Raw genomic sequence first — 72,089 nt, 5'->3', positions numbered from 1 at the left:
CAATAGCATTAGAAAATCACAAAAAACAAAAAAACATTCTTGATAATATTTTAAAATTTATAAAAATTCATGAATGTTCTATGTAATGTCCTATTCATGATAAGTTTAATTTACTAAGCCGATCCATATTATTTCCACGCTGAGTCTCCCTAAGATGGTTATGAGGAAGTTTAATGGCATATGTTCTGATTTTTATGGGGACAATCTGAAGGGAGCAAGCGTCACCATTGGGTGTAGTGGAAAAAGATTGTGTTGCCTATTAGTCTATTACTGAAGGGGGGTTGGGTGTTCACCCGTTGGAGGATTTCAGCAAGACGTTAAGGCTCAAGGTACATGAGAAAAATTGCTGCTATGCTAGTGCCTCCCTCTTGTAGAATTACATATTTGCCCCCTATTATGGGAGGAGAAAGAGATACATGGAGGCACTAACGTATGTTATATAGCTAATCCCTATAAAGAATTAGGGCAGGGGATCGTCACCAAGTCACATGGTCCCTATACACCCAAACATAAAGAGGGTGAAATGACCATCCTACCCCATGAGTGATTGTAGTAGTCCAATATTATCTCCTCTGCTTTTGAAAAGGGAACTGGGAGAATTTGATGATACAAGTCACTCACTCCCATGACTTCCCAGGACAGCATATTGTTTGAAACCCACCATTAGTTTTTCTCTTTCACCTTCTACCAAAAAATAAAAAAGTTTTTCTCTTTCACCAACTCCTCCAGAAGACGATTCTAATCCAGAGAATATAGGCCCACCAAAGGGCCTCCACTTCGGGCCAGGCTCAAATAAAAAACCGGCCCATCTCAGTTGGTTTATGGTTGAGTCTGGCCCAGACCTATTTTTAATTTCAACAATCTTCCAATGTGATAAACAGCACCTAAAGGTATAATCAAATCATTATGGAAAATGTCTCTTTAGCAACAATGGGGCTAGGAATTGAACAGCACTGATCAACCCAAGTGCTGGGCCACAGGTATTTGGTCCATCCAAATCAGAATAGATGATGACCAACTCTGACCTCCCTCAATTATGATACCATTGGTTATATAAATATAGAAAGGAAAATATTAATCATAAAGATAATGTTGATTATTGAGATATGAAATGGGTTAACAATGTGGTCAAGTGTATAGCGCACTTGGTAGCTAGTGGTGTGTAAAGGTCCCTTGCTATCAGGACGATTTTCGGTGTCTGGCCCGTTGAGCCCAAACCCAACCGGCCAGGTTGTTTTCGAACCACTGATGAGAGCAGAATTATTTTGATGGCAACCATCTAACAGGCAATCAATTCTAATTTTAGAAGAAATGATGATCCATGTGACTCACGTTAAAAGGAGTTAGAGTGAAGTTGATTCTATCTTTGGCTGCTAAGTGTTAATCAGTCAAATGGGTATCACCTATCTTTAGATTTCTAGCTGAGTGTATTGGATAGTTTATATATTACTTAAGGTGTTTTGGATAAATTATAGAATATAGACTACTTCATCAAGTGGGTAGAAGGTCAATCATATGCCAAGTTGACATCAGCGAAGGTGGCTAAATTTATAAATGAGAAAATTATTTGCCAACCACAATAATTGAAATCAAATTAAGGGCACTTCAAAAAAGAAGTGAAGAGATTGTGTGACCAGTTGAATATCTAAAGACGTAACTCTTCACCATACAAATCACAAACCAATGGCACAGTGGTAGCGGCTAATAGAATGTGAAACTAATATTACACCAATTGGTAGAGAGAAATAATGATTGGGTAGATAAATTACCTTATGCCTTATGGGCCTACAAAGCATCGATTCGCATCTCAACTGAGATTACACCATGCTCTTTCGTATATGGAATGAAGGTCGTGCTTCTAGTGGAACTGGAAATTTCCTCTATGAGAGTACTGATGGATAACTAACTCCCAGAAGCCAAATGGATGAGGTCAAGATATGAGGAGTTAAACTTCATTGGTAAAAAAACAAGAATGTGTGTCATAGATAACATGAAAAACTACCAATAAAGAATGATCCGAGAACAAGAAACTCCTATCGTGCCGACTAAAGGTTGGTGCTCAAAGAATAAAGAGTGCCCATACATGATTCACGAGGAAACTTTAGGTCCAACTAGAATGCACCACTCATTGTAAAAGAAAAAACACAACTTTCATGCAAAAAAAAAAAAAAAAAAAAAAAATATTTTCTTATATGCCACATAGGTAGATGAGCAAGGGTTCAAATTTTAGTAATAAATAGAGGCTAAAGTGTCGCGGTGCGTGCGTAAGAAAAGCATTGCAGGACGTTGTTTGATTTTAACCATCCATTTAAGCAATTAAAATCTCAACCGTTGGACTTTCTTATCTCAATTAACCGGGACTTCTTGTTACCCGTATGCCTTCTTGCCCGCTAACCTCTACAAAACCCTGTGACAATCTCTGCAAACCCTTGAAACCACAAAATCAAACCGAATTTGTAACTTCATGTACTCGTAAGAAACCATTGAGCAACTGTTGAGATGGCCAAGAAGATCATAGTTTCATTTCTGGAAGCCGCAGCTACAGGAGATTAAGATATGATCTCGCAAGTCTTCTTCAATAATTTATTTGGTTAGATACAAAGACCCAAGCTTTGAGAATAAAATGCATCTCAAGTCTCTCATTGTTAAGGAACAAAATGGATATTACTCAAAGGCTAAAGCTTCAGAATAGACTTGGAAATTGGAACGTCCCAATCCTTGCTATGATCATGATTAGAAACACACACCCATCATAAATAGACATGGGACCCATCGTCTTCTTCTTTGTGCTTTGGCTTACCGTTTCCATTCTTGTTAGTTCAGTCATCACCACAGATGGCCGAAGATACAGTGGGCAGCTTGCAACCTATTCCAATGCCGTCGGACGGAGTTCGGTACATGCTATTGATTTTTCAGAAAGGGGACTCTCACCCGCTGTCTCCAAGGATTTTGACCTTTACAAGCATATGCCTTCCACCACATGCGTTGCCTCCTTCGACGATAGCAACATCGTTTTCAATCCCTCACTCCATCCCCTCTCTCGACAGCAAAAACTTCAGAGCATTTCTGGAACCTCTTACAATTCCACCCATAACTCCAATCTGGGCAGGGAAGCATTGTTGATGGGTGGTTTACATACAGTAAAACAAAAACTAAACCCGTATCATCGTAATAACAAGTAACCATTGATTTCTATTCATATTCATTGGATGGTCGAGATTAATCTTATTCTAGATGTACGGTTATTATTAAAATGACGTGAAAATAACTTCGCAGAACTCATGTTCTGCTACCACTCACCCATAAATAGGTGGGAAAAAGATCTATGTCCAGGAGTGTGGCCTACGTTAGTACTTCCATGAGTCTATCTCTCTCCTTTCCATGTAAAAGGACACCTCTACCCCCTTGTTTTAAGAAAGAGAGAGATAGACACATGGGAGTGTGGCCGTACAGAAAACTACTTCCCTAGATAGATATGGAGTCCGTTTGATAATCTTCCTAAAAACTGTTTTAGGTGTTTTTTTGTTCTGAAAAATGGAGAAACACCATAAAAACTGTTTGATAAATCTGTTTCATTTTTAGATTTTGTAGAATACGTTTCTTAGCACAAGTTGGACAAAACTGTGTCCGATACTTTTTGGTGAAAAAAGCGAGAGATCCTTCATTTGACCATTGTCTACTCTCTCTCGCCGTCACTTGCCTGAGTGAAAAACCAGCAAGCTCTCAAGAGCAAAATCATCGTCTTCTACAGGAAAAGAGTGAAGAGCCAAGAACCATCGGCTACCGCCTGCGTCTTCTACAGGCTGCGTCGCCTACAGCCTGCAACTCTCCATCACCTAGTAGAAGAGTGTCTCTCTTCAGCGTCTCCTACCCCTGCGTCTACCTCACCTGCAAATCACCATCAGGTAATGTCCTAATTCTTTTTCTATTGAGATTGTCTACCTGAACAGTGGAACAAACCCTTTTTTTTCCCCCAAGTTTTAAAACCTAATGGCATAAAAAACGTCATACCCATGGCATTTGATCAAAAGTGATGAACAAACCCTTTTTTCCCCCAAATTTTATAACCTAATTCCATAAAAAAAACTTCATACACATGGCATTTGATCAAAAGCAATGAAAGAACCCTTTTTTCCCCAAATTTTATAACCTAAATCAAACCTAGGGTTTAGTTTAAAATTTGGGGAGACCAAAACAGAATGCCATGGGTATGAGTTTCCTGTTTTCTTCCCTTGGTCTGCCATGGGTATGAGGTTCTTGTTTCGTGCTCTGTTTAGATTCATGCAATTCGAATAGATATTACTGGCTTTCTTTCTTCTTCCTGTTTCGTGCTCTGTTTAGATTCATGCAATTCGTATCGTTTTCTATGTGACTTGTGACCAATGGTTTACCTTCTTCCTCCCTTAAATTTTTTTTGTGTGTGTGTGTGTGTGTTGGGGGGGTGGGAGTTCCCCCTCTTGCACATTATATTGAATGAAAGATGATTTTATTGCTATGTTGTGATTGGATTGTCTCTGAATAATTTTTAGAGATGACAAGAAATGACTACTTGTTGGGAGGATGTTTGGCCTATGATTAGGCAAACTGGTGAAGGGCTTTTGGTTTTATCCTTTAGGTGCCAATCTGACCAGGGAACAACTTAAGGCTATAAAGAATGTCATTTGAACAGCCTTACTTGCCGAGAGGCTGTAGGCAGAAAATCTGAACTTCAAAACTGAGAAATAAACGGCATGCAAAATGATGGTTTTTAAAGAAGGGGGGGGGGGGGACTTTCTATAATTCACGGTAATTAGCTTTGTGTTTTTTATGTAGCATTTTTCTCTTGAATACAAAAGCCTATGTAGATGGCATAAGTGCACTTGTCTTCTCTTTGGGGCTCTGTTTTTAATTAATAACAACCTTAACTTATTCAAATTGGCAACTTGTTATGCTTGAGTGGCTGATTGCTACAAAATTTAATGACAAACTGTGGAGAACTCCGATTTCTAGCTCACCTATTGTGTTATACAAAGCACAATTTTTATCTATGGATTTTGATTTAGGAAAGTAGTAGGACAGTTATTGGTAACAATATAAGAACATGTTTCCGGAAACTGATTTTATCAAACACCATTACTGTTCCAATTGTGTTCTGGAAACGTTTCCAGAACAAGTTTACCAAATGCTACAAAAGCTGTTTCTCAGCACAGAAACGAAAAAAGCTGTTTCTGCTGTTTCTCAGCACATAAACAGCGGAAAGGTTATCAAGCGGGCCCCTACACTCCCTTAATTCTGTGGCAAGTTTGAGTTTAATCTAAGGAACTGTTTGATAACGTAACGTTTCTGGTGTTTTTGTTCTATTTGTGTTCCCAGCACACAAAAACACTCAAAAAACCGTTTGATAAACCTGTTTTGTATCATGTGTTTTTGGTACCATAAATCAAATTATGATCATTTATGCTAACAGAAACAGATTTGTAGAACTAATAAACCATTATTTGTACCAATTGCATAAAAGTGTTGTCCGATAAAACACCCATCTCTCAACCTTTCTCTGATGATGCCCTTCTCTATCACGCCCTTCTTTCCATCTCTTCTTTGAAGAAACGGTTCTTGCAAGAGTTGGCTCTCTGGACCCTCCTCTGTCACGCCCTTCTCTCCATCTCCTTCTTGGAAGATCTGAACAGCCCTTCTCTCAACCTATTGCTTGAAGAAATCCTGAGGAGAAACGAATCACGGAGTTGAGAGATCGTGGAAAAGAAAGGAGGAGGATCTGGGTAGCAACACCTGATTCAAGTTGGTGAACAAAAGGAAAGGATGGGATTGGGTTGAGATTAGAAGAAAAATCGAACCAAATAGGGTTGTCATTCTTCAAGAGGTATTGTTCTTTTTCTCAAATGACGTTTGGATCATGTATTCTCTGTTTTAGCTTTATTTTGGAGTTCATTTGAGATAGAAAGCACCAAGATGAAGGAGTTTTAATTTATGGATTTGTATCTATTTAGGTTTGAGTTTGGATCATGTATTCTCTCTCGGTCTCTCCCTCTCTGTCTCTCTCTGCGCGTGTATGGTCTCGATTGTGAGTGGGTCGCCGGAAGTGAAGAACACACATACAAAAACAAAGTCGCCGGAGGACTGGGAGGAGAATAAGAAGAAGAACCAAATAAAAAACAAAAAACACTTTACTTACCTGCTTGAGTAGTCCGTCGGAGCCAAGGAAGGAGGGGTTTGAACTTCGAAGAAGTGAAGAACTTCAACTGCGTTGTTGTTGAAGTGTCGAGCACTCGAGTCTAAGAAGTATGGTTCGATTGTTCGAAGAAGTCTGTATTCTGTAACTTTCGGTTTCTAATTTTTGAGTTAGGGTATAGTTGTTTAATGTTTTTCAATTTTTTTATGTTAATGTGTTTTGCAGGTTTCAAGTTACACCTCCAATACACATTAAGGAAAAAGCATTTAAGCTCTTAAATGGTTTTTAAAAAATAAAATTTTAAAAACCTAAGTTTATACACTGAAACACAAATATTGACCAATATGGCCATATATCGTGGTATGGTGTCAATGCGACGCCATGGAGCCCATATCAGTCAATATTTGTGCCTTAACCATATCGGTGGTCGATATGCACACTTCTCTAGCGCCATAGGGTCCCTAACTTGCTGGTTATTCAAGTTTACATACTTCCCTCTTTCAAAACATCTTAACCTTCACTAATAAACTGTGAATCCCAGGTGCTACTGAGAGGGGGGTGAATCAGTGGATCTCAATAATTTTTCTTCTAATCTCAAGCAAACAACTTACTGGTGACACTTCACCTATTGCAATTCAAGATTGGCCGGGGCAGTCCCTTAATTACCAATCACACACAGACACGTCTACCACACACCACAATGTGGTTGGGTCTACCAGACAGTGTCCCACCACTCTGCACAACAATCACTTCAAGTATATGTTGAAAATAAAAGTAATGCAATAACACCAGATATACGTGGTTCGGCCAAAGTGCCTACGTCCACGGAGGAATACCCGTAAAGGGTTTCGTATTTCCCTAATACACTACTCAAATTATGATCGCTACAACGATCCAGGTGCAACAACACCTGCTTCTAACTATGATCCTACACAGTTTAGGGCTACAACCCCAAAGCCAATCAAGCCCCAACTTGGTTGGTATTACAATGTTGAATTGAAAATCAATTATAAGCCCTTCCCCAAAAGATGAACAAAACTAGGGGTGTTTTCAACACATAAGCAAACCCCAAAAAAAATTAATTGGACTTGTAAAATAAAAGAATACCTCGCTCCTGTGTATTCCAGAGATCAATCTACTGCAGTACCCTTCGAGAGTCGATGCACACATCTGAATGTTCATTGTAGCTTCACAGATCAATCCATTAAAGTATTCCGTGCATAAAAAAATTTTCCTCTACGTTTTCTGCTTCTGTAAGTGGCTCCAATGGATTCCTCTCGAAAAAATACCCAATTTCAAAAAAAAAAAAATCGTCCTATTTGGACATCGAATGAGAGAGATGTTGCCTTCCAAAGTTGAATGATACAAAAATGGCAAGTGGAGGGCGAAATTGTAATATTCAGAAATATTAGTGACAATCGGTAAGGCACGACCTGCATAGCAAGATTGACCGAGAGAGCACATTCCAAAATATGGTGACAGCTTGTTTCAATGAGATCTTGATTCGATGTAGTGCAGCTGTACCCAATACCAAAGAACTAGCCAATGGAGATGCGTCCGTTCGGATCAATAAAAAATGACGTGATGAACAACATCCAACGGCCACCATGATTCTGTAACTTTATAAAACAATGGGAAACGTCTGTCTCCAGTAGCACTTAAAAAAACGACCAAAAAATTTGGCTAAGTATAAAACCTTTTGCCTATTCCAGATGTGCTCCGTTTTCGCGCATCGACACGGAAACAACTGTAACCTTCTCCTCCGACACTTAAATGATGCAAGACCAGTTGCGTTGGAACCGTGACTTGACGAACTTCATTTCTCATGAAGACCTTCCAAAAATGACCTTAAAGTCACTGCCATTGCATGAACCTGTGAAATCACAACTTTAACAGAATGAAACCTTCACCTGCTGCTTCGCCCCTTTGCCAAACACTATATAAGGATAGGGTTGTAAACGGCTCGGATTCACTACTATCCGAATCCGAATCTGTTTAACAAATGCACTATCCGAATTCGATCCGATATCCGACGGATATTTAAATGGTATTACCGTATCCGAATCCGAGAGTTTATCGGATATCCGGATACTATCCGATCCGATAAACTATCCGATTCATGAACAATTACACTTGTGGATTTCCAACCCCGATTACCGATTTCCGACTCCGGTTACCTATTTTATTAAACTGCTGCCTATTCTTAGAAAGGTGTTATTTTGGTCTTTAAATTGGATTATCATTAGGTTAATGAATAGATTGATCCTGTTATCTTCAAATCAAACCTCAAAAATAGATTGCACCAACAGAAAAGAAAAGAAAAGAGAAACAAAAATCAGTTTGTAGATTTGTAGGAAAAATGGGTCTATAGTAATAACTCAGAAAAGGAAACAAGACAATGGAATCCCTTTAAACTAAAATCTGGAAAAGTGGGGAAGACCAGATATTTAGACAACAAAAAAAAAAAAAAAAAAAGTAGGGAAAATGAGAAGTGATGGAATAGAATATTTCTGATAAGATTCGATACTAACACTGCAAAAGAAGGTGTAGTTCTCATTCTTTTGGGATCTGGCTTGTCTGGCTCTTTACGAGATTCATCAAAAAGCCTCTTAGCCGCCATCCTTGCTTACTGAGAGAGACAGTATTAGACAAAGGAGAAGGAGAGAAAGAGAGGTTATTGCTCAAATTCTAAGCAGAAGAAGAAGAAAGCATTAGCAAACGATTTGGGTCTTTGGGGTTTGTGGATGTTGCAGCTTATCTATCTTCAAGAGTGGGAACTGAGAACTGCGAAGAGAATATAAATTATGTAAGGAGAAGCATTAAAGAATTGTTGAAAAATGAAATTTCTGGGAAAGAGGAAAGGAAATAACTGGGCAGGATCCATCCCAATTCCCAATTCCCAACCCATATATGACTTACGGCTTCCTGATGTAATCTTCCCAACGTCACTCTCCTCCACACCAAGTCAAGTCTACACCTCTCTCTCTCTAATATGTGCTTCAGGAATACTGAACTTAACTCGCTTCTCTTTTACAATTTCCTCTCGCGCAGCAATACTGACTTAACTCGCTTCTCTTTTACAATTTCATAGGGAATTTGAACAATTCAAATTCTGAAACTGAAATCTCAAGAATGCATTAAGTTATACCCAATAAAACTATTTCATTTAGAAACCCAAGTAATAACAACAGTACAACCGTGCAATCAAGTATTTTGTGTAAAGGAGCAATGCAAACTAAAATACAAATAAGCAAAAAGAACAGAACTTCCAAACCATAAACCATTACCCTCTCATAAGCCTTTCTTGATAAAAGCCTAAATCTCTACAAAACCATGATATGGTGAAGGCAGAGAGACAGAGGATGCTAGTTTATGTAAGATGGGGGCAATTACTATTACAGTATTACTCCATTGAACAGCTGAACTCATTCTATATGTGTAAAAAAAATCATCTACAGCAGCCCCATCTGAGCCATCTCCCCAACCCCTCCCCCCTCTCGACTCCAATAGTAATCTATTCTCCTTTCATTACCCATCTACCCCCTGCTGTAACCCTGTAACAGAAAATTCAAACAAACAAAAACACTCAGACGTTCACAGCAAAACACTCCTCCCTTCGACTCTCATTCCCACCCAATTCCTTGACCCCAAACCAGATAACTTCTTCGTTTTTCACTGCAAATCACCCCACCCATTTGACTTAAAAAAAACCCACTGTCGATTCCCAGCACAAACGCTCACCACCCCTTTTTTTTCCATCTGAAACTTCGATCAACTCATTCGGCCATTCTACAGGTCGACCAGTGAAAAGAAAAAAACAGAAAAAAGAGCAAAGAGAAGAGAGCAAGAGACAGAACCAAGAGAGAGATAGTGAGATACGGAAGAAGAAGAAGAATCGTATACCTAATTGGTCCAGAGCAAGAGTCAAGGGGGTTGTGCGAGTGTCGTTGCCGTTGCTGCTAAGAGTCGAAAATCAAGAGTGAGTGACCAGTGACCTTGAAGCTTGAGGGTTGAGTGCAGACTGCCGGCGCCGTTGAGAGCTTGAAAGTTGAAACTCAGACTTGAGAATCGAGAGTGAAAGAGGGAGGAAGAGATTCAAGAGAATAGGAAGCCCTAGTATTAGGTTAAGACTTAAGAGTTAGAGTGATATTACGAAAATAACCTTATAAAATACAAATAATAAAGGTAATACAGTAATATTGATATATTTTTATAAAAAATATTAAAAAACCATAACTTACAATCGGATAATAAATTATCTGATTATTATCCGACTCCGAATAGGACTATCCGACTCCGAATCCGATTAGCTTTCGGACGGATTCGGATATTTTTCGGAAACCAGAATTTCGGATTCGGAACCTCTTAAACGGATTCGAACTCGGATCGGATTTGGATTCGGATTTTCGGCTATCCATTTACAGCCCTATATAAGGACTCAATATGCTGTTAAATGGTGTTGTTCAAGTGTAGGTACCCTTGTAACCCTACCAAATGACCAAAATACCCTTATAGCTGTGTAGGTGACTGTTTGACCATTTCAGCTCTTCCAACTCATCAAATACCACTGCTGCATCAACAATATGGCTAATAAGGTTGCCAACAATGACAACACCACTCCAGAAAACCTCAATTGACCCAGTTGACCAAAATAAACTCCCCTACATCAACTTGACATAACCCATACATCAAACCCTAATCCTAATTTCACCAAAAACCCTATTTTGACCTAGCTGATTCACCTGTTCATACAAATCCTGGTTGATTGGCTCCTAGTTGGTATCTACCTAGGACTACATTACCTTGGGATGCACCAGTACGGAGGAGTGATTTGAGTCAGATTGAAGGATCTAAAAGAGCTAGGGACAGGTGTAACGCCCCAAAACCCGAACGATCGGATTTCGGGTCGTTAACTCAAATTAACATGTTGAACCTTAAAACAACACAATGGACACCTAAGATAAAATTTTCATTTAGACAGTCATTAAATTTAAAACTGAATAAACATCCAAGTCCTTCAAAAGAGAAACATAACCAATATTCCCAAAACCAAATAAACTGAAATAATGTCAAGTTCAACATAGACTGTCCAACTCATGAGACATAAAGTACTACTTTGTGCGAATGGTGTTGCAATTACTGCAGAAGAACCAGTTGTTCGCCAAACTCTCAAAGTGCGAGTTTTGGCTCACTAAGGTGAGTTTCTTGGGACATGTAGTGTCTAAAGAAGGAATATCTGTGGATCCAATAAAAATTGAAGCGGTGGTAAATTGGTCAAGGCCAACGACAGCATCAGAGGTCAGAAGCTTTTTAGGCCTGGCAAGTTATTACAGAAGGTTTGTGGAAGGGTTTTCTAAGATTTCAGCTCTGCTAACTAAGTTGACCAGGAAGAATGAGAAGTTTGTGTGGACAACTGAGTGTGAGGAGAGCTTTGTGGAATTGAAGAAGAGATTGACAACAGCCCCTGTACTCACCCTACCTTCCGGAAACGAAGAATTTGTGGTTTATTGTGATGCATCGAAGAGAGGCTTGGGTTGTGTCTTGATGCAAGGAGGAAGGGTTATTGCTTATGCGTCAAGGCAATTGAAGACACATGAAGTTAATTATCCAACTCATGATTTGGAACTGGCAGCAGTGGTGTTCGCTTTGAAGATTTGGCGACATTACTTGTATGGTGAAAATTTTGAAGTCTTCACCGACCACAAGAGCTTGAAGTATATCTTCTCGCAGAAGGAATTAAACTTGAGGCAGAGGCGTTGGGTGGAATTCCTTGAGGTTTATGTTTTTTCAGTTAACTACCACCCTGGCAAGGCAAATGTAGTGGCCGATGCCCTCAGTAGACAACCAGCTGCAAGATTGGCAAGCTTGATGAGCAAAGAATGGAAACTATTGGAAGGGTTTAGCGAACTAGGTTTGCATGTGCATTATAAGAAGGAGAAATCCTTGATTGCGAGTTTCAGAGCACAACCAACTCTTATGAGTCAGATTAAAGCAAAGCAGTGTGGGGATCCTTTCTTGGAAAAAAATTAAGTCAAACTTAGCTTCTCATCCAGATTTCTCAAAAGGGGAAGATGGAAGTATATGGTTTCAAGGGAGACTTTGTGTTCCAAAGGATGTTGAACTGAGGAGAACAGTTTTGGAAGAGGTGCACAACTCCAAGTATACTATCCACCCAGGTAGTACGAAAATGTACAAGAATCTGAAAGAAACTTTTTGGTGGGGTAACATGAAGAGAGAGATAGCAAAGTTTGTGTCTACCTGCTTGGTATGTCAACAGGTCAAGGCAGAGCATCAGAGACAGGGAGGGTTGCTTCAACCTCTTGAGATCCCAGAGTGGAAATGGGAAAATATCTCTATGGATTTTATTGTGGGGTTACCAAGGACAAGAAGTGGCAATGATGCTATTTGGGTTGTAGTTGATCGACTGACTAAATCATCACATTTCTTGGCCATTAAAGAAACTTGGTCCTTGGAGAAATTGGCAGAGATTTATGTGGCGGAGATAGTACGATTGCATGGGATTCCAGTATCAATTGTATCCGACAGAGATGCAAGATTCACATCAAGTTTTTGGAAAGGTCTTCAGAAGGCTATGGGGACAAGACTAGATTTCAGTACTGCTTTTCACCCTCAGACTGATGGCTAGACAGAGAGGGTTAACCAGATAGTGGAAGACATGCTTCGGGCCTGCATTATGGATTTCCACGGAGATTGGGATAGACATTTGCCATTGGTGGAGTTTTCATACAATAACAACTATCAATCTAGTGTTCAGATGGCTCCTTATGAGGCTTTGTATGGGAGGCCTTGTAGATCACCTGTGTGTTGGTTTGAGGTTGGAGAGGGAAAGCTCCTTGGACCAGAATTGATACAGCAGACCGCAGATAAAGTTGCACTCATACGGGAGAGGATTAGATCAGCTCAGAGCAGACAAAAGAGTTATGCAGACAATAGGCTACGAGAATTGGAATTCGAAGAAGGCGATCGAGTGTTTCTGAAAGTCTCACCCTTCAAGGGTGTGATGAGGTTTGGGCGGAAGGGCAAGTTGAGTCCAAGGTACGTTGGGCCGTATCGGATCACTCAGAAAGTGGGCAAGCGAGCTTATCGGTTGGCGTTGCCTGCAGCGATGTCAAGGATGCATAATGTATTTCATGTTTCCATGCTCCGGAAGTGCAATGCAGATCCATCTCAGGTGATTGACCCTGAACCGATAGTCATTCAAGAGGATGGAACGTACGAAGAGAATCCTACTCAGATTGTTGATCGAAAGGAGCATACCTTAAGGGGCAAGGTGATTCCACTAGTTAAAGTGAAATGGCAACATCATGGAGCAGGAGAGGCGACATGGGAACGTGAGGAGGACGTAAGAGCAAAGTATCCAGAGTTATTCGAATCAGGTACGAGTATTTAAATTTGGGGACCAAATTTCTTTTAAGGAGGGGAGAATGTAGTGACCCAAGTTCTGGGCGTGACCCGAGAGCCAAATGGGTCGCTACGCAGAACAAAAAAAAAAAGAAGAGAAAAAAAAAAAAGAAAAGGAAAGGGAAGAAAAGGAAAGAAAAAAAAAGAAAAAAAAAAAGGAAAGAAAAGAAAGGGAAAGAAAAAAAAAGGAAAGAAGGAAAGGGGGAGGAAATCGTGCTTGATTCTTCTTTCCCTATCTCTGATTGAGTTTTGGATTTTTTTTATATAGAGGAGAATAAATCCTTTTGAGGGATTCCATCTTGGCCAGAAGACTTCAAGAACAAGAGAGGGCTAAGAAGATTGGAAAAGGATCGGAGGAAGGCTAAGAGGAAAGCTGCTGAGGAGAAGAAGAAAGAGGACTTTGGCTTTGTTTTGAGGTAGGCTCCCTATCCGGTTATAATGGGTTAGAGCTATACACGAATCTGCCTAAAGCTATTGGATATGGTGTCTGAAAAAAAAAAAATCTGATTTAGCTTCATTCCTATGAAATGGATTAATATTGCTGTTATACCTTGTCTTGGTTTCATCTCATATATTTTAAAATTTTCTGCTTTAAAGTTACTATGCTGTCCTTGTTTGTTTTAAAAAATATATATATACGGTCATGATGCTTAAAATGCTGTTTTGGTACCATATATCGTTATGATGCTTAAAATATTGTTTTGATTCCACATACTGCTTAAAAAAAAAAAGAAAATTCTGCATTTCTGTTTTAGTTCCTAATTCTGAAATTCTGTTTTGCAAGTCCTATCCCACCTTATGACAGGTAAGGAACGGGAATAGGCCGGCATTAGTATTCGTGCTGTATTGATAAAAGAACCTAGTGGGCTATACTCGTACCACTAGTTATTTTGGTGAGTTTTGCCCGTCTCTATGAGTTTTACTGTGGTGGTCATTTGATTTGGATCTTTTTTTTGAAATAAAATTCATGAGTATTGTATTTTTGAAAATTTATAGAAAAAAATACACTTGCATACATTACATTTCGTCCTTGTGCCATTGATATCATATCTTCACAAGCATTTCCTTCTTTATAAGGTAGCCTATTGAGTTCCACAACTCAGGTAGAATGTGATGTTTTGCAGATGAGGGTTTTGGCCAAGCTTGAGTTGAGGACGTAGATATAGCCAGAGAACCTTGGGGAAGTGTGCTTGAGCGCGAGTGATTTGGAGGAGTTTGCCCAAGAGGAACCTTTTGGATTATTTTTTTTTCTTTCCTTTTCTTCCCTTTCCTTTCCTTTTTTTTTTTCTCTTTTTTTTTTGGTTCTGTGTAGCGACCCATTTGGCTCTCGGGTCACGCCTAGAACTTGGGTCACTACAGCAGGCCTAAAATTACCCTAGGAGTAGTGGGGAGAATCATGCATAGTTTAGGCCTAGTCTCAAGCATGACTTCAAATAAAGCTCTGATTGGAGGGCAAGGATCCCTTTAGCTGACCCCATATAGGTAGGTTTTTGCTGAAGTTGTTGCCGTCATTGTTGTGCCATTTTCTTGTACTTTTATTTCTATTATTTTGTCTTTGCAAGGATCCATGAAGCCAACCCCATTTAGTTGATAAGGATGAGTTGTTGTTAAGAATGGTTCCCACTATCCTGTTTATAAAACCTCATTTTAGAACTTTATATTGTACTTAATAATGAAGATGTGTGCCTTGGCCGGACCAACTTGGCATTCATGGGTGTGTCCTACTTTACCATTTATGAGAGGTAGTAGCAGAACAGTTGGGTAGCCTCGGGAGCCATGGTTTTTAAACCAGACCACATGTGGAGCCATCAATTTGGTTATGGTTTTGATCGGGCAAATCAGTAGTTACACTCCAAGCCTACACATATAAATCATTGAACTAAAGGGCCAGAATTAGTAACACACTGTCTATTAAAAGCCTGGTTTCAGGAGGGTTATAGCAGGCAAGGGTGCGCCCTTTTACTCAAGGCTTGGTTCAGAGGGTGTACAGTGGAGCTTAATGTTGGTTGGGTCTAAAAGAAAAAGCGACATATTAAAAAAACAAGTGTTGATCGCATTAGGATGTTGAGAAGGACGAGGGAAAAAACTAGGAAAAAGAATTATTAGTAAATAATTCAAAGGTGATTTAGGTGTGGCTTCAAAGGAGATAAGTTGAAGGCAAGGTGTTTGCAGTCGTATGTGCCAGGCCTTTTATTGCAATGCTTGGGAGGACTGATGTGATGCGGATTAAAGGAGTTAAAAGACCAAGGAGTAGGCTGAAAATGACTTTGGAATAAGTGATCGATAAAAGATATGGATGGATTTGGGTTGACAACGCACATGGCTTTACTGCTATCTGATTTTCTATGTAAATATGCTTAAAAAATAATAATGACTTTAAAGAAGAATTGTTGTAGTTGATTGACACTACATTTGTGTAAATTTTTTGTTTCGGTTATAGGCATGTTGACCCATCAAATTTTCTCTCTGTAGTACCAGGAGTAAATCTTGACTTTCTTTCTATGTCCATCTCCTCAAATATCCAACCAAAGAGAACCCACGCCTTCCCCCACCCTTATCTCTCAGTTGCTGCTTTTGCTGTTAACCCTGTTGTTTCTCTTAAACTTCAATAACATGCATGATATTTTCTGTTTGGTGATTTGTTGATGAGTATATTTACTTTAATATCCATTTTTTTTGCTTTGTTGATGAGTATTCTTACTTTAATATCCATTTTTCCATAAATTTGTGGAATATCTCTATTTTTTGTTCAGCCACCTTGTATTTTTTTTTTTTAATACTTTCTATACTTTTAGAAGGTAGGTACTGAATGCTCGCTTATGACCATGGATACTCATATGCAACATCTTTATGCTAACCATCGGAGAATAGTTGTTTACAATCGCCAAATGTTGTTTTTGTTTTTTTTTGTTTAGGAAAATGTAAAAGATTCTTTGGTTACCAAACATTTTTCTTGTTCTTCATGGAAATGAGAAAACTAAAAGAATTCCAAAAATAGTTTTACTGCTCTTAAGTAAAAAAACTGGAATTGTATTCAAAAGCCAACTAATTCTTTTTGATAGTCTTATGCAACATCTTTATGCTAACCATTGGAGAATAGTTGTTTACAATCATGTTGCCAAATGTTGTTTTTATTTGTTTGTTTAGGAAAGTGCAAAAGATTCTTTGGTTACCAAACATTTTTCTTGCCCTTCATGGAAATGAGAAAACTAAAAGAACTCCAAAAATAGTTTTACTGCTCTTAAGTATAATAAGTGGAATTGTAGCCACCTAATTCTTTTTGATAGTCCTGCTTTTTGTTTGGTTGATTATCTGGCTGAATAGTTTCTTTTGTGTTTGTGGATTGACTCCTTTCCTTATCACTCCACTGTGGTTCTGTTCTCATTTGTAGTTATTTTATCGGGCATGGTTTAGTTGTAAGTACTGTTTTAACCTGGGAAAAATGAGCCAGTTTACTCAATGGTTGAATGGCTAGTCTGGTTTTCAAAACTATGAGAATAAACAAAGTTACAGAATAAATTAATTTTCTAATAATGTTGAGAAGGGAATGCAGCACATGGCTAGTTTATTTGGTGCTCTGATGCTAGGAATTGCTTCATCTTGTACACAGTTGTTCGTTGAGTAACTGAGAATGACCTCTCAGTTCAGCAATTGGAAGAACTCAATCAATGCCATGGACTCTCAAAGCCAAAATACCTCTCTCCAGAAGCTTCATATTGTGGAGAAGGTCATTGATAAAGCTCAAAAATATTAAATGCTTACATGACTGGTTTTTTTACTGCCGTTCGTATTTTGCAATTTTTTTGAGGAGAAAAGTGATTTCCCCCATCTATACTGTTGAACAGAGAATTATTAGGGTATTGGAGATTGCTGGAGCTGTAATGGATGAACTATCTAACTCAACTGGTCCAAGGATGGAAATGCTTAACACTCATTGTCGTGAGTTCATGCAGTTCATCAAGGTGACTCTCGTTCAATCCCTCTTATATCAAATTGAACATTTCTTTTATCTGGTGATTCTGCTCATATGAATTTCATCCCCTTTGGTTGGGATACAATTTGGGAAATTTTGTGTCATTCAAAAGATTCCTCCTCAAATGTCAATCTCTTTCTTGATTTACTTTGCTCTGCAGTTCGTTTGTTTATCTGGAATTGTTAAATTGTAAAGGATATGCCGTGGGGGGCATATTTGGGATTTTCCTGCTCCACCGACTTTAACTAGTAGAGTCGATTAGTATGGAGGCATATATGTAATTTTTTCCTCTGAGATTTTATTATAAATATAGTTCTTGGGCTGGCCAAATTGATCACTCTAGCATTACAACATTAGATCTGTTCTGCAAACATGGTATCAGAGCCACAAATCTGATCTAGATTACAGAACAGCCTCTTCCCCCCTCCATCGTCTCTCTCTGTCTCTCTCGCTCTCTCACTCTCTCACTTCTTGTTTCCTCTTCTTCTTCTCTCTTTCTTCTAGGTTCTAATCATTGTTAAAGGGCTGAGGTGATCAATTGATCTAGCTGCTGCCGTCCTCTTCACCTCAAACAATCAGTCGATGATTTAGAAAAACTAAATCTGGATCGATAGCTGCTGCCCACCTTCCTGCGATTTGGAGTCTTCATCTTTTTTCGGAGATTGAGTCTGCCTACCTGGGAGATCCACATCTGCATTTTCTGGACAGCATCTATGACATACGACTTCATCTACAAAAGTTATTTGTTCTCTGTTTCTCTATCGATCTCAATTTTCTGGTTTTTATGAAAACCCTGCTTCATCGAGTTTGGGGCTGCCCTTTCCAGATGCTGTTGATTTTTTGAGGGAAAGCTTGTATACCCTAAAGGTGCACTCAATCCTTTTTTTGGCCCTTTTTATTGGCTAAAATTGAAGATATTGGATTTCCCCTTTGTTTTCAGAATCGATTTATTTTCCAGAAATCGATCTGATTTTTTGGGGAAATTTTGGCTTCATCGATTTGCACCTCTTGCTGGTTGCTGGTTCTTGTTTTATTGGCATTATGTCTGATATCACTACAGCCACATCTGGAACTGAAGGACAGACTCGCAATGAGTACCTTCCCTTTGCTGCCGCTATCAAACTTGATGGTACCAACTACCTAATATGGTCTAGGTCCACCTACTTGACTATTGCTGGTCGCAGTCTTACGGGACACATTACTTGGACTACTGTGAAACCACCTGAAGAAGGGCTTGCTCTAGATCGATGGATCTCCAATGATTCCCTGGTAATGTCTTTTCTTTTGAATTCTATGCAACCTGATCTTGTGCTAGTGGATACTTGTTATTGGATCCTGCCACTCAAATCTGGAGCTGCTAAAGAAACCTATAGACATGTGGGAAATGATGCTCAAGTGTATGAACTCTGGAAAAAGGTTCATGACACCACCCAGAAAAAATTGTCCACCTCCCAGTACTATGCTGTTGTCCGTAGCCTCTGGCAACAATTGGATCATTACACTGATTACCAGCCTACTAGTGCACTTGATATTGTCACTTACCGCAAGCATGTAGATAAAATCATAGTGTATGACTTCCTGGCTGGGCTGAATGTTGAATACGATCAGATTCGTGTTCAAGTTCTTAGCTGATCACAGTTTCCTACCCTGGAGCAGGCCTATGCCTTGCTACATATTGAAGAGACTCGTCGGGCTGCCATGCTGCAAGTATCCACTACTGATCGATCTGCGTTACAGATTGCTTCCAGCCGTGCTCTTGTTACTGATGGATCTTCTTGCACTAATAATTTATCTAAGGAGCCAGTTAAGTGTGATCATTGCAACAAACCATATCATACCAAGGCTACATGCTGGAAACTCCATGGGAAACCTACAGATTTTGAGGCCAAGGTTTTAGATCTCGGTTTCGACACTAAGTTTGCCAAGCCACGAAACTGAGATATACCGAGATCTTGTATGTTTTTTTTCTCAACTCGATGGTTGGTTTCGGTGACCATATGGCCAAGATAGGGGCGGGCTGAAACTTGACATTCCCCCTATTTTAGGCCTTCTAAACACAGTGGAACCATAGTTTTTACAAATTCAAACCCAAAATGGTACTTTGTAATTTAGTCCTAGATCCATAAGTGATCTACTAGGAGCCAAGTAACCAGGACCTCCCTAAACAGTTGACCAATTGCGGCAGAATTGAAGAATTAGGTCAAAACTAGGGTTAGGTTTAGTGTAATGGGGGAAAATCTTATATGGTAATGGTAGGCAGGTTTAGGGGAAGCTGACAATGATGGTTTAATGATGCTTGAATGAAAATTTGAAATTTAGAAAATTAGGGTTTCGGGTTTTGGGAAAGAATGGGGTGATGGGATTTAGGGTTTAGAAGTGGATTTCAGGGATGGGCTTTTGGTCGAGTGTTAGGAGCAGTATTAGGGTGGTTCGGCTGTAATTTAGAGAGGTTAGGATGGTTGGATAGGTCTAGGTAGGTTTTTAGGGTTTTGGGGTTTTAATGGAGATGAGGGGGATTAGGATTTAGGTGTTAGGATGGGCCTGCAACTAAGGTTGAGTGCAGGAGGAGGTGAGAGGGGACTGTGGTTGAAATGTGATTGAATTTAGTTGGTGGAATTGGGCTGGGCAGAATCTAGATAACCTAGGGTTTTGGTGGATCGATAGAATTAATGGTGGAGATGTTAATGGAATCGATAGGATTAGGTTGGAAGATAAGAAGAAGAAGGATGCATGCTGAATTATCAAAGTACTTACTTGAAAACTGAATTTTCAATGGCAGTAGCTTTGAAGATTAAAGATGGTTTCTTCCGATTTACAAGATGCAAGGAGTTGAGAAGAAGATCCTCCCGGTCTACAAGACGCAATGAGTTAACTGGAGGTCCACCAGTTCCTTCACCTTGATATTACTCACAAGGCACACTCTCAATGGAGCAAAGCAGCAACAACAATGGCAGCAAGCAAACAAGTTTAATTTTCTGAAATCTGAATTGTGGGGGAGCCTCCCACGATTTTATTATTTTATAATATGGCCCAAGGCCCAATCCTATTACAAATATGAATTATTCCCCTTCCATAATCGTGGAAGGGGTAGGACACTCTAATTAAAAGCTAAAACTTAAAAGATTCCCTATCTACCAATAGGAAATAAAAACCTAACAACCAATAGAATTAATTCACTTAAATTGAACCATGGTATGAACTGGTTCAATTTAAGTTTACAATTAAACTTAAAAAAAAAAACTAAGTATGGGAAATAACTAAAGCTGAAATAAACTAAGTATGAAAATATACTAAGGCTCTAAACAATAGGCCCTAATCTTAGGGCTGCTTCTTGCGGATGCTTGGATCTGCATCAGCTCTCCCTTGCTTAAAAACATTCATCTCCGATGAATGGGAGTCATCGTCTGAGTGAATCCACGTGCTGTCCTGGCTTGCAGGAACTCGTCCTCGAACTTTGCAGCGATGGGGGAGGGGAATCAACATGTGAGTAGGAGCTTTGACCATTTCCAAACAAAACTCTGGTGATGCAGGAGCATGAGGAATAAAGTCTTCAAGGCGTGGAGCTTTCTCTTCATAGAACCAGGGTGGCATGACATACTCTATGGGTTCGACTTCTAAATCAACATCATCTGTGAAGGCCTTATCCATAGAGTCTTCAATATTAGTAATCTTCTCATCGAATGCTTGAGACACAAGCTCTACCTTTTCAAGAACAGCATTTTGAATGCCAGTGATTTCCTCTGGAATGCTCTCGATCACCTCTTCATCTTCTACTGTATGAGCCATCACTACTTCAATAATAACATAAACACCTCGATTATCATCACCCAAGTCTTCGTAATAACCAGTCCCGTCATCATCATCACTTGGGGGATAAGCAGATAAACCTTGTTCATCGTTATCATCAGGGGTTTCCTCTTCTTTTGCAGCTACATTGACAGACCTGTGCTTTTATTGGCAATCCTTGGCATAGTGTCCCATTTCATTGCAGTGGAAACACTTGCGGGGGTCACTACTAACCATGGGAGCTTTACCTTTATCATCAACACATAGGGGAGTTGTAGGACGAGAAGAACTGCCAACAGAAAAACCTGATCGTGTATAACCAGTAGTAGTAGACTTGGATGCTGAAATAGATGCCTTGGTGTCTTCAACGGAAGATCCAAATCTTTTTCTTGCGGATGCTCGGATCTGAATCACTTTGACTACAGACCCTAAGTTGGTAGTCTATAGCGTGCGTGAGGTCTACCCTAGACTATTCCACACAATATTTAGAACTCATATAATTAAAATAGAGGTGTTAAACAATTTAAATATGCATTAGGAACTAAAATACGTCAAACCAAAACCATTTAAGCATTAGGCATCATATTCGTAATCATACATAGTGATGGACTGATGGTTCGACTGTTTGTTCATAATTGTTAGAAACTTGGAAGAGACATAGTCATATAGATTAAATAAATACAAGCTATTATCGAAACGAGTGTCGGGCCGGATCATCATAATGACCATGTTGTTGTTGTTGTTGTTGTCGAATCAAGCTTTGCTCTGATTGCGTCACAAAAGCTGGCCAGGACATATGATGGTAGAACTAACTCTTGAAGTCGTGCACAGAAAAAAAATTTCGCCTCCATCAATCCATAGATCGGTGGATATTGTATAACATATAATAATTTTATAGTCAACAAACAAGGTTGGATCATGTTTCTATGAAAAAAATAGTTTTTGAGATTAATAGTTTCCTAACAATGTTCTTGAGATGCAATGCAGCTTGCAGGTGAGATTTGCAGCTTTAATCTTCAATGAATCAAGCTTTAGTTGGGACCTAGAGGTGTGATTTGCTAAAAAAAACTGAAAAAGTACCCAATTATGGAGTTTCCCCTTCATAGAGGTGAGACAGGTGAAAGAGAGGCAAGAGGGGTTGAAATCTCGACGAGACTTGGTATTTTATAAGCTTTAAGATGTCTGGTTCGACCGAGTCAAACCAAAATCGAGATATATCACGAGATCTCGGCGAGATACCGAAATCGGTCGAGTTATTGCATTATTCGTGTATCGCCTTCCATTTGGTCTCGCCTATCTGTGAAACCAAGATAATAGTGAGATCTTGAACCATACCTATAAGGGAGCTTAAGTACTCTGTTGAGGCATTGAAATTTTTACATTCGATTAATCTATCATTCAATTGAAAAGGGAGTCTATCTAGCTCTAACATGGTTTCTTTAAAAAGTCAAGGCATGTTGTGCTCTATTTTAAGTACATGTTTACTCTAGCATGATATGTTATTGCAAATTCTAGGATTACATCTTCTTCTTTGTTGTTTTCTCCAAACTTAAATCCTTAATCTAGATCCTCATCATCAACAATTCCACTATATTTTTGTATAAGCTCAATTAAGAACCTAGTAAGAAAATAGGGTACTTTCCCTCATTCGGGAATTTTGCTAATTGATTCATCCAAACCAAGGGATGGGGCGAGTTATTGTAATTTTTTTTTTTTGGTTTTGGTGGGCAAATGACCATAGTTGGCTCTGAAACTTTAAGGGAAGCCTGTTTTAGGTTTAATAAACATATTTCAATCAAGCTTGAGGGGGATTGTTAAATTTTGTGAGGCATGTCTTTAGATAGGGCTACAACAGGGTCGGGTTGGGCCGGGCTTTATAGAACCCTAGCCCTCCCCTGAGTCCCCTTAGCTGGGCCCAAGTTCAACCCGACCCTGACTCAGGGCCTGAAAAATCCAACCCTGACCCGCCCTCAGAGTCGGGCCGGGCTAACTCTGATTGGCCCTGATCATGGGGAGGGGGAAGGAAATGCATGGGCTGTTATGAGTTGGGGAGGAAATTATCAATATTACATAAAATAACACTATAATAAAATATATTATATCACTTATTATCTTCATATATAATATATTATATAACAAAATGTGGGTGACGTTTAAAGTTTATAATATATGTTATATCAATATATATTTTATAGTGCAACTCAAAATAGGGTCGGGCCGGGCTAGGCTTAGCCCAGGGCCTCAACCCTGGCCCGACCCAACCCTGACTTAGGGCCAGAAATTTCCAGCACTGGGCCAAATATCTCAGCCCTGACCCTGTTCGGACTTAGGGCAAGTTCGGGCCGACAGGGCCAAACTTGCACCCCTATCTTGGGTTGGACTTAAATTTTGTGAGGCTGTAATGCTTGAGGGATCAATGTGACCAGCCCAAGAACTTTATTTATAATAAAATCTCGAGAGGAAAAAATTACATATATGCCCCTACACTAACCGACTCTACTAGTTAGAGTCGGTGGAGGGGGAAAATCCCAATTATTCTCCCCACGACATATCCTTTACAATTTAACACTCCCCCTCAAGTTGGAGCATAGATATCAAACATGCCTCACAAAAAAACTCATCTTTTTACCAAAATTTAAGTCCAAACCAAGTTTGCTTCACAAAATTTAACACTCCCCCTCAAGCTTGATTTAAATATGTTTATTAATCCTAAAACAAGCTTCCCTTAAAGTTTCGGAGCCAACTATGGTCATTTGCCCTCCGAAACAAAAAAAAATTACAATAACTCACCAAGATCTCGAGATCTCACTATTATCTCGGTTTCTCAGGTAGGCGAGACGAGATGGAAGGCGATACCCGAATAATGCAATAACTCGACCGATTTCGGTATCTCGCCAAGATCTCGTGATATATCTCGATTTTGGTTCGACCGACCATCTTAAAGCTTATAAAATACCAAGTCTCATCGAGATTTCGACCCCTCTCGCCTGTCTCACCTCTGTGAAGGGGAAACTCCATATTTAGGTACTTTTTCTGTTTTTTTTTTTTTTTTTTTTTTTTTCTGGCAAATCACACCTCTAAATCCCAACTAAACCTTGATTCATTGAAGATTAAAGCTGCAAATCTCACCTTCAAGCTGCATTGCATCTCAAGAACATTGTTAGGAAACTATTAATCTCAAAAAAAAATAAAATTCATAGAAACATGATCTAACCTTGTTTGTTGATTATAAATTATTATATATTATACAATGTCCACTGATCTATGGATTGACAGAGGTGAAATTTTCTTTTTTGAAATTGTTTTACACCTCTACTTTAATTATATGAGTTCTAAATATGTATGGAATACCTTAGGGTAGATCTCACACACGCCGTAGACTACCAACTTAGGGTCCGTAGTCAAAGTAACCATTTTGGGTTTGAATTTGTAAAAATTAATGGTTCCGTTGTGTTTAGAAGGCCTAAAATTGGGAGAATGTCAAGTTTCAGCCCCTATCTTGGCCATATGGCCACTGAAACCAACCATCGAGTTGAGAAAAAAAATACAAGATCTCGCCGAGATCTTGGTATATCTCGGTTTCGTGGCCTGGCTAACTTGGATCTAAAACCTTGCTTATAGGTTGTTGACTGTGGATGTGAACGAAATTGGAGGGTGAGAAAGGACATAATATGTGCCTTAGAATTAGAAGTTGGAATACTGAAACACAAAAAAAAAAAAAAAAAAAAAAAAAGAAGGTGCACTTTTTAAGATAAACTGATAAAATAAATAAATTGAAATTCGGAGTAAGTAATTAATACTATCTATGAGTACAGTAGGTTGCTAATTAGAAAAGTACCAAGTATGGCCCTTAGACAGGATCCAAGGGAGTAAGAAAACCAGCTGATGAAAATTTGGGATGAAACAGTGAAAATCAGAATGCCATTTAGTTAAGGGGTCCTGTTTCTAGGCTTGTCAAAAGGCTGTGGTCCGATGGATGATGCTAAAAAAAGCTCAGGACACAATACTAAATCTGAGGATTGTGGCCTTTATTGTATTAGGTGCTACAAATGGTGAAAAAGATGTAGGGGCTATTGCTTGGAGCAATGGTAAAAAGGTTCGGGTCTCCATGGCAAATGCTCGGGTTCGAGTCTCGACTCTTGAGAGTGGCCACTTTGCGCGAAAGCCGAAGGTAGTGCCGTTTTCAAACTCATCCCTCCCAAGACCCCGCATAGGGCTGGCCAGCATTGGGTAATGGCCCTTAGATGGTGAGAAAGATCTATGCAAAATTCTTAGACTAGGATGAAATATAGAGATTTACATAGAGTGAAATGTACTGAGAGTGATGATCAAGGAGTCTTTGAAAGAGAAGATAAGAAAGATGATTCAATATTTTCTAAAGTTATTAGATAATGACTATGTAGGGAGGAGTCATTAGCTTTGACCAACACAAAGATGATATGTACTTTCTTAGAATAGTGTCCTTGAAGATATTCTGAGAAAAATGAAGATATAGAAGGTTTTAGTACCCACTGTATCCCAACTGAGGCCTTAAGTGCATGGGAGATGGTAGTTTTTCCTAGTTAAATAAACCACCATATCTGCATGGCACCGATAGGGTAACAAGAAGAGGAAGTCACTAAAGAAACTTATGTGCCTGGAATAATGAGGACTAATTTTGACCACATTGTGCTAATTGGAGAGCTCTAAAACAACAAAGACTAGAAAGAGTGTGGATCAAGGTAGTGAGGAAGGACATGAAAAGACTTGTGACTATGCATAAGATCAGGCCAGGTTAGAGTGGAATGGAGGAACCACATTTGGTGCAGTCAATCCCAAGTTTGGGATGAGTTTTTGTTGAGTTGTTTAGATTGTCATCGGGAAACCTTAGGTTATCCCACTTGGTTAGACCACATATTTTTTGTCCAAGAGATATGTCCGAGTGAATTGTCAACAATCCTTGTTTTTTCTTCCCTGAAAAATGAATGAATTTCATTATTTAAACTCTGAACATGTCTGATAAAGTCTTACTCTGGATCTGAAATCAGGACATCCAGATGACTCTACGGGAGGAAATCAGAAGTGCGTGCGAGTACCGTCCATTTGAAAAGTGTGATTACAGTTCAAGAATCTCTAATGAGATCTGTTGCAAGAAGCTGGAATACATTATTGAACAGTTGGACAGCATGAAACAATGTATATCTCAATATCACGATGCAGATACAAACAATGGTATTCAAGCTGTAGGAAACTAATAGAATCCCTTCTCTCTCTTTTTTTTTTTCTTCTTTCCTGTTTGTTTGAATAGTATGGATTAGGATAAGTGAATGTTCTGATTAGAATAACTGAAGTATTGATGTTATAACTGAATATCTAATGTTTGAATCTGACATCATTTGGTCAGGAAATCTGACCCAGGCAGCGTTCTCTTGCCCTTATTTTGAATATGTGGAGGATAAGGGTAGTTTGGGAATAGCAGTGAACACGTGGCAAAATATCACAATCTGCGACTATGTTATGGCCATGTAATATAATAATTAATGGCTATTGAAAAGGAAAAGAAAAGCTTGTGGAGTATGGACTGTGATGTTGGGACCTGGTTAGTGCTTAGGAGCGAAGGTTGGTTAGGGGTGTGTTGGGGGAAGGTTAAATTCTTTGTTTTAAAAAACTTGAGGGAAACAAATAAAACTGAATTTCCTCACATGGACAAGTCTGTTATGGCTCTGGATTTGCTAAAATTGTAAATGATCAAAACTTAAATTTGCTCAAGAAACTACGAAGGAATTCATTTCCTATTCACTCCACCAGATGACCGTGAGAAAATGTCAACTGCCGTTGCCTTTCTGTCATCCTCGACCGCCGGCAGCTTTCCTGCTCTACACTTTTGCTCCAGTCTGACCCGAATCGGTTAAACCGGCCTGAATCAAACCAAAAATCTTTAATTGGCTGGGTGTGGTTTACATGCTTTTTATATTATTTGGTTTCGGCTCGGTTCAGGCTAAACCGATAGCTCCTGATTAGCCTGACGGACTGGATCAAAACCAAACCGAACCAAACCCAAACCTGCCCAGACCATTTGAAAAGGTTTGGTGGATGAATTGAGACCTACCCAAAATGAATCGAAGCTGAGACCAAAAAGTCCTTAGCGGTTCGGATTAGGTTTCCCTGAAATCCAAACCAAAACTGAGAAACCTTAATTGAACCGTTCGATTGACACCCTTACTCACAAGTCACATATCAATGGATGAGCAATCGAAATCTTCGACCCATAATCAAAGATCCATCCGATTTTAATAGCAATTATACTTGGTGAAGGAAGAACCCCTTTACCATAAGCATCTACAACAACAAATTAGTCTTATCTCAATTAAATGGGATTGGCTACATGGATTTTTGCCCTCTAATCAGCTCTATTCAAAGTCACACTTGAAACGAGGCATAAGCTATGCATATCTTTCCTCACCACTTCTCTTAGGGTCATTTTAAGTCTACCCTTTGGTCTTTTAGTTCCTTCAATTTTGAATAAAGTCACTTTTCCATACTGGAGTATCCAAAGGTCTTCCTTGAATGTAGCTTATCATGTATCGAAGTTAATCCCAAATCAGCTCTAATATCATCGTTCCTTACGTTATCTTTCTTAATTTACCATATATCCATCTCAACATCACCATCTCTGTAAAGCCAAGTTAATCTACATGATGCTTCTTACCTACCTAGCATTCCGAATCAGACATCAAATCCCCTCACCATAGCATCTCAACCTTCTAATTGAACTTCGAAAAACGTAAAAGATATTTGTGACCATGAAAAATAGTGTGCGGAAAAAAAAATTTATAACAGAAAACTAAAATTATACATAGATATGTCCTTTATGCCTAGTCCTCTGAGCATCATAAGCTAAAAAAAAGAGGGAATAATGGCCCTAACACACTATTGTGAGAAGTGGTCATAGTAACTCTATTTACGTTCACAAACTTAGACATAAGTTCCACGGCGGACATTCATGACAATCTGAATCATTCCATTGCACTGCCTTGCGCCACAAAATAGATGAGAGGATATACAATATTAGTTCAAATGCCCATAACAAAATCAATCAAAGTTAGTAGTCTCAAAAAAGAAACGCAAAAAGGGAGTAGTTAGTCACTCTTGTCTAGATTTGGCATTTTACTTACCAAGCAATGTTTTAGGCTTTCAATTATATAAGTCTCTTTAACAAAAAGATGAAACAGTAAGAGTTTCAAAAGTGTGATCCCATTGCATGGGGTTACCTTCCTATTTATAGAATTGGTTTGGTGGATTGATGTGGTAACGAGAAGATCCTGATTGGACTGGAGATGAGGCACTCCTTGCTGTTAGGAGATGGAGTGTTCTTGTTCATCGGGTTATGGAGAGTCCCTATCTGATAAGGCTTCCCCCTTTTCAGGGAGCCTTGTTTGGTGGGCATTCTTAAATGCTTATTAATGTGATTGTGGCATGGGGTATGACTTCCTTTTTTGGATAACCATACTAGTTGGTGGTGATGTGCCAAGGCATGGTGACTCATTTGTCCACTGTGGATTATCCCATTTGATTAATTGGTTGGGCAAGTCGTACCGGACTCTTGCGTTTGGAATGTCGCACGAGTATAATTTTTCAGTTTCCCGATCAAGTTTCTTCTAGGCGCCACATTTCACGCCATTATTGGGTGCCCATTTTATGGTATAAAATGATAATGAGCTCCGCTTTGGAGAGGAGGAGGAAAGTTTGGGAAGGTGAGGAGATGTGGGGGTATTGTGTGGGGCGAGGTTGCAGAGGTGTTGGGGTGGAAGTTGCAAAGCGGTGGCTTACGGTAGAGGAGCGGTAGGGGTGCGAGGGAGAGGCGGTTGCAAGAGGGAGGCATTGCTAGGTGGTGGTGGCTCAAGCAAGGGGCATGTTGGCTCATGGAGGGAGGCTTCGTTTGTCTTCTTTGTTTATCCACTAAGCAAATATAAGAGAGAGAGAGAGGTTTTTGAGTTTACAGAAAATGGAAGTGCACGACGTCAGTGTGCAGATTCTTATGCACGCATACCCTCTCACATACCACTCATTTACCCTCACACCCTCTCTCCTCAATAAATGCCTCATATTGGATGAAACGCCCTCCTAACCCCATGCCCCATTGGTGCAAAATTGCACTCTTGCATCGTATGAAACCCTCCCCCTTAGTAAGATTACAACTTTGACCATGCTTTGAGAATGTTTTCAAATACTTTAGAGAGAAATAGCATGAAGTGATTTTAGCTTTTGAAATTGAAGTAGCTTCTCTACCCGAAAAAAAAAAAAGAAAAAAAAAATTGAAATAGCTCTTATTTTCATATTTCTATTCAAAGTGATTTAAATTTCTTTGAAATTGGGTGCAAAAATTATACCAAACAGCCTTGAAATTTGAAATAACTCCCAAAAATTAAAATAGAAATCATATCAAAGAAGGCCTATTAGTATTGAGAAACCAACTAGCATATTTAAAAAAAGACAATGTAGTTTATTATTCGAGCTAGATCTCTTCTTCAATAAGGTCTTTTCATTCAAGTGGGTGACGGGTTGAGTATCAATCCTTGGTCAAATTTTTGGATTCCTAATCATAGACCGGGGGTCGCTCCTTTTCCTTTACATCATCAAGCTCCAACCCTTGTTTTTCATCTTATAGATCATACACATAGAAGATGGAAGGATGATATTATCCTCAGATGGTGTGGTCTTTGGATATTGTGATTTGTATCTTATCTATTCCTATCCCCTTAATCCCCAAATCTGATAGATTTGTCTGGCTTCCAACTTCTACCGAAATGTTCTCAGTGTCTTTGGCTTATAGATTGGCAATCAAGGATGAGTTACGGCCCACCAACAAGGTTTGGTTAAAAATGTGGCATATATGTTCAAACTGCTCCTAAAGCTCTCTTCTTCATCTGGAAACTTCTACATGGCAGGTTGCCAACTGTAGATCTGCTTAATAGAAGACATGCTCATATTCCTTCTCATTGTCAAAGATGTGGGGCACAAGATAGGAATCCTAATCATTTGTTTATTTCATGCCCTTTTTCTCAGGCTATTTGGTCCTTCAATCAAGTCAATCTTGTGAGCGGTTGGTTGGATATGAAGGAGAATTTATTTCAAGTTGTGGGACCTAACAAGCAACCACACAACAAACCGGTTCAGTTTACCCTTTCTCTTTAGTACTCTTTGGAATATTTGGACTTCTTATCTCTCGGTTACATTCAATCGATTGAATTCTTAATCCTGCAAGCATTTTCCATCGAGCCCTTCATTTTATGGAAGAGTTCAGGCCTAAGACTACATCTTATGGGCTTTGACCTTTATGATTAGTAGCGTGGAAACCTCCGTTGACTGATGTGGTGAAGATCAATGTGGATGGGACCTGCAGAGGAAATCCAAGTCGTTCTGGTATTGGGGGTATAGGCAGGGATTGCTTCAGTAGTTTTCTTTTCTGTTTTGCCAAAGGTGTGGGTGAGAATTTTGCTTCTATTGCGGAAGCCTTGGCAGTTAGACATGCCTTAATCATAGCTCAGAGGAAAGTCTTGCGCAGAATTTGCATTGAAAGTGATAATTTACTTCTTGTTTTCATCTTAAAGGGTTCTATGACAAGTATTCCATGGCGCATTAGGTTTATCATTGAAGCTGTATTATTCTTTTTTTTGGCAATTTTTTGATTTTATCGAATTTTCTCATACCTTGAGAGAAGGGAATTTCTGTGCGGACCTGACCGTCTTGCCTCTGTAGGAGTTGAGGATCAATGTGACTCTTTTTGGGATTGTTCCCCTCCTTTTTTTGCTTTCTTCTTCCCTATACTCTGATTCCTGTGGGATGGTTTTCCCCGTGGGTTTAGATAATAAAGCTTGCTATCAAAAAAAAATTGACTAATCTAATCGTCCAGTCACCTGTGCTAATTACTAATTCAAATTAACCGGCATCCATCAGAATTGAACGAAAACCAATTAAAATCAACGGAAATCAGTGTGACTCGTCCAAAATCGATCCTTGCCGATTTTGATACGAATCGACCGATTCGACCTATCCGGATATTTTAAACCCTGGTGGAGAGAGAGAGAGATAAGGGAGTGGGAAAGGAAGGAGTAGTGGAATGGAGTGACAACAGGACAGGACAAGCCCTTCATCTCAGACCATTCGCTGCGGATAAGGAGATGAAACCACCTCTCATCTCCTCCCATGATATTCGACCTTTCCCCATGTCAATGTCTACCAGCACCTCGATCACTTACTTACCGGCTCACCATAATAAACTATCGTAGATATTGTAACACTGTACATATCTAATCCAACAGATCATAATCCCATCGTCGAATTATGACATTGCTTGATATGGTGATTTATGAAGCATCATATTCATCTCTCCCCCCTCTCCCCCCCCCCCCCCCAATAAATACAATTGAAAAAGCGAAATAACCGTTCAGCTTTGGAGTTTGGACTTAAAACTCAAAAACCAAATATAATCTGAGAAATCACGGATCCCAGTGTTGAGGTAGCCGTAGCATCACCAAAGTGCCTCTCTCTCTCTCTCTCTCTCGGACAACCCTTATGCTTTGGTTTTGTCACTCCCCTATATACATATTTGGTTCGGTCACTCCCCTATATACATATGTATCCCCCTAGTATAATTTTATACATACACACATACATACTTATGTATTGCATACATACATATATATACAAACAGACATTATAGCAGTCAGACGTAGTTACCTAACTTAGGTCAACTTTCTTCCAAGCAGTATTATTAAGAAAGCATAATTCAATTAGTAGGACAAATTAACCTAGTAGTTTGGTTCACACAGAAAAGATCGGTCATTGGATGGGTTATTGCTAAGTGCTTAAAACCATATCAACCCATCAACTTGGCACTTCCCCTAGAACTCTGAAATGATCAGTGCCTTATCCATTAGAGTCTACTACGGGTCCTAGACCATAGTGTTGGTGACGAATCCAAAAGAATACGACAGGACAAATACTATTCTCCAAGGTTTAACCCATCTCTCTTCCCACATACGATCTCACAGACAACTTCAGAAGAGGCGAACCGACTTGAGGGAAGGCAGGAGTAGTGGCCCCCAATAGGGATATACGTTGCACCATCTATTCTATCACCAGGGCATTCTAATGGGGGAAGCTTTCCTATACACCCACACCAACCCTTCACGTACTCTCCCATGCTAAGAAGAAACATGTCCTCTCGTTGTTTTCGATTGTTGTGTATTTTATCTAGATAGTTCATAATCAGCTCAATTAAATGTGTAGCCTAACCCTAGTATGATTCTTAACAATGTTAATTGTTCAGTTGCTAATTTGAAGTTACTTCACTCTTTTTCCAAATCTACTGATCCCCCTTCCCTGTCTCCCATCTTAATCCATTATGACTACCTTGTGCTGGCCAAATCAAATCATCCTATTATTATTTGCGATGGTAGTTTTGATAAGGATACTTGTGAAACATGGTGTGCTTCTACCATTATACTTGACCAGAAACTTGTTTCGGCTTCTGTAGATTTTGGGTATCGAGGATGTGCTCAAGCGACATAGCAAAGGGACTGTTCCAAGGATTACAAGAAACAAAGTCATTAGGAGCCACAATCCTCGATGTATGGACTGATTGTCAAGAGCTTATAGATTGTTTAAACCGAAGTAGGGAGTTTCAATGCTCATAAGAACTTAATACTTAATATACAAATGAAGCTTTTACAGAATTTTTTATTTTTTATTTTTTTGGGTAGGAAAAACTTTTACAGAAATTAAGAGAGAAGAAACTTTCAATAATTATCAATCCAGCAATGCAAGGGATAAAGGAAAATTAATTATAGGGTATGGACAAGGAGATTACTATCTTTATAAAAAAATGAAACACAATCTAGGTGAATATTTGGAAAAACTAAAGCAAGTGAGCAAGTGGATATAATAGGGAAAAGTCATGGTAAGACAACTTGAAACTATTGCTTGCAAGGCACATCTAATGGCATGTATGTGGTTTTAGGGAAGATTACAGGGTTGATTTGGGGAGACATTTAATATTGCAACACGCATGCATAGTTTCAGGCCTTGTAAAGGGATGAGTAACCCTTACCCAAAAAAACAAAAAAACAAAAAAAAAAGGAATGAGTAGCCAATCCGAGTTGGTGAATAGATAGATAGATAGGGTGTCGCCAGACCATCTCTTCGTCATCAACCCTCACAATGATATTTTTTTATTATTATATTTTTTTTAAATAGAAATTAAATATAAAAATTTTTATTTCTATTTACTTTAGTCTTAAGGGAAGTAAATATAATAGGGAGAATGTTCTCTGTGCCGGTGGCGTAAGCTGCACCCAGACACATGGGGTTGGGCACAACGACCACCCTACCCCCTGAGTGGTAGGCCCATGTATTTGGGTGCAGCCTGCGCTGAGACACAGAGAACATGAGCCCAATATAATAATATCGTCTTTATTAAGTTGCAAGCCATGAACATAGTTAGTTAAAACGGGTTTTAATTAAAAATCAAATCTTTAGCAGGGTTTCTAATTAAATAAATTTCCTTGTTAGACTTAGAACAAGATGGGTGTGAATTATATAATTGTTTTTCAAAAGAAAAATAGAAAAAAGGATACCAATCTATTAAAATTAATTCCCAAATGAGTCTTCCCACTCATGTCCTAACAACGTGGGGGTGGTGTCCATTATACGTTTCTGTTTACCCTAAAAAAAAACAGAAGAAGAAGTTGACCCATTGAGTTCTCTTCTTCCCATTACTAATACTCATCAATTCCTCTACCTCTCTGGCTCTCCCGTGTTGAGAAACAAGCAAACCAGGCGAAACAGGGCTCTGAGAGCGGCCGAACAAGAGAAGAAGAAGAAGATGGCGGATATTGAAGAAACACGGCATCATGAGCATGAAGATCAACAACATCATCATCCCCTTCTAGAACATTCAAGATCCATCTCCCCTCGTCATCATCATCATAGAAAGGAACCCGACACCGATCGAGCTAACTTTATACAGAAGGCCATTATCCAAACATTTAAAAGCACAGCCCATTTAGCCAATCTCCTACCCACAGGAACAGTTCTTGGATTCCAACTTCTATCTCCCATTTTCAGTAACCAAGGTGATTGTGATGATGCCGGCCAGTTATTGACAAAAGCCCTTGTGATCATTGCTGCTCTTTCATGCTTTCTGTCATCCTTTACTGATAGCTATAGAGATGATAAAGGTGCAGTTCGTTATGGAATTGCAACTTTTCGAGGATTATGGATCATTGATGGGTCTATCACTATTCCTCCTGATCAAGCAAGAGAGTTTCGGCTTAAGTTTATTGATTTCATGCATGCTTTCATGTCAACTCTGGTTTTTGCTGCTATAGCATTGTTGGATCAGAATGTGGTGAATTGTTTCTATCCAACACCATCAGATGAGACATCAGAACTCCTCACTGGAGTTCCAATTGGGATTGGCGCCATTGGTAGTGCGTTTTTCCTAACATTCCCTACTACTCGTCATGGAATTGGTTTCCCTCTCTCTCCTCGCTAATCTCTTTTAACTTTTGTGTCTTTTTTCTTCTGTTTTCTCTGTTCACTTCTTTCATATCTATCTCAATAATTCAAAAAGAATGTTTTGGATTTGTGCCCATATAATCTTCATTTTAGCTATATATATTGGCAGTGTAACTTAACAAAAACAGGATTATTTCATGAAACATAGAATGTCACAGCAGCATGAATTGATTACTATAACAATTGGTGAGACTAAGGGTGTCAATCGGGGGAAAATTATCTCCTTCAGTTCCCTGCCCGCCCAGTTCCCCAGTGCCTCTAATAGGGGGTGGATCCCATCCGGGCAGAGAACTGGAGGGGATAAAAATCTGTCAATCAGGCGGTTCGGGTTCAGTTTTGGTTTCGGTGTGAGTTTCAGGGAAATCGAAACCGAACCAAAAAGGACTTTTCGGTTTCAGTTTCAGTTTAGAGTTGGGTGTGATTTGGTTTGGGCTATTGTTTCAATTCGGTTTAAAAACCGGGTATAGACTAGTTTTGAGTAGGAATTAGGTAGAGTTTTTAAGGTTTGGGGGTCGGTTTCAATGTTCGGTCAATTGGTGGCCCATTTGTTTAGCCCAAACTGAGTCGAAACCAAATGGTGTTCTAATCCGCAAATCTAAACCGAATTGATAAGGCTTCGGTTTGTTTGGATCGGACTCAATCGGGCCGGTATGTTTTAGTTTTGACACCTTGAGAGCGTGAGACCATCAAGGTTCCCTACTTGCTAAAATGCCATGTTCCAGCTGGAGGAGGATCTTTATCCTCTCAGGTTCCCTGCCCGGTACAGTTGTCTGATTCCTCTCATAAGGAGGCAGAAATGATGACCTAACCCCTTACCCAAACACACTGCCCAAGTGGGGTCTACCCCCCTCTTATTAGAGGCACGGGACAATTGTACCAGGCAGAGAACCTGAGAGGTTAAAAATTCGCAGGGGGAGGGGGTGTTCCATAATTCCAAAACCGACGGCACTAATAACAAATCAGTAGAATGTTTCATGATAGGCCTCTTCATCCAATTGTTTTTCCTCAGCCTTGGTTGGGATCTCGTTTATTCTAAAGGTGCTTGTGTTCCAAGGTGGCGGGTAGTGTGGTTTAAGAATCACATTCCCAAACAGATCTTTATTGCTTGGTGTACCTTGATTCATATTCTCCACACCCAGGATGGCCCCCACTTCCATTTTTTGATGAAAGTGTAATCACGCAAACCACACACCAATCCCAAAAGGACCCCCACTTCCATTTGAAGGTGAATGAAGGTGGATTCGAAATAAATTCAAGGGTAACTCATCGTGCAATCTTGTGGTCAAGATAACCTTTTGTGCCATTATTTATCACATTTGGTGGAAAAGAAACATGCGTAGTCAGATCCTCTACTACCGAGTTGTCCGACAGGATCCTACTGCCAAGACACAGCAAGGTGGTAAATGACCGCTTTACCCCCACTCGAGCAAGGCGCTTGGGCAGGGGTTAGGTGGTCATTCCTCGCCTTGCTATGTCTTGACATTAGGGTTTTGCCGGGCAGCTCGGCAATAGAGGATCCAAATTGCTGGGCTTTCTCATCTTGTACTTGGAACCAAATTTGGAACTCCATCAATTTTGAGATTAAACCCAAATTTAACATCCTTTGCTTCGTCTTTGGTTTTTCCTTTGGAGGTTCTTCGTCCCTTGTCGGCTCATTTTGGTGAGTCTTGTATATTTCTCCTCTCTTTAATGCATTACTTGTTCACCCAACAAAAAAAGAACTTTTATTGTTGTAGCACTTGTTGTGGCCATGCGTAGATGTTTCCACATCGCACTAAAATATATGAGAAAACAGATTACAAAAATGTGCCATAAGGTGTATTCATGAAAGAAAATCACCACCAACTTTATCAGAGAAGTTTCAGCTTCAAACAACAAGGGATGTAAACGGGTACCTGAAAATTCAAATTCGATTCGCATTCGTATTCGTTTAGGGCCTTAGGGATATCTGAATTTGTATCCAATTAGGTTTCATATTTAAGTGTTTTGGTTCTTGGCCTAGAAGGCATTGTATCCTATATATGTTCAGCCATTCTATATAGATTGTAGAAGAAATCACAATAAAATTCTGAGTATGAAGTTATATGTTCTATCATCCAATGATAAAGCGCAAATTGGAGGATGAACTCTTTTCAACCTGAGGTGAACGATGCAATCTAGGGGTGTAAGTTTGGCCTTGTGAGAGCAAACTTTTCTTTTTCTAGTTCTATTGCTACGAGAGTTGGTCATATGTAAGGTCTTCTCAGTTCCCTTGAGGTGGTTGACTATGCCAATAGTTGGGCAGCTTGGCCTGCAAGCTATACAACAGAGAGTCCCTTGGGAAGTCCTTAAGGTGATTTGAGCATAAACACGTACGTTTTCAGTGATGCTACCCTGTCCAATTCACTTGTAAGTTGTAAGCCACCAGTTTAGGTTTCTGTTCAATTTTAGAATCCAGATCGTCTACGGCGTAGCTGCCCGTCCTGCTTGTGCTGCGTAGACATAGGGCCACGTGCACAAACTATCTTACCCCCACTCAGGCAAGGCACTTGTGCAGGGGTAAGGTGGTCTTTGCACACATCCCTGTATCTGCACAGCACAGGCAGGACGGGCAGCTGTGCCATAGACGATCCTCATCCTCAATTTTATATGAGTGGGTTTCTTCCAAAGAGAGTTGCCCATTGACCTCTCCACCATTTTTATTTTTTTGGATGAGGATGCCGGTGCTATAGATATTATTACCAAAGCTGTGTTTGGTATGCATTCTCCGAATAGATTTTAGATCTAGAACGTATTCTGAATTAAGAAAATAAAGAAGAATCAGGTTTCAAAATGCGTTCTAGACCCAGATTCTATTGCGTGAATGGATACAAACACAAACTAAGGTTGTGCTTGTTATGCATTCTCTTGGATTGCATTCTAGGTCAATTTCACATTCTCGAGCGATGAGAAACAACTATTTTTATCATCCGAGAATGCATAGCAAACATTGTCTAAATATCCTTTGGGATTCATGTTTGTTTGTGTCTTAATTTACATTATAGCTGTCAAAATTTTGTGAATACCAATCATAACCTATATTAGTGGGTGATTGTGAGATGTTTATTAATTGTACTTGAGATTTATTAATAATTTCAGGAATTTGGAAGATGACAGGAAGTCTTATTCCTGAAAGATGACAGGAAGTCCTTCCCCCCCCCCCCCCAAAAAAAAAAAAGGGAAAATTTCTTAGATCTACTAGATTAAAAAAAAAAATTACAAAATAAGTGTATTTTAAATTTGTTTTACATCCATAAAGTTATATTTTAAAAAGATTTACCCAATCCCCAAATCAATTAGTTTTCGTCCCACCAAACTATAAACTTCCTAATGTACCCTTTGACTCAATTTTTTCCCTAAAAAAAGCTAAAGATAATGCTAACCATTTTTTTCCTAAAAAAAAGCTAAAGATAATGCCTTAATAGTGTAACCGTTTGCATTTAAAAAGAAAAAAACCACCGTTTGCACAACTTATTGAATTCCAAGTCTGTTAGATGCTTCTTTATCACTATCTCCTTATCCCTCTTTCATTAATCATCTCCATTTATCTCTATCTCGTTATCGCTCTTCCACTCGTTAATCATCTTCACTAGTCCCAGTTAGTATTGGCTCTCTCTCACTTTCTGATAAGAAGATGAGGAGTCCATGAAAAACACAACTAGAGATAAGAAGAAGAGTCCATAAAGAACACGCCGCACACCTGACACCAGACACTTATTTGCCACATGGATGTTTGGTTTTTCTTTTTTTTCTTTTTTTTTTTAAACGCAAACGGTTACACTATTAAGGCATTATCTTTAGCTATTTTAAGGAAAAAAATTGAGTCAAAGGGTATATTAGGAAGTTTGAAGTGTGGGCGGGAGGGAAACTAACTGAATTGAAGATTGGGTAAATCTTTTTAAAATATAACTTTATGGATGTAAAACAAATTTAAAATATACTTATTTTGTAATTCTTTTTTTAATCTAGTAGATCTAAGAAATTTTTCCCAAAAAAAACAAAAAAAAAATTTATTTGGAAAGAATAAAGGGATTTCCTAAAAGATCAAATAAACAAAGAAGCAATAGGAACAAAAACATTTTTTTTTAACTTCTTTTTCATTTGGTCATTAGTTTACAACCATTATTGGTTGTGAGATTACTTTACCTAAAAAAAAAATATTTGATTGTGAGATTAGGCACGTAGTATGTGGTGTATGAACAATAATAACCCCACCGAACCTGACAGATTCCTCATAAAAGAAAGTTAGTATAGAAAATATAAGGTTTGTACAACACCGGCTAAAAAGTGAAATTGCATACTTTTTTACATATCACTAATCATGTGAAGGGTGATATGTCAAAATTGCCTCGTCCCTTTTTGTCAGATTCCAAAGAGAGTTTCCATATTCATCCAAAACTGCACTCAAACAGTGTAAGGAACCTCTCCCAATTATTGTTATAAAACATTATCAACTTACTATATATTTGTTTCTAAAGAACTATTTTTTGTAGCCCTTGCGTGCAAGAAAACTTAATCCTTGATATGCAAATGGACCTAGACTGTTTTGTTTTTTATAAAGATAGTAATCTCTTTGTACATACCCTATATATATTTTTCTGAATTGAATTCTTATAGAAAAGTTCTTCTCTCTTAGAATTTCTGTAAGAGGATTAATATATGGAAAGAGTGGAGCTAAGTGATCAGTTACACGTGGACATAAAAGGGGGAAAAAGAATAGTTGGAAAAAAAACTTGAAACTGTTGCGAGGCCTATCTAATGGCATGTGATTTTAGGCAAGAAGAGTATGTACAAGGTTGATTACTTGATTTAGGGGAGACATTTAATTTGGTTCAAAAGGATCACTAACGTACAAGCATTGGTAATAGGCCAAGACTAGGGCAACAAGCATGCCTAGTTTTTGGCCTCATGGAGGAATGAGTAACCAAATTGACCTATTGGATAAATAGGGTATTGCTAGACCAACTCTTCGGCATAAACCAAAATATAAAGGGAAAATTACTCGTACATCCCCTGTACTTTGCCTTAAGTACTTCTTGACCTGAAGTTTCAAAAATCGAACTTGTACACCCCCTGAACTTTTCAAAATATGCAAAATTAATAGTCCGTTAGCTATACCACATTAAGAGATTGAGACGCAGAGTAGAACAAGGGAAGAGATTTAGAAAGGAAGATGGAAGAAGGGAGGATCTCTTCACTCACTACTTAGTTTAGTGGGTATCTAAGGATAAAACAGACATTTCATGTCCATTTTAGCACCCACATCATCACTTAACGTGGTATGGCTAACTGACTGTTACTTTTGCATGTTTGAAAAGTTCAGGGGGTGAACAAGTTTGTTTTTAGAAATTTTGGGTCGAGTAGTACTTAAGGCAAAGTACAAAGGGTGTACATTTAATTTTCCCAAATATAAAATGAGAGTTTAGGGCCACTATCCAAACACAATTAGAATTTGAGTTTAATAGTGGTTCTATTTACTTAATTCTACTTAACTGTAGTAGTAATATCATCTTCAATAAATGGCTAGTGATCAAGAGCCCTGCCCAAAACAAAAACTAAAAAATGTAACAAATCATGAAAAGAAAAAACCAATTTATGAGTTTGGATCCTCTACATGTTTGTACAGTCGGAGAATGCCAAATATCTTTTTCACATCTATAAATATCCCTCTGTGCACCCGAAATGACAGTGAATGGGACATTTGGCATCCTTTGATCGTACGTGTAGAGGAACTCAACTCATAATTTGTTGGGCTGCTAATCATATTCTTGGCAGGGTCTCAAATAAACTTTCCTTATTAGGCTTAGAACAAGTTGTGGGTTCATTCATCCATCTACATAGTGAGAAGTGTCCAATAATATATTATAAAGTTGTTTATCGTAGTTTGAATCGATATTAGATTTCAATTTTGATTCAAGGAATCTAACCATTGCGCTGACTGGCTTGTTGGCATTGTGAATAATGTGGAGGACATCCTTTTTTTAATAGACAACCCCCCCCCTTCTGCGTTCCCTTATTACTAAAGACGTTAGGGAATACAATTACATTAGTATGTAACATTATTCTTCAACCAACTAAAGAATGGGATATTACTGTTCTCTGTATGACCTTCTCTACTCCCAATTATACCCTTCCTTGTGGGTAATGTTTCTGATTCTTGGATTTGGGATTATTCTTTTAATGGCCATTTTTCTGTCAAAACAACTTACCATCGTATTTTTAGTATCTCAAATTCTAATATGTTGTCTCTAACTGTTGGATATGTGTCCATCAAACCCGGCTCATTTTATAAAATGTTTAATATTTCTTTTATGCATGACATACATTTTTTGGCTTGTAAGTTGTTCCATGGGTTTTCACCCAAAAACAGTTCTCGACTAGGGACAGGACCGGACATCCCATTAATAAAGTCGTCACATTGTATGTTACCAGAAATGAGTTTTTGGTGTATAAATGTAGGTATACATATTGCGTGTATATAGAAAAGAATCTGGTAAGAATCTCACATGTGCTACTACCAGTTGTTTGAGAACGAAATTCATACCCGTCAGTTGATCTTTGAACTGAGAGATCCTATTTATTGCAGTGTTGTGTCACTTATTTTGGTAAGCCAATGGTTGATATCCTACGAACTATATACTGGTGTGTTGGACACGTGTTGCCATATTGTTAACGAAAGAGATGCTCGACATGGAATCCACTACCGTTGATTCAAGAATATCAAGGAGCGAGAAAGTCTGTGATGGATCGAACAGAAAATTGGTACCAATACTGTTTCTGTAAATTGTTTCCAAGATTTATTTTATGATATAAATCATAATATCTTATTTATTGAAATTTATTATAAATGTTTTTCGGCATCCAATCACGATCATAGAATCTCTGAAATGGACATATATAATGAGTTGGAGATTGACAGTATTTAATCACGATCATCCAAGATCTTATTTGCATATTAAAGAGTTTAATTATGCAAGACAATTATTGAGAACAGTAATTGGTTAATTATCTTTTCAATATGACAAGTATGATTCATATCCTTGACTTTTATGTTGTTGGCATATTCAAAAAGATAACAATCCCATTATGAAAGCAAAGATGTTGTACAAAATTAGGAAGTGGAAAATCTCACCAAACTAGCAAGTCTTTGGTTTTTGGAAACCAATACTTGAGAAAGGCAATTTGGCAAGTTTCAATTTTGGCATATTCACGGTTTTGGAGCTTCTTCCCCTCTCCTTTCTCTCTCTCTCTCTCTCTCTCTCTCTCTCTCTCTCTCTCTCTCTCTCTCTCTCTCTCTCTCTCTCACGCCTTCTCTTCTTCTCTCCTTTTGTGAAACCTGGAAAATTGTTGAGTGGTGTTCTACTTTATTTTATGAACGATTGGCGGTGACAAAGTGTTGATTAAGCCAGTCCATCTCTTGCATCAGTATGGATGAACTACTATCTGGAGGAGGAGCTTCACTTACGACTCTAAGGTAACCAAACCTTCCTATATATGTATTTTTTGATTTACTGTGTTTATCCGATTTTGAATGCAAAAGTGATGAATCTTCAATCCATTCCGTTGCACCAGGTTTCAAACCAACACTGACAACCCCCTTTGAACTTCTCTTTGGAAGCTTAATATTTTTATCCAAAATTAAGTTGTGTTGCTCCCGAGACTCTCCTAGGGTCGAGTTTGAACTTGAGCACAAGAGAACCTCAAGATAGAGCAGATGAGTGGCCCAGAGCTGACTAAAAATGGGGACTTTCTGATGCCTAAGTCAAATCTCAGAGAAACAACAGTTATTGGAGCCGGAGATGAAAATCCAATAGCAGAGCTCAAAGATAAATCTAATAGACCAGTAAAATGAGAATTGAGTTACCTTCTTCTGAGTATGGTTTCCTTATTTATATGACGCCCTTGAAAATGTCCTTCCTGTCCTCTGGATCACATATTCCTTAGGTAGGCGGGAGATTTGAGCGGGAACGGTTAACAGAATTTGTCCGTGGTTGAGCTGGCAATGTGGGCGATTATTACTTTTGTGGGCCACTTGTAAAGTTTCTCGTTGGCATGAAGCGCCTAAGGTTGGAGGTTCAACTTGGATTACTAGCCTGTGCCTCATGGGTCATTCTTGGTTCTGGTCCATCACACATGTCACTTGATTATCGGAAGCTAGATTCTACTTGTATCAAGTTGTTTCTTTAGCATTGTTGTTCCGAGTCAATTATGGTCAAACTTTTGCTTTTTACCAGGATATTAGCTCCAACCCCTTTAGCCTTGTTTGCCTGGAGCATGATGAACTAATAGTCCATGCTTTAATGTCTTGCCCGTTTGCTATGACATATTGACATGCTTCTCCTCTACGCTTTGATGTTTAGCAATTTCGTAAATCTCATTTTAAACAATGAATTACTTTTCTATTTCCACCCCAAAAAAAAAAAAATGAATTACTTTTCTATAAAATATGTTTGAGGATGTTCCCAATAGATGAGACTTTGACATTCAATGGTCAACCCTTTCCTAGAAAATTTGGAAGATTGGGTATAATTTGGTTTTTAATCATTATCCTCCAGATTTACGAACCACTTTTGCCTCCTTTTACTTAGTGGTTAAGGAATATTTTCTTGGAACGATTTAGGCTCCAGTTCCTGGTTATCATCGCCTTATGCCATCATCTTTTGATTTGGCGTCCTCTTCCTACTTTTCCTTTACTACCACTTGTTGAAAACGAATCCTAAAACGATGTAGAAAAGAATGAAAAACGCAACAACAATCACACAAACGAACACAAGGATTTATGTGGTTCAACAAGATTGCCTACGTCCACGGTGAGATGAGATTTGTGTCACTATCAATGGTGAATAGGGTTATAGCCTCTCATCCTCACACTTCTCTCAGATTGCATTATAAAGAAATGACCCTCACTACATATTTATAACAAAACCCTATACAAGAATTTTACCGAAATGTCCATATTCTCCTGGCCTCAGGGCCTATAGCCTCTTAACGGCCCATTGGAATCAACCCACAAACGAAGTGGCAGAATACAAGACATCCTACCCCCAACAATCTTCACCTTGCTTGAATTCTGTCGAGCCTCCTATAAAGATAACTTTTAGATGCCTTTAATCCATTACCTCCCATTGAGGTACAAACCCACACGTATCCTGTGCGTCCTTTACCTTCAGCAGCAGTAATATTAATCAAGTCCAAATAAGACTTGAACTTCTCTGTAATGACTGGTTTGGTAAGCATATCTATAGGATTGTTGTCTGTATGAATTTTTCTCAAGTGACTGCCATCTGACACAAACTCTTTGATCTTGTAAAACCTCACATCAATATGCTTTGTCCTTGCATGAAACACCTGACTTTGCAAGATGTATGGCACTCTAACTATTACAATGTAACACCATACCTCCTTGCTCCAACCCAACTCACAAACCAATCCAACAAACTAAACTCCTTCCTTGGCCGCCTTAATCGTCGCCATATACTCTGTCTTTGTAGTGGACAATGCAATTGTGGATTGAAGCATTGCCCTTCACGAGATAGGTCCACTAGCTAATGTAAACACATACCCTATAGTAGACCTCTGCCTGTCTAAGTTACCGGCATAATTAGAATTAAAATATCCTGACAACTCTGTAGAACTTCCCTTACCACTGAATATAATGCCCAAACATATAGTCTTGCTCAGATATATGAAGATCCACTTAATTGCATTCCAATGATCCTCCCCTGGATTACTCATGTATTGACTGACAACGTTGACTACATGAGACAAATTCGACGTACTACACACCAATAGCATATATTAGAATCCTAACTGCACCTCATATGTTATAGGGCATTGCTTTTTCAAATAACTTGAAGTGACCAGCTAACGGAGTCCTAACCGATTTAGCATTTTCTATGTGGAACATGTTCCAACACCTTTTCAACATATCTCTTCTGAGTTACCCAAAGTTTACCTGCACTTCTACCTCTAAGGATTTTCATGCAAATGATCTTTTTCGCAGCACCAAGATCCTTCATATCAAATTCAGCACTCAACAAAGACTTTGGAGAGATAATTTCATGTTATTCTTGGTAGCAATGAGCATGTCATCAACAAAAAGCAACAAAAGAATAATAGAATTATCACCTGACACTTTATAATACACACAACAGTTATACTCACTTCTTCTGTAGCCAATCTATACCATGTAGGAGTCAAAGCGCTTGTACCACTGCCTAGGAGATTGCTTAAGACCATAAAGTGAGCTCTTAAGCAGACAAACATGATCTTCTTTTCCCTACACCTTGAAACATTCAGGTTGCTCCATGTAAATCTGTTCCTCCAAGTCCCCATGAAGAAACGTTGTTTTTTCATCAAGTTGTTCAAGCTCAAAATCAAACATAGCTTCTAAAGCAAGTAATACCCGAATAGAAGTGTGCTTCATCACCGGAGAGAATATTAATTTCATTCTAATCCACTCCTTCCTTCTGTGCATAGCCCTTGGCTACAAGTCTGGCCTTAAAACTGTTTTCACGCTCTTTCTTCGACATTGCTTCTTTCTTCCGAAAGACTCATTTACACCCAATGATTGTTCTTCCCTTGGATTTCTCAACAATCTCCCAAGTCTTGTTCTTCTATAGAGACTCCATTTTCTCCATCATAGTTGTCATCCATTTATCTCCCTGCTCATTGTTTAGAGCGTCTTGGTAGGAAGATGGAACACATGTATATATAGTGAGGACATAAGCAACCATGTCCTCAAACCCGTACCTCACAGGTACTTTGTGAGTACATTTTCCTTACCCTTTGCCACGATATAGGGATCATCTACTGTTTTCTGTTATTCTTGTAAGCCATTAAATGACTCTTTCTCTCATGTTGTTTCTAACTCACCTAAATCCATCTGCACAGTAGACCCTTCTTTCTTTTTGTCATCTGCTTTTGACTTGCAATTTGACTTCACCGTGTGAGACTCATCAAACACAATGTCCATGTTGATCACAATTTTCTATGAACTAGGATACCACATCTTGGTCCCCTTTACACCTTTCTCAAAACCAAGAAAGGTACACTGCTTAGACTTTGAGTATAGCTTGGAATGCTACCCACTCTGTACATGAACATATGCTAGACAACCAAATATTTTCAAAACAAAATAATCTACTGGTTTTACTGTCCATACCTCTTCAGGAATTTCACAATCAATTGCCTTTGATGGAGACTTGTTTATGAAAAAACATGTTATATTCACTACTTCTGCCCAAAAAATCTTGCTCAGTCCTGCATTCAGTCATATACTCCAAGCTAGAAAGAAGTGTCATGTTTATCCTCTCAGCTACACCATTTTGTTGTGGTGTATCTAACACCGTGAAGTGAAGTCCCTTCATCATTGAACAGTTCTAGAAATGACTTGTACTTGTACTCTCCTTCATTATCTGTTCTTAAGTACTTAATTTTTTTTTCTTGTCTTCCTTTCAATTTCAACCTTTCATTCTTTAAATTTAGTGAACACCTCACTTTTATGCTTCATTAAGTAGATCCAGACTTTACTTGAGTAATCATCAACGAAGTTTGCAAAATATTTTTCCCCACCTTTAGAATTGATCGGTGAAGGACTCATATATTGTTGTGTACATAATCAAGCACACCCTTGCTCAGGTGTTTTGCAGTTTTGAAAGTAACCTTGCACTATTTCCCGAACACACAATACTTGCAGAAACTCAATTTGCAAGTTTTCACCCCTTCAACAACTTCCTTTTGTGAAGCTCTTTCATACCTCTTTCACCCATATGGCCCAATCACATATGTCTATCATCTGTATCAGACTTTACATCTACAATCACTGATGCTTCTCCTGTCACTGTATTCCCTATGAGTCTATATAGGTTTCCTGTTATCTGCCCTTTCATGACAACCATAGCTCTCTTAATAACTTTGAGAACTCCACCTGTTGTTGTATACCTTCAGTCATTTGAGTCTAATGCCCCCAAAGATACTAAGTTCTTCTTTAGCTCTGGAACATGTCTCACATCTGATAAAGTTATTACTATCCCGTCAAACATCCTGATTTTGATAGTACCTTTTACGGATAAAATTTCCACCACTCATAAAGAGACATGTGGATACACAAAATGGGAAACATGATCCAATGAATCTCTAGATCGACTTTCCCAATATGAAAACTTTCCGAGAACCAAATACCAAGACAGGGAAGTGCACTCCAAATAGGAAATCAAGGAGTCCCACACTTTCAGCTCCCAACTAAGGGAAAGGAACCCAATGGATCTACAAGATATAGAAGCTTTCCTCAAACAAACTCTCCAGGAATGATCCCCACTCCTAAATGGAAACTACTATTCGGGAAGAATGTGTATCAGAGAAGGGCTCTCTCCCCCGGCTTATGCTACCAGACACCTAATATAAATAAAACCTCCCTCACAGGGCAAGGTATGATACAATTACTACTACTCTACTCTCTTATGATATTGCTCTGTTATTCCCTTCAGTTACGAGAAAGCTGATTTAAGCATTGGAGAGTCTTTATCGGACACAACTCTAGCGCACTCACAGTGTCTCCTTCTTTGTGTTCCACAAGTACCTCACACAACGAAGCTCGTATCTATGGAAATTTTTCTGCCACAACAATACCTATCCCAATGGTCTTGCATACCGCATCATTCCCCTTTAGAATAGATCCACCACTATATGATTTGTATGTATCAATCCAATTTTTATGTGGGCACATGTGATACGAACAACCAGAATCTAAAATCCAAGAATCAAAGAGTTGGTTTTTACCTGATGATATAAAGATTACATCTTCATCATCTCCTTCCGAGCTATCACCCACATTGGCTTCCTTAGATGTCTTATCTACACCTTTCTTTTTCAAGTTTGCCTTCCTCTTCATGCAATCTCTCTTCAGATGGCCTTCCTTCTTGCAGTAGTAACATGACAACTTTGTTTTTCCCCCTTTTGATTTCTATCGATCTTTGCTCCCAAATCCCTTCTGATTTGATCTTCCTTTTTTTGTTCCTTGACATTCCCAAAGAGACCTTCTCCTTGAGATTTAGTACCACTGGTCCTTTTCTTTGTTTCATTAGACATCAATGCAGCCCTAACTTCATCCGTCTCAAGGGTCTCCTTCCCGTACAAGAGAGTCGTTACCAGGCAATCATATGATGTTGGAAGCAACGCTAGCAGCAATAACGCTTTGTCTTCATCCTCAATCGGAACCTCCAGACTTGCAAGTTGGCGTATGATTTGATTGAACGTATTGAAATGTTCTAACAAATCCATTCGTACCTTCCTCCATCTATAGAGAATACAACTACTTCTTCTCAAACAACTTGTTCGTCAGGGACTTCGTCATATAGATACTTTTAAGTTTCGCCTATACCTCCGGTTCAGATTCGAGATCCACCACACATTGTAAGGCGTCATCTAATAGATTCAGACGGATTGCGCTTATCACCTTCTCCTCCATCTCCTCCCAGTCTTCATTACTCACTTTCTCTAGTTTCTTCGACTTCCCCAATAGAGTCTTCACCAAACCCTATTGTATCAGAAGATCCTTCATCCTTTGTCGCCAGAGGGTGAAATTGTTCTTCTCACTGAGCTTCTTGATGTCATATTTGACACTCAATCTCTTCCCTTCCATCGCGATAGTAAACCCCAGAAAAACAAAAAACCTGGAGGCTCTGATAGTAATTTGTTGAAAACGAATCCTATAACAATACAGAAAAGAATGGAAATCCCAAACAACAATCACACAAACGAACACAAGGATTTACGTGGTTCTGCAAGATTACCTACATCCACGGTGAGATGAGATCTATTTCAGTATCAATAAAGAATAGGATTACAGCCGCTCTTCCTCACACCTCTCTCAGATTACGTTATAGAGAAAGAACCGTCGCTACCTATTTATAATGAAACCCTATATAGGAATTTTACCAAAATGCCCATATAGTTTTCAAAAAAAAAATTGGCTTTTCATGGGGGCATGGCAAACATTTCGCACGCCTTTATGTCTGGCGCAAAGCAACGCACTGTCGCTACATATTTTACCAAAATATTTATAGTGAAACCCTATACATGAATAATTTTGCCAAAATTCCCATATAGTTTTCAAAAAAAATTCGCCTCTTCATGGGGGCACGACAGTCATTTTGCACGCCTTTGTGTCTGGCATAAAGGCAGTGCACCGCACGCACCCAGGTATTGTTCTTTCTTCCAAAATAAAAATAAATATTTTTGCGGAAGAGCATGGGAAAGAATCTGCACATGGGTGGGTAGTGTGCAAATCTTTTTCCCAAAAAGAAATAAAATTCCCCAATGAGTCCTCCCACTGAAGTCCCAACAACGTGGGCTGTGTGCATTGAAATTTGAACATTTCATTTAACCCCATCCTCCCTCCCCCAAAAAAAATCCTCTCCAATTATGTGCGGTGTAGTTCAGGGTTGAGATCTCGACATCTGGCAAGTGCGACATCCAACCATGCCGGGCTCTCAAAAAAAAAAAAAAGACTCAATCAACCAAAAACCGTTGGATGTCGTGCCTGCTAGGTGTCGACCTCTCAACCCCAAACTGCACCATTCTCTGCAATTAAGGAATTGGAGAGGGTATCCTCTCAAGTGCGGTGCACTGCAGTGCACCTCACTTGAGAATCCAACCGTACAAACATGGATAGTGGCGTCTTGAGAAGATAAAAAGATGCCACTTCTCCCACTGCCCATGTTTGCACGGTTGGATTCTCAAGTGAGATGCACTTAGAGGATAAAAATCCCCCCCCCCCAACACCCACCCCAAAAAAACATTAAAAAAAAATAGAAGTCGGTTGAACGTCTTCCCTTCCCCGTTCTTTGCTTCTTGGTTTGGTAGTTGGTATCTGTCTTACTCTTATCAACGAGGAAGCTGTGGTCGTTTCTCACGGTTTGATCTTGTGATTTGCCTTTCAAGTTTCCCCCAATGCAACTTCATCACTACACTTACTCTTCGTCCAAACGGATTGCAAGTTTCAGAGAACTTTATATCTTATGGACATTCGTCAGCATAGCATAGAGCGTCCTCTTAGGTCTCTAACATTCCAACACGCAACAGTGCCACTGCCAACGTTAACTGAAACACTTTCTTATCCAACCAATTATGTTTTGGACGTATTAAAAGCTTTTAGTCTTGTAACGGTTGCGAAAGCTTTTAAGCAAAATAAAGAAGGAATCCTGTGACCTTTCCTTAGCAACTTCTTTTCCTCCAAATCAAAATCACTTCTTCTCTGAACAAAAAAACCAAAACACCCTCCATGATCCCCCTTAAAGTTGCTTCTTTCAGCTTCTATTCTTGTAAGGCATCACTTTAACCCATCTTTTCCGTACCTTCTCCTTCACTCAATTTCATATCTCCTTCTCATTACTTATACGTATCAATCCCTCTTACCTCTCACACTCCCAATAAAATTCTAAAAACCAGGCTCAAGAGAGATCAGAGAAGCATGGTTGAAGGAAAAAATAAGAACAGGATCATGGATGAAGAATCAAGTAGTCATGATCAACAACACCGGCCTCTGCTAGGAGATTCAAGACCCCAGACCAATCAGACTAACTTCATACAGAATGCCATTAGCCAGACATTTCGAAGCACAGCCCATTTGGCTAATCTTCTTCCCACAGGGACAGTGCTTGCATTCCAACTTCTATCCCCCATCTTCAGTAATCAAGGTCGGTGTGACGATGCCAGCAAGTTCATGACAACAGGCCTTGTGATCTTTTGTGGTCTGTCATGCTTCCTATCATCCTTTACAGATAGCTTCAGAGATGACAAAGGAACAGTTCATTATGGACTAGCAACCTTAAGAGGATTGTGGGTCATTGATGGGTCTGCCACCATTTCTCCTGAGATGGCTAAAGAATTTCAGCTTAAGTTCATTGATTTCTTGCATGCCTTCATGTCAGCACTGGTTTTTGCTGCTGTCGCACTGTTTGATACGAATGTTGTGAATTGTTTATACCCCACACCATCTGAAGAGACAATGGAACTCCTAACAGCAATTCCAGTTGGGATCGGTGTCTTTGGCAGCGCGTTTTTCGTCACTTTCCCTACCACTCGTCATGGAGTTGGCTTCCCTCTCTCTCCTCGCTAATCTCTCTGTCGTTTTCCATTTTCCTGTCTGTTCTCAACATAATAAAAAATAATATTTTGGAGCTGCAGCCATATAATCTTCCATTTAGCATGCATTATCATTCTAACCTTTTGAAGTAAAGCTTAGCAAACACGCGATCACTAACAACACATAGCAGCAGATTGTTTCATGGGAGGCTTCATTCAGCTGTGCCACTATTAATGTTGTAACCATGTTTAGAAAGTACCACCTCACATTAAGCAAATGAGAAAACAGATTACAACTTCATTTATTTCCCTTCTAACTAATTCCAATTAAGAGCTCACAAATTGAAACCAAACCTGTCACAATTTTTCATGTTGCTTAATCTGAGACCTAACATAACAGGCAATAGATAAACAGAAATTGTCCATAAAACCAATATGAGTTGTTCATGTTGGCCATAGTAGTTCTGCTGGAATACAGTTTCAACAACATTAACACAAAATATGTTAAATCAGGAGCTTGGCCCAGTCTTTGCTAAAAATTCCTTAGCAACATCTTCTAATTTGCTTATTCGTCATCTCCCATTTCCTAATGAGCCAGCCATATATAGCTTACCTTCAGCATCAACAATGAAGTATTTATAGGGAAAATTAACACTTTGTGGTCCATCAAGATAAGCATCTTCTGACAGTCCGCCTTGTGGATGGTTCATTGAGTTGGACCCTCATTGATTAGTATTTTCAGATCTTTATCATATCCAACATCCTTTGGTTATGTTGCATTCTCAATGTTGCATCCAATAGTGTGAGGGTGGTCTATGACATTCTAACTATTACTTCAACACCTTTGCATTGAGTTGCCTGCATTTGGAGGATAGACATGCTCGTGCCATTCAGGACAAATTCTCCATATTGGAGGGTGGAGAAGCAAATATTCGCTGCTATATTTTTACAACCATCAATCGAAAAGAACTGCAAGGATGTAGATATCGAAAAGAACTTCAAAGAGTCTCGTAAAGCATAATTCCTCAAGGTGATTTCCCCTGTTTCACCAACTAAAAGTTGGTGACTTATAAGAACACCCAATGATGATATACTTAGTTATACCATTAGCATTTTGGAATTTTTACCATGTACATAGCTTAGAAAAGAATCTTGAAACTGAATGACAGCCAGAAGGACCATATGGAGTCCTAGCACAAAGGTGAACCCTATTAGAAGACTCTCTTGTCTTCGGTACTTGACTGGTAACTAAGTTGACTGTTTCAGGTCAAGAAAAGGATTTTCAAAGTAAGCATAGAACTTGGCTTATTTGTGGATAAACAGTCACGTAAATATTTAGCATCAACAAAAACGAGTGCAAAAAGATGCTACCAGGCTAACAGGAAGAAGATATTGAGTTAAAAGGCAATGCAACTTGATGGAGAAGCATCTGACTCCAAGAATGGGACTGCAAAAGATTCCCTTGGTTGTCTGCAAATTAAATCAATTCCTGAGTATTAAACACATAACAAATGAAACCAAAAAATGGAAGAAAAAAAACCACAAAAACAGAAGTATTTTCATTTCATTTCAGAAAACAGTCTATGCAATAGAACAAATAAGCCAACCATGACAGATGTATGATACACACACATTGTCCTGACCCCAGGACATATTCTAGTTCTCAAAGTGGGGCTATAATATATCACCAGGTTCAAAAGGTGTAATAGAGGAAACTTACAAAATGCTATGCCAATGGCAATAATTGATGGAATCAACAATTTGCCACATATACAAAACATATGATGCAAAACGGGACCTATGGCACAGCCTTGACAAATTCGTTTATCAGCTGAAACAAAACAAACTCAGTAGCTTTCCGCACCTTCCTCCGACACCAGAATCCACCAACAACAGCACTTCATATTGCCTTATCTGGAACACATCGTTCAAGGACCCGTGGATGTCACTTTATTCAGAGAAGCAACTCACAAGAGAACTGAAAGTCTCAACATCAATACAGATCCCCCTTGTTTTCATACTCGGATACAACTGAAAAGCTTGATTTCGTTGTTCTCAGTTCATAAGTCCTTGTAGCATTCTATTATGGGTCTTAGCATGAAGGCTACAAGTTAAACGATTAGGTGAGCTACCCCCCAGCACCATCTCATCAAGGAAGTTTGCAGCCTCCTGCAACTTAAGGAAATCACAGAGGTCATTTATGATTTTTCCATACAACCCTGCATCTGATTTCAACCCCTGAACCTTCATTCTGTTAATAATCTCCAAGGCTTCCCAGAGTTTCTCTTCTTTACAAAGTCCATTTATTAATGTACTATAAGTTATCATGTTTGGAGAATGCCGATCACTAAGCATGTTTTTTTCTTAAAATAAAAATAGTTCCACTTGTGAAGATCTGCGTTCGTGCAGACGCTATTAATCAAAACAATGAGTGAAGCAACATGTCATGGAATACCCATTTCTTTCATTAGTTATAAATTATTTGGGTCATTTTCACCTAGTTCTCATTGACAAATGTAGAGAAGACTGTGACACAAGATTTTTCAGCGGGTTCACATTTCACACTAGAATTCTTTCATCCTCTGGAAAATCCTAACAGAATCCAATGGCTTGTGAGCCTGGCCATAAGCTCTGCATATGGGGAGGAAGATACCTTCAGTAACGGTACATTTCTCCTCCTTGATTCTATTAAAGAGATCCTCAGCTGCTTTGAACTGGTTAACAGATGCTAATCTGGCAATCATGAGGCCAAAGGTGTTATGATAATGCTTCAAGCCATTAAAGTACTTTGTTGTAGCTGAATCAAATATGAGAAGGGCTTTGTGGATGTCCCTTTCTGCTCGTATTAGCTGGACTTGGGATGCCATGATTTGTTTTCACCACTTGGTTAGTGTCTTGTAGCTCATAGCAGTTGATTACATTCTGGGAACAAATTCACTCGATGTCCAAGTTTTCTTTCTGTGAACCAATTTTCAGAAAATTAGAGTAGAATTCTCCAATCTCTGTGTAGAAAGCAAAATTCTTTGAAGTAGATAATACCTTTAACACTTAAAACAGAAGCAACAGAAACCCGTATAAAATACAGAAAAAATATGCCTTCAAGAAAAAGGAAGTGACTGTATAGAATCCTGCAAATGGGAGACACGTATAGGAATCAAAAGCAGATTCTATACAGGAGCAACGACAAGAACAGAAAATTATGACAGGAGGAAAAGATGAATGATCATGCAAACACCACTGCACATGATATAGGTGGTGTAAAGGAATTCCTTCAATTTGGATGTCATAAGTGCAGTTTGAATGTGAAAGTCTACTGTGCTTTGATAAAGAGAAGATGAAAACAAGACCCATAACTGATAAAAAATCAGAAGGTCAAAGGTCTAGGTTTTGAAGAGAAACACAAGAACGCAACTCAGACCCAATAAGAAAATGGTTGGAAAGCATGAGAAAAGGAAACAGATAATTGTAACATAGGTCGACTAAAATAACATTAGATCCTTAATGTAAATTCATCCAACCTAATTTAACAAAAAAAAAAAAGATAAACCAGCTTGATCTACATTTACTCTACTAGACATTTCACCAAACATGTGGCGTGTCACAAGACAAACCAGACGCAATATATATAATCTGTTAGAATCTGAAACAACTTAACAGCACTATCTCAGCTCCTACGGAGCCGGTTAGGCGGTTACTGCTAAATTTTACCGCTGTGATAGAACCTGTATTGAAGAAAACAGGAGAAACATGGATTTCTTAAACTGCCCAAAATTTGGTTCAATCAAAACCTCCATTCTTCCTCAAAAACCACTTAGAATAATTCAAAAAAATAATTAATTAATTAAAATAGAATCGAAGAAGAAGGAAAAGAAATATCTCAGTCTGTACTTTGTAAGCCATTATATTTGGTTCAAACAAAAGTCATTATGAATGCAAATGATCAAACTCAAATTTGAGCAAGAAACCAGGAAGGAATTCATTTGCCTATTCAATCCACAGATGACCGTGAGAAAATGTCACCTGCCTTTGCCTTGCGTCATCCTCGACCGCCGGCAACTTTCCGGCTCTACACTTCCGTTCCTGCCAGTGCAATCGCTACCTTACAACGGTGTCCACGTCTGACCCGAACCGAGTTCTTATCGGGCCAGTTTCGTTTACATGGTTTTATACTATTCGGTTTTGGCTCGGTTCGGGTTAAACTGATGGGGCCCGATTAGTCCGACCAACAGGATCGAAATTGAACCAAACCCACAAAAAATGAACCCTGCCAGACCATTTGAAAAGTTAATGGACAAATTGAGCCCTGTCCAAACCGAACCAAACCATGTTGAACCCAATAATACAAACTGGCACCAATCCGAACCAAACTACAGCCGAAACCGAAAAGTCTTTATCGGTTTGGCTTAGGTTTCCCTGAAATCCAAAAATCGAAACTGAAAAACTCAAACCAAACCGTCTAATTGGCACCCTTACTCACATGACACGTATCAATGGATGGGCGCAGTCGAAAACTTCAACCGATAATCAAACATCCATCCGATTCTAATAGCAATTATATTTGGTGAAGGAAGAACCCCCTCACCATAAGCATTTACAACAATAACTCTGCCTTATCCCAATTAAATGGGATTGGCTACATGGATTTTTGCTAATGATGTCAATGGATATTTGAAAATCCGTATTCGATCCGCGTTCGTATCCGTTTAGGAGATCCGAATCGTTCTGAAAACTAATCCGATACGAATATGATAATCCCCATATTCGATCGATTATTATCCGATTCGTTTAGCAATCCGACGGTAATAAAATGTCTAAAATATATCTCTGTGTCCGTCTATCTAATCTAGTTTTTTTATTTTTACAATTTTATAAGTTCAGATAATGTGATTCTTTCTCTAGATTTGCTATTGGTTTATATATATATATATATATATATATTGTTTTATGCATTGTGATACATGAAATCACATATATATTAAAATTAATACAAAATAAAATCAAAAGTAGAAAATGTAAGAAAATCAAAGACTAATAAGTGTAGAAGAAAGAATAGTTGCTGAACTCTCAAGTCTCAACTCTAACTCTCATCAATAAAATGGTAAAGATGTAAACGGATAGGATATTATCCAAATCCGTCCGAAAATCGATAAGATATTATTCGATCCCGTCCGAATATAATCAGATACAAATATGATAATACCACTATCTGACCGAATTCGATCCATTACATCACTAATTTTTGCCCTCCAATCAATTCTATTCGAGGTCATACTTGAAACAAGGCCTAAGCTTTCTTTCCTCACCACTTCTCTTAGGGTCATTTTAGGTCTACCCTTAGCTCTTTTAATTCCTTTAATTTTGAATCAAATCACTTCTCCATATTGGAGCATCCCCGTAGCTTATCATGTATCGAAGCTACTCCCAAATCAACTCTTTTATGATCGTTCCTTACGTTATCCTTCTTAATTTTGCCATATATCCATCTCAACATCATCATCTTTGTTAAGCTGAGTTAATCTACATGATGTTTCTTAACTACTCAGCATTCCGCGTCAAACATCAAACGTCAAATCCCCTCACCAAGCCATCTAAACCTTCTAAGTGAACTTCCCAAAAAGGTAAAAGGCATGTATCGAAGCTACTCCCAAATCAACTCTTTTATGATCGTTCCTTACGTTATCCTTCTTAATTTTGCCATATATCCATCTCAACATCATCATCTTTGTTAAGCTGAGTTAATCTACATGATGTTTCTTAACTACTCAGCATTCCGCGTCAAACATCAAACGTCAAATCCCCTCACCATGCCATCTAAACCTTCTAAGTGAACTTCCCAAAAAGGTAAAAGGCATTTGTGACAATGAACAATAGTGTGTGGAAAAAATTTATTTTATAACAGAAAACTAAAATTAAACATAGAAAGAGAGACATGGATATGTCCTTTATGCCTAGTCCTAAGAGCATTATAAGCTAAAAAAAGGAAATAAAGGCCCTAACACACTATTGTGAGAAGTGTTCATGAGACTATATTTACATTCACAAACTTTGACATAAGTTGCAAAATATCCAAAATGATAGGAACCAAGTTTCACGGCAGACATTCATGACAATCTGAATCAATCCAATACACTGTCTTGCGCCACAAAATAGATGAGTGGATATACAATATTAGTCCAAATGCCCATAACAAAATCAATCAAAGTTAAAAGCCTCAAAACAGAAAGACAAAAAGGGCGTAGTTAGTCACTCTTGTCCAGATTTGGCAGTTTACTTACCAAGCCATGTTTTAGACTTTTAGGCTTTCAATTATAAAATTTCGAATTTTGTGAATTAGTCTTCAACACATATGATTATTTTAGGTCATCTATGGTGTAATTTTTATTTCTATTTCTAATTTGGTTGATTTCTTAAAATAATCTAATAAATAGATTTTTATTATGAATTTGAAATTAAAAATTATTTCAAGAACAGAAAATCCGTTTGGTAGTCCAATTTTAAGAATAATTAATTCCTCTCTCTCTCTATGGTCTTCTTCCTTTGTAGAACCAACAAGAAGGAATAGGGAATGTTACATGTAGAATGATCCAATCTTTTTTCTTTTTTTTTTTTTTGGGATAAATCAGAATGATCTTGTCAGATATTTTTCAACGATGATGTGTGGGCTTGATTAATTATCGAATCGATCATTGATGAAAATCAATAAATACAAAGACTGACGTGATTTATTATTTATTTTATTAAGATGGACCAGACCGACCTGGCCCATTGTGAAAGTGGATTATCCTTCTTTTTCCATTAAAAAAAATCTATCTTGATAAGCTTTTGAAGGCCTAACCATTTAAATGAGCTTTTGTCCTTCTATGATTCAAAAAGATCCTCATGATGTTAGTCTCCAGATCTCATCTCACATTGTCATACATTCCATACCATGGACCCCACACTTTTTCTCCACATAAAATGACTTGTATATGAACCATTTTCTACAACTCTTATTTATTTATTTATTTATTTATTGATAATAGAAATAAAATATTAACATAAAAAGAAAAACACGTCTACAACTTCTTCATAAAGTACAAAATTACGGTTTTTGTTCATAGCATATTGGGATAAAAGTTTAACAAAACTAAAAATATTGTCATCCTAAGTTAGAGAGATAAGAATAGATAGGGATTCCTGCGATGCACTCCGGGACCTTCAAAAGAAGAGGCACAAGGTCCATGGCCAAATTGCATAGGACACTTTGGTCTCAAACTCAAAACGTCCTGAGGACTAAACTGTTGCAGTAGCCTCAAGTCAGCTATGCTAACAACTCTCCACATTTCCTAAACATTTTTCATTGAGATTAGACCATTTAAAATATAAGGAAAATATGCAATATATGGTGTTTGACATTTAAGAACATCACAAATTTATATAAACCATACCAAAAGAAAATTAATGTGACATGTGATATGGGGTCGTTTTTCCATCTAACCGTCTGAATTTGTTAAAATGCATGTGAGTAGATGGCAAAAAAATCAGTGTGGCGCCGAATCATGGTTTAGTGCATGGTATCAAAACGAGTATCGGTCAACCCGGAAACTGATACAATATTTGATCGGTTTCGACACAGATCAGCTGTATCGGATAAATTTGTCCCTGATTCTCTTTTAAAAATGATTTTTTTAAAACCATTTTACCCCTTCTCCATATCGTGTCACCGATACAATATCAACACAGTATCGGAATTGGTAACTTGCAAAACCTGTATATATCGTCCCATACAATACCGATACCTCAAACCATGATCGAATTGCCAAAGCTAGGGGTGTCAATTTAGGACTAGAAACGGAAACCATAACTAATCCGGATAGACAGGAACCGGAACCGGACCACCCAATAGCTTATTGGGACGGAGCTAGTCTTAGTGATATACTAGGGGTGTCAATTGGTCCGGTTCTAGGCTATCGGTTCAGATCCTTAGCGGTTCCGACTCTAAGGTGTCAAGACCATAACCGGATCAATAAGCTTACCCAATCCAAATCTGAGACCCAGGACCGTTAACTAATGGGTGGTCTAGTTCCAGTTCCTAATCGGTTCCAAACATTATTGAGCCCAAAACAAGGACAATGAGAGTTTCCCTAGGAAAACGGGAACTTTATTATACATAGATATAGTCTTGTAGAGTCCAAAATAAAGACATTGATGTATAGGGGGACAGTTTTAAGACTTCATGATTTCCATTTCAAATTCAACTCATATATTGATAACTTAAACAACAACAAAAGAACTTCACTTAAAAGTCCCATGCAATGGAATACTATTAATAAGCTAAGGGCGTCAATTCTGTACTGATACTGTATATCAAAACCAAAATTGTACTGTATTATCGGTACCATACTGTACCGAACATGTTCAGTACGGTACGGTATCAATATGAAGGTTGATACCATCGGTACATAACGATACCGTATTGAATTACCGAATACCGATACTATATCATATTATAATAATTTATACTTATACTAATTTATATATAATAAATAATATATATATATATATATATAAGTATATCTGTATTAAATATATATAAGAATATAATATACTAACTATAATATATTTCATACTCTATATATATTAATTTATGTATATATAATATAAGAAACCATATAACAAATATCGTATACCGTATCATATACGTATTGAATAAAACCATATATCGTACTGATACCGTACGCTATAGTATCGGTATGAGAAAATGGTACCGTGTGCGGTACGATATATGGTACGGTATGGTATCGGTATAAGGTGTTTGGCTTTGGTATCATACCGATACTGTACCGAATATCGGATACCATATTGATACTGTACCGAATGTCGAATACCGTATTGTTTGACACCCTTAGTAATAGGTTAGAGTTTAAAGCCTTTTAGGGTTTCAGATTTGTTTACATATCATCCAGTTCCAATGGTTTCAGTGCTACCAATCCTTAATTGGCTAGTTTTGGAACCGTTGGAAGACCTGAACCAGAACCGACTCGATCCAATAATATATCACTAGGACTAGATCCATCCCAAACCAAAACACTAAGCTGAAAGCACCGATTCCGTTGATATGCATCCAACTGTATCACTTACTGGGAATCGGTCCCATGTCGCGAGTTAGGTTTCAAATCTCGAAATCAATGAGCATTGACTGAAAACTGATTAGAATCAACGAAAATCAGTGTAAATCATACAAATCGATCCGTTCCGATTTTGTACGAATCGACCGATTCCACCCATCAGGATATTTGAAACCTAGTGGGTAGAGAGAAAGAGAGATAAGGGGTGGGAAAGTAGTGGAATGGAGTGACAGCTGGACAGGACATGCCCTTCGTCTCAGTCCATTCGCTGCAGATAAGAAAGAAGATGAAAATCCCTCCCCCTGTCCTCCTATGATATCCGACCTTTCCTCGTGTCATTGTCTACCGGCACCTAAAAAAGAGCACCTTGATCACTTACTTACCGGTACACCATATAAAACTGTCTTAGACATTGTAACACCGTGCATATCTAATCCAACGGATCATAATGCCTTCATCAAATTAAGACACTGCTTGATTAGTGACATGCGCAGCACCTTATTCATCCCCCAATAAATACAATAGAAAAAGCTAAAAGCGAAATAACCGTTCCGCTTGGACTCAAAAGCATTTAAAATTTGAGAAACCACTGGTGTCACAGTTGAGGATAGCTTCCTCATTTTCTACCAATAATACAGCGAACCAAGGTGAGGATAGCGTTCCCCTCTCTCTCTCTCTCTGTGTTGAGCAGCGAAAATGGAGTCGAGAGTGTTGTCAGGAACCACCGGAATCTCCAGCCTTACTCGGCTGAGGAAACCGATACCCAGAGAGAGCACCACCACCACATGCTTCGTCCCTAGCACTAGATCAATCGGAGCCGTTGGTGATGGCGGCAACCTTATCTGGGGAAGGCAACTCCGTCCGGCCTTGCTACTACTCGAGAAGTCACCGGTGATTCGTTTTCCATCCGTGAAAAGAGAGATTCTCCGGCCGAGCTTCGCCGCAGCGTCGTCCCCGGCCGAGGGAAGTGATTCTGCGGGGTGAGGTCCGTCTACCTCCGTTCCGACTTGGTAAGCGAAGCGTGTGAGATCCACATTAATTTATCTGACTCGCTTAGGTTTTGGTCTTTTTTTTCCCCATCCCTTTCTGGTTCAGGGAAGCTAAGATTGCTCCGATCGGATTCCTGGAGAAGTATCCGGCACTTGTTACTGGTTTCTTCTTCTTCATGTGGTGAGTGAGAGTGAATTTGGTTTAGTTTACAGAGTTTGCACACGCCGAGGCGCCAACCTCTCCGCTCACGCTCACAGTGATAATGTTGGAATATTAAAATGACGAAAATATCTTTGTTGCAGGTACTTCTTGAACGTGATATTCAACATTCTCAACAAGAAGATCTACAATTACTTCCCTTACCCTTAGTACGCGTGGCCTTTTTTTAATCCTCTCTCTTTTCTTTTCCATAGTTAAAAATTGTTTGTCTACTTATACTTAGTTTTTTATTTCTTCGGTAAAGTCTGTTTATACTTAGTTTAGCATTGTGAACTGATGACTAGTTGTGTTTGACACAGTTTTGTATCGGTGGTGCATTTGCTGGTTGGGGTGATTTACTGTCTCATCAGCTGGTCTGTCGGTCTCCCAAAACGCGCTGTAAGCTTCCCTCTGTTTAATCCAGTTGTAACATATGATAGATATTAGATACACTTTGGTCATGGATGAATGAATCACAATCGTCCAATAACCCAAACGATATTCAATACCATCCAATCCCTAGGCTGTCAATATTTAGTAATCTGTTAAGGCCATATTTGGTATGATTTCTATTTGAATTTTGGATTGATTTCATGAAATTGTCCACAAATAGATTTTTTATCAAGAAATTGAAATTATTTTGGTTGCATCAATCTGAAATATTTCAAGAAAAAAATATCTATTTGATGGTTCAATTTCTGAGTATAGATTCTCTATATTTTTTTGGGAGAGGGTGGTGGTGGTGGTGGTGGTGGCTGAGGTGGGGGGAGGGGGGGCGTAGGGTAGGGGATGATGGTGGGGCTGGGAAGGGGGTGTGGTGTAATGGTGGTGGCGATGGTGGTGGTGATGGTTGTGGTGGTGGGGGCATGGTGGTGGTGTGACCATTAGGAGAAGAAGACGGGCGGTGTTTTATTTTAATATGAAATCACTGCTTTGCCCATCAAATTAACCATGAGCTCATTAAAGAGTAAGTGTAAAATCAATTTCAATTTTAAAATTGAAACAACTCCTCAGCTATTTTAGAACTTCTATTCCATTTTATGTTTATTTCACTGAAATAAGGTGCAAAAATCAAACCAAACAATTTCCAAAATAGAAATGACCCCTTGAAATTGAAATAGAAATCATATTAAATCAGGCCTAAAGGTAAAAGACATTAATGGACCCATGTTAAAGGTTGATGGATACATCGTAACCGTTAAAACTGCTGTGATTTTTAATAAGATTCTGAAATAGCAATTTGTAAGTGATTTAATATGATTCTAAAAAGGCAAAGTTCATATGAGGATACTATGCTTAGAGAGTGGTGAATAGAATAGATTTTCTCAACCAATTTGTATTCGCCATTGATTTGTATAATGATGCCATTGTGTGTAGCCGATGGACTCAACTCTTTTGAAGCTACTCACCCCTGTCGCAGTATGCCATGCACTGGGCCATGTATCAAGCAATGTCTCATTTTCTGCAGTTGCTGTTTCATTCACACACACAATCAAAGGTGTGTGTATATCTGAATGCTGTGATGGTTCCTTTCAACATATTCTGAATTATGAGTGTATGAAGAATGGTGAGGGATCAGAGTCCTCTATATCTGTTTCTCACATTGATTCCATCTTTTTCAGCTCTGGAGCCGTTCTTCAATGCGGCTGCTACCCAGTTTGTGCTTGGACAACAGATACCTATTACCCTCTGGCTATCTCTGGCTCCTGTTGTTCTTGGTAAGTTGTAGCTCTCTTAATTTCTGTTGGTTTAAGATGGTCTTCATCTGACAATCTGGATCTTATTTTAGGAGTTCAAACTATCTACCAAGTAAGTTTTAGCCTTTTGTAGAAAATTCAATATGAAGATTCAGCAAACTATGTAGTCAGTCATGTATTCCATCTTAACCTTTGTATGTAAATTTAAGACAATGAACAACTGCACAAAATCAAAATAGTCATCAAACCATTTCAGAATTTGTCTAACCTAATTTTTATTTATTTAGCATCGTATCGCCTACCCCTTATGGTTAACCATTTTATTGGTGGTGATTGCAGGTGTTTCCATGGCATCTCTGACAGAGCTTTCATTCAACTGGACTGGATTCATTAGTGCCATGATTTCCAACATCTCCTTTACTTACAGGAGTATCTATTCAAAGAAAGCCATGGTTTCCTTCTACACTACCTTACAATTATTTGCCTTTTGATGACTTATTCTTGTCTTTATAGGTGCACTGAGCTAATGGTTGTGTCCCTTGTTTTTGTAGACTGACATGGACAGTACAAATCTCTATGCCTACATTTCCATCATTGCACTCGTTTGCTGTATTCCACCCGCAATTATCGTGAGTGAAATTCCATAATGGTCTTAATCGCAGTGGAAAATTCAATTTCTTAATAAAAATGACAATTTTTGTAGTTTGATTGCTGCCATCATTGAAGTTGATGTTTCTCATTCTCCTCCCCCATCTGCTCCTTCAATGTTGGTTTTACAGGCTGAGGGACCTCAACTGATGAAGTATGGTTTCAGTGATGCAATTGCTAAAGTTGGTATGACCAAGTTTCTCTCAGATCTCTTTTGGGTGGGCATGTTTTACCACTTATACAATCAGGTAAATATGTTTTGCTCATATGTTTTAATAACGTATACTAAATCACCAAACTTAATTAGCAGCCAAAACCATGAGCTCTCTCTTGCTTGCGCACAGAAAATAGCACAAAGAAAACTATTTATTTAATTGTCATTAATCTAGCATATCCATTTTTTGGTATGTACAAGATCTATGACAATAATGGAGCAAGTAAATTGATATTAGGATGATGTAATCATAACAATGCCAATTATTTGTGTTCTGGAATCTCTCAGTTGGCGATAAATACCCTAGAAAGAGTGGCTCCTCTTACGCATGCTGTTGGTAATGTGTTGAAACGTGTCTTCGTGATTGGTTTCTCAATCGTGGTCTTTGGTAAGTTAATTTTCGCAATCACATGGCTCATTTTTCGCATCTTTCTTTCTTTTTTATCTATTCCTTAATGCCAACTACCTCGCCCCCCAAAATAAAGGGAAAAAAGAGAGGAGTAAGATCATCTCTTCTCTTCTCTCCCTTCACAAAATGTTATACTAACTTTAATTAATTGCAGGTAACAGAATTTCAACACAAACGGGCATTGGGACAGCCATTGCAATTGCAGGAGTGGCAATATACTCATACATTAAGGCCAAAATTGAAGAAGAGAAACGAGTGAGTTCCCTGTTAAAACATATCCTTTTTGCATTTATTAACTGAACACAGTCGGGGAGTTTGGGGGGGGTGGGGGAAGGAAAAAGTAACAGAGATATAGATGGGGAAAAAAAATACCAATGATCTTTGCTTCCAACACCATATTTCAATCAGCTCGCCAATAATAATCATCCCTCAGTTGGGCCTGAGCCAAAATAGACATTGATTCAGCCTGCTGATCTATCCAAAGAGGGAACCTTGATGGATGGTCTAAAATCAGTTTGCAGCTCTTGTTCATGGAAGATACATCTTGTGCTGTATCTGTTCATCTTAACTGAACTCTATACAGCTAACACATAATCTAAAATATTTTGCAGCAAATGAAAGCTGCATGAGACCAAAGGAGATCAAGGCGTGGAGGGAGATTCTAGGTGTTAGTTTAAATCTTGGTTGTACTCCAAATGGAACAATTCCTTGTGAAGATCACCTTTCTTTTTTTCCTTTTCTTCTTTCTATCCCTCCTTCCCATCTTCCATCCTTTACATTTGGTCTCAGTTTGCTTTGATTGGGAGTGCAAACTATTGCAAATTTGTTGTCAATCTCATGCTACCTGCAAATAATATCTCACTCTCTCTTTTGACAAGCTGTTGCTGTTTTAGATGCTCTAAATGAAGCCATGTGCTTGAGAAATAAATATGTGAATAGCAGATTGATTACTAGGAAAAGAAACGGGCTTTGAATTTGCTTAGAACTCTGGATGTTGTTCTTTCTTTGTACCAGGGGTTTTCTTCAAGTGACTACTAGTGTTAGGGTGGTAGTTATGAATGGTAAATTAATGGGGTATTTAGTCTAGAATTACTTCTAGTAGACTCATACTTATGATGAGTGATTTTAAGGTGAAAACAAACTCGGCAACCTTTTCAATACACCATTAGGTGACTGGTGTTGGGAAAAGCAAGTAACTATTCCAACACATAAAAGGAGAGTGAGTCCCGTATTGGAGAGGGAAATGGGTGATGGTTATTGTTGAGAGAGGTAAATCTAGAACTGCCTAGTCAAATGGGAAGCTTCTTTAGAACAGGAAACTACTACCTGGCACAGGTTTGTTGAGGAACCTATTCATAAAAGAACCGGTTTCCTAATAAGGGTAGCTGGTTTTGTAAAGTTACAGGTGTTATTATTATGGGCCGACGTTCTCTGTCTGGGAGCGCATCTGGGCACAGGCTGTGCCTAGATACATGGGGCAGGATAGGGGCAGGGTTTGGCTCATTTGGGGCAGGCCGATCATTTTGTCAATCCCCCATGTGTTTGGGCATACCCTGCACCCCAGTGCAGAGAACTTTTCTCTATTATTATTCATGTCTTTCTGGTATAAAAAAGTCCCAACCCAATCACATGGGTTTTCCATGCATCTAATGTCATCACCAACTGTGAGCCCACGATAGTCAAATGCTAAGTGTTGGGGATGTGGAATGCCATATCAAATTTTGGCCGTCAAGAACACCTCCTTGCATGCATTAGGGTATTTGCCACTTAGTCAATAGAGAATAGTTAAGGACGGAAGAAGCTCATTCAATCTTGAAATCTTATTGGAGAGGAAGATTCTTCCTCTCTTTGTAATCTCAAATCAATTCTGAATTCACAAGTCCCAAGTGATTAGGGTTTTCTATTGCTATGATATTTATAGTTGAGCCTTTTTAAAATCAATGGTTATGATTGAGCCACGTGATGTGATCTTAAAGGGTGATCTCACAACTTAGCCATTATCACATATAAAGACAATCCATTCACAATGTAACCATTTAAGCCCCCTGTGATAGAAACTTCATTACGTTTTAATCCCTCCACTTATTAATATCATATGATGGACATACAAGTATAAACACAGACACCACTAAAAACCCTAATCCGTTGAACGGTCAATATCAAAGAGTCTTAATTAATGATTGGACATAAAACAATTTTACTCTTAAAGTTTTATTACATATTTCTAATAATATTTTAAAACACTTCACAAATCTGCCACCGATACGGGAATTTCCATCCAATCATAGTCAAACAACCATTCTGGATGATCTTCCCTTCGGGAAGTGGATACCATGTTGAACATTTCTTCCATCTACAATGGGACATTGTACATCGAGCGCATTAATATGTAGCCAGTATCGGCATCAGCCTTTGGTACACCACAGACACAATGCACAACTGCAACAGTAAATACTTCTCAAGTATATGCACAAAACAACTATTGGAAATTCTTGTTGCACAAACAACTAATAGTATTCTATACAAGAATTTCAAATTATGATTACGTTCAACACACATACAATATGAATGTTCATACTGATATTCTGCAATCACATTGCAAGAATATACAGTATGACAATCATATGGATTGAATGCCCAATTCTGTCCCTAATTGTGAACACTTACAGGTCAAACCTAGGGTAAATATCGCACATAAAATATCAATGCAAATTAAATAAATTTAATATTTATTGAAATAGAAAAACATGTATCTAACACTAAGACCCTATTGACAAAGTTGAGGATAGGAGAAAAACAACCTACAAGCAATTTTCTGAGAACTACCCAATTTTCTGGAAACTACCCATATAGTGGCACTGCTACAATTGTTTCCATTGAGCATCCTGATCTCCTTAAATCCTTTCTCATAGCAGTCTTCAATGAGGAAAGAGTTGAAGTACTTTATCCACATCGCCAGTCATCTGTACATAGGAAATAGCCCTACGTTTCCTATTTTGTTGAAAAGCCACAATAACCCCACATGTGTTATAATTGTTTTTGTTGATGTTAGGATTATTACAATATAATAACCATAGTTAGAAATAATAAAGAGATTTTCTTATTTTTATGAAACTAGTAAACATGCACGTGGGACATTTGTTACCTTGCACACACACACACACACACACAGAGAGAGAGAGATATAAAATTTAAAGAAAAATTAAATCCAAAGCTTGATTATGCCATGAATAATTGGAGAGAAAAAAAGAAGGAATTTTTGTCTAGAATATCATCATGATTAGAGAACAGCATGCCTACAATAAAAGCAGCTTACTTTATCCAGAAAATACTACTAATTAGTTCGATCTGAAATACATGACTGTAATATGATACTTTAGGCTTTCTGATTAGAAGGATTGTGCTTAAAACATCACCCTGTAAGCAGTCTAAGAATATTGATAAAATATATAAAAGAATGTGAAAAAAGGAGATACAAAACAACTACCTCAAATCTTGAGGCCCCAACAAAAGAACCTTTGAATCATCAAACCTTGAAGCATGTTTCTGGTGAAGCCTCTGCAAACAATTGAGCTAAAGGTAAACAACAAAAATTATATAATGGGATAACAAAAATTTGAGGTAGATAAATAATTACTTAAGTTATACACATGAATATTCATAAAGGGTACGTTTCCTCCACTGGAACCTATATCCATCAAGTGGTAATCTATTTGGTTCCTAGGACATGTACTGTTGGCTGATGTGGCATATGATTGCCACATTGGTATAATTAATTTTAATTTTAAAATTAAGCAAGTAATGAATTTATCTATAATGAATTCATGTAACTAATGAATTTTTTACACATGAATTCATGTAACCACTTCCTTAATGTGAGAAGTTAGTCTTAATTTTATAATTAATTTAGTAATGAAGTTATGTAACTATCTCTACTTCCTTAATGGGAGGAATAGAAGAAGTTACATATGAAGCCCAACACTTAAGTCCCTCTTTCTATTTAAACACTTGTCTCGTCCCATTAAGAAGACAAGACTTGAGAAAAAAATAAAGAAAGAAATAGACTTTAAGAAATGGGAGATTCCAAGAGCATTTGAGCATGCCCAATACTCATATGGCAGGTTACTAAGGTCCAAGAAGAGGTAGACTATAATCTTTATTTTCTGCATCTAGTACGGTCTCTAGGATTATCCTTCTCCCTATTTTATTCTCCTACTTGGCTTAGATTGCCACATGCCAAATACATGATTAAATTCTAAACTTGATGTATGGCCATACTAAACTTAATCTAAGTGTAGAATCCTACATTCAAGATGAAAATTCCAACTTAATGAATCATGGTAGTCCAATTTCTTAATACTTAACTTTTTCCTTCCATGTATCACGATGAGCTATCCTTCTCAACTTGAACCATTATGTAATGAAGTTTAAGCTTTATAGAAGTAATCCCATTATTAATTCTGAATTGACTCAATAACCAATTTAAGTCCAAACTTTATTGCCTAACGACTTTATAGGCATCTGTTAATCTAAACAAATGTGCACAACCATAATGAATAACAGGAAAATCAAATTGGCAGTAACTTTAATGATACTTTAATCAGAATCTAACTTTATATTATACTATCTGAAATTACATTTAAACACACAATGATTTGCATAAGCCCTTGTTCCTCACATGATCTACAAAAATCTTAGGTGCACGCCCTTTGGTAAATGGGTCAGCAATCATATCATTTACCTATATGTTCGATCGAAACCTTGTGGTTCCGAACATCTTCCTTTATGACAAAATACTTGATCTCAATGTGTCTGCATTGACTAATTGAACAAGTATTGTTAGAAAGTCTAACTGTTGTTGTATTATCAAAGTAGACACAAATCGGCTTCTTAATGGAGGGTACAACTTTAATGTTTGTGATAAATTGCCTTAACCATGATGCTTGAGAGATAGTTTCATAGCATGCCACCCCTTCAGCTTCCATAGTAGATGAAGCGGTCTTTGGTTGTTTTATGCTTCTCCAAGATACTGCTCCTCCAGCCAGTAGAAAAATAAAGCATGATGTAGATCGTTTTGTATCTTCACATCCAACATAGTCTGAATCTGAGTATCCCTTCAGCTCCAATTCTTCAACACGCCTGTAGGTGAGCATGTAGTCTCTTGAGCCTTTAAGGTATCTCAGCACTTTCTTTGTTGTTGTCCAATGTGACATTCCAGGATTCTTCTGGAATCTACCTAAAACTCTCACTACAAAAGCAATGTTAGGTCTTGTACACACTTGAGCATATATAAGACTACCCACTACAGATGCATAGGGGATGTTCTCCATTTCTTTCAGCTTTAAATCATTCATCGGGCACTGTTCATGACTTATTTTGTCACCTTTAAGAATTTGTGCAATACTTTGTTTGGAATCCTTCATCTTGAATCGATCCAAAATTTTATCGATATAATCTCTTTGGGATAATCCTAAGGGCTTTTCTGACCTATCCAGGTGAATTTCTATGCCTAAAACATTGAAAGTTTCACCCATATCCTTCATATCAAAATTTTGTGTCTAGAATTCCTTAGTTTAATGTAGCAGTGCGAGATTGCTGCTTGCTAAGAGAATATCATTAACATACAGAACTAAAATAATGAAACCAGTTCCCTTAGTCTTGATATAGATGTATTGATCTGTTTAATTCTCTACAAAATCAAATGAAGTAATCATGTGATCAAACTTTAAGTACCATTGTCAGGAAGCTTGTTTCAATCCGTATATAGATCTCTTTAGCTTATAGACAAGATTTTTTTTTTTTTGATGAAAAACCTTCAGATTGTTTCATGCACACCTCCTCATCAAGATCTCCATTTAGGAATGCAGTCTTGAAATCCATTTGGTGTAACTCAAGATCATAATGAGCCACGAATACCATTACAACGCGCATCAAATCTTTTCTAGATACTGGTGAAAATGTTTCTTTATAGTCTATGTCTTGCTTTTGCTATAATCTTTTGCCACTAATCGGGCCTTGTATCACTCTATGTTACCGTTGGAGTCTCTTTTGGTTTTGTAAACCCATTTACAACCTACAGTTGTAACTCATTTTGGTAACTCAAAAAGTTCCCACACTTGATTCTTAGACATTGATTCCATCTCATCCTTCATAGCGTTAAGCCATAAGTTGGAATCATGACTGTCCATGGCTTGTTTAAATGAAATTGGATCTTCCTTTATTCCAATATCATTTTCACATTCTTGTGGGTAAACATAATATTCTGAAGGTATAACCGACTTTCTAACTCTTGAGGATCGCCTTAATTCTTGTTGTTCATTATCAACATTTTCATGTTAAACAACTTGTTCATTAATAATTTGATCCTCCTGTGGTGACTGCTCATGAATTGGTTCCTCATGAGTTAAATTCTGATGTACTACAGGAATTGAATCAAATGTCATAGGTAAAAGTATTATTCTTGATCCTTCACCTTGTGACGTAGAAGCTTCTTGTGAAACTGTTAGTTCATGAAATTTTATATTTCGTTTCTTTATACTTCCACTGTTGTTGTCATCCTCTAAGAATTTGGCTATTTTAGACTCGACAATAACAAGAGTATGTAAAGGACAATAGAATCTGTGACCCTTAGATTTTTCTGAATATCCAATGAAATATCCACTAACAGTCCTGGAATCTATTTTGGTTTCATGTGGATTATATACCCTCACCTCAGCTGGATCCCCAAACATGCAAGTGTTGTAAACTAGGTTTCTTTCCTATCCAAAGCTCGTAAGGAGTCTTCAGTATAGCCTTTGAAAGAACTCTAATTAAAATATGTACAACTGTTTTCAGGGCTTTACTCCACAATGATATAGGAAGATTAGAGTTGCTAATCATACTTCGAACCATTTCCATTAGCGTGTGATTCCTTCTTTTAGAAACACCATTTTGATCTGGAGATCCAAGCATGGTATACTAAGCTATAATACCTTGCTCTTGAAGATAACGAGCAAATGGACCGGGTTTCTGTCCAGACTCTGTGTACCTCCCATAGTATTCACCATCTCTATCTGACCTAACAATCTTAATTGTTTAACCAGTTTGTTTCTCTACTTCTGCTTGAAAGATCTTGAAGACATCTAAGGTCTCGTCTTTATGAATGGTCATCTATAAAAGATATGAAATATCTTTGACCATTTAGGCATGGGGTAGTGAAAGGTCCACAGATATCTGTATATATGATTTCAAGTATTTCTGTATTCTTTTTAGCACCTTTCTTGGACTTGTTAGTCTGCTTTCCTTTAACAGTCGACACAAATTCCAAAATCAGTAAAATCTAGAGTATTAAGTACTCCTTCTTTCACTAATCTTTTTCATTCTCTTAATAGAGATGTGACCTATTATTTGGTACCATAACAGGGAGGATTTCTCATTAACAATAATTCTTTTGGTGCTTACATTATTGGATGTGGATAATAAACTACTGTCATAAGTAGAATCCAAATGCAATAAATATAAACCATCAATTAAGCTACCAGAACCAACCATCACATTATTTTTCAAACCCTTTAAAGTTGTACCAAAATGAAAAATAAATCCTAATGGTGCTAAACGTGACACGATATTGAGTTCTTCTTAAAAGATGAAATATAAAAAGTTCTATCCAAATCCATTACTGTAAGTACCGTGGTCCTCGGGACGAGGGTTCCTCAGCCTCTTGGCGACAAGGATTGGCTTCGATGAATAATGGTGTATCGTTTCGATATATCATCATGGGGATTGAGATCATGCTTTATAAAGAAATGGAGTCGCCACCTAGGGTTAGGGCCTAAG

At 38.3% G+C, this 72,089-nt stretch overlaps 5 protein-coding genes across 8 annotated transcripts; 4 read left to right on the top strand and 1 right to left on the bottom strand.

The window, feature by feature from the left end:
- Window positions 1–17,168: 17,168 nt before the first annotated feature.
- LOC122639494 (mediator of RNA polymerase II transcription subunit 11-like) lies at window positions 17,169–26,603 on the top strand. The gene is made up of 3 exons (XM_043832360.1): window positions 17,169–17,315; window positions 17,434–17,550; window positions 26,375–26,603. The coding sequence occupies exons 1-3, from the start codon at window positions 17,220–17,222 to the stop codon at window positions 26,579–26,581; spliced, it is 420 nt and encodes a 139-aa protein (XP_043688295.1). The 5' UTR covers window positions 17,169–17,219; the 3' UTR covers window positions 26,582–26,603.
- A 7,609-nt stretch (window positions 26,604–34,212) lies between these two features.
- Window positions 34,213–34,918, top strand: LOC122638687 (protein DMP4-like). The gene has a single exon (XM_043831541.1). It carries the CDS (start codon window positions 34,213–34,215, stop codon window positions 34,882–34,884), a length of 672 nt encoding a protein of 223 aa, XP_043687476.1. The 3' UTR covers window positions 34,885–34,918.
- A 7,246-nt stretch (window positions 34,919–42,164) lies between these two features.
- Window positions 42,165–65,228, top strand: LOC122639704 (triose phosphate/phosphate translocator, chloroplastic). Of its 4 annotated transcripts, XM_043832614.1 has the most exons (13): window positions 42,165–42,189; window positions 60,797–61,098; window positions 61,214–61,288; window positions 61,411–61,476; window positions 61,627–61,705; window positions 62,684–62,804; window positions 62,929–63,024; window positions 63,343–63,455; window positions 63,555–63,632; window positions 63,783–63,899; window positions 64,154–64,253; window positions 64,429–64,529; window positions 64,886–65,228. In XM_043832614.1, the coding sequence occupies exons 2-13, from the start codon at window positions 60,815–60,817 to the stop codon at window positions 64,901–64,903; spliced, it is 1,248 nt and encodes a 415-aa protein (XP_043688549.1). In that variant the 5' UTR covers window positions 42,165–42,189; window positions 60,797–60,814; the 3' UTR covers window positions 64,904–65,228. The 4 variants fall into 4 exon arrangements, with proteins under 4 accessions (XP_043688549.1, XP_043688548.1, XP_043688550.1 ...); XM_043832613.1 differs by lacking the exon at window positions 42,165–42,189 and having other exon boundaries at window positions 60,771–61,098; XM_043832616.1 differs by lacking the exon at window positions 42,165–42,189 and having other exon boundaries at window positions 60,970–61,103.
- Window positions 50,240–51,260, top strand: LOC122639705 (protein DMP4-like). The gene is made up of 2 exons (XM_043832617.1): window positions 50,240–51,100; window positions 51,225–51,260. Exon 1 carries the CDS (start codon window positions 50,398–50,400, stop codon window positions 51,043–51,045), a length of 648 nt encoding a protein of 215 aa, XP_043688552.1. The 5' UTR covers window positions 50,240–50,397; the 3' UTR covers window positions 51,046–51,100; window positions 51,225–51,260.
- Window positions 52,751–53,917, bottom strand: LOC122638686 (pentatricopeptide repeat-containing protein At5g46100). Its single transcript, XM_043831540.1, is given in 5 exon segments — window positions 52,751–52,949; window positions 52,952–53,369; window positions 53,411–53,481; window positions 53,484–53,577; window positions 53,579–53,917. Coding segments are annotated over 5 exon segments (1,062 nt in total). The 3' UTR covers window positions 52,751–52,809.
- Window positions 65,229–72,089: the final 6,861 nt, after the last annotated feature.

The sequence above is a fragment of the Telopea speciosissima genome, chromosome 9, assembly GCF_018873765.1.
Source record: "Telopea speciosissima isolate NSW1024214 ecotype Mountain lineage chromosome 9, Tspe_v1, whole genome shotgun sequence".
NCBI classification, from domain to species: domain Eukaryota; kingdom Viridiplantae; phylum Streptophyta; class Magnoliopsida; order Proteales; family Proteaceae; genus Telopea; species Telopea speciosissima.
Note: the sequence above shows the minus strand (reverse complement) of the source record. Positions and strands in the feature narration are given on the sequence as shown.

What these genes read in the sequence shown, in the direction of transcription:
- LOC122639494 (XM_043832360.1), top strand. Translation starts at nt 17,220, where the DNA reads ATGACCTCTCAGTTCAGCAATTGGAAGAACTCAATCAATGCCATGGAC. An exon ending in AGCTTCATATTGTGGAGAAG is followed by an intron (nt 17,316 to 17,433) that starts GTCATTGATAAA and finishes ACTGTTGAACAG; the next exon opens with AGAATTATTAGGGTATTGGA. An exon ending in AGTTCATGCAGTTCATCAAG is followed by an intron (nt 17,551 to 26,374) that starts GTGACTCTCGTT and finishes ATCTGAAATCAG; the next exon opens with GACATCCAGATGACTCTACG.
- LOC122639704 (XM_043832614.1), top strand. Translation starts at nt 60,815, where the DNA reads ATGGAGTCGAGAGTGTTGTCAGGAACCACCGGAATCTCCAGCCTTACT. An exon ending in GGTTTCTTCTTCTTCATGTG is followed by an intron (nt 61,289 to 61,410) that starts GTGAGTGAGAGT and finishes TCTTTGTTGCAG; the next exon opens with GTACTTCTTGAACGTGATAT. An exon ending in TTTACCACTTATACAATCAG is followed by an intron (nt 63,900 to 64,153) that starts GTAAATATGTTT and finishes GGAATCTCTCAG; the next exon opens with TTGGCGATAAATACCCTAGA.
- LOC122639705 (XM_043832617.1), top strand. Translation starts at nt 50,398, where the DNA reads ATGGTTGAAGGAAAAAATAAGAACAGGATCATGGATGAAGAATCAAGT.
- LOC122638687 (XM_043831541.1), top strand. Translation starts at nt 34,213, where the DNA reads ATGGCGGATATTGAAGAAACACGGCATCATGAGCATGAAGATCAACAA.